Source organism: Semicossyphus pulcher, unplaced genomic scaffold (assembly GCF_022749685.1).
Source record: "Semicossyphus pulcher isolate SPU_LCO1_2020_fin unplaced genomic scaffold, fSemPul1.0.p SCAF_5, whole genome shotgun sequence".
Classification (NCBI taxonomy): Eukaryota; Metazoa; Chordata; class Actinopteri; order Labriformes; family Labridae; genus Semicossyphus; species Semicossyphus pulcher.
This window is the reverse complement of record NW_027211726.1, coordinates 2914821-2986909: the sequence shown is the minus strand read 5'-3', so window position 1 is coordinate 2986909 and position 72089 is coordinate 2914821. Positions and strand designations below refer to the sequence as shown.

The window sequence follows — 72089 nt, the reverse complement described above, 5'->3', positions numbered from 1 at the left end:
CTTTTTACTGAAGTCACAATAATTGCATCTACATTTAGTCTTTAGGTTCAACCAATGTTGATAGAAAATAATCTCACAAAACTTTAGAAAACATGTGTAAGTCAAATAAAAATTATGAATGTTTATCTGAGATTCATTGGAAATTCCACATCATCTGTCCCATTTCAGCCAAGGCGTTCCTCAAGGGTCAATATTATGTCCGTAACTGTTCTCAATTCATATGCTTCCTCTGGGTCGAATCAACAGTAACCATAATGTACAATACCTCAGTTATGCAGATGACACCCAGCTATATGTACCTTTGCATTCCACTAATCACAACAGTCTAAATCAACTTACCACCTGCCTTTCTGACATCAATTGCTGGACATCCCAAAACTTCCTTAAACTAAATGACGACAAAGCAGAAATGATCGTGTTGGCCACACCCAATTCTTCAAGCATCATAATTGGCAATCTCTGACCAATGTCACAAAACGTTACGCCACCTGCAAGGAATTTAGGTGTTGTTATTGATTCTGAAGTGTTTTGGTGTTCAGGTAGAGAAGGTCGTTAAGGCATGTTTTTTCATCAAAAGGCCCAACAGAGACTGCATGTCCTGAGGGTGCTGAGGAAGAATAACATCTTTCAGAGACTACTGGTATCCTTCTATTGGTGCTGCATCGAGAGCAGACTGACCTACTGTATATGTGTGTGGTACAACAGCTGCACAGTAGCTCAGAGGACAGAACTTCAGAGGGTGATCCAAACAGCTCAAAAGATCGTTGGCTGCCCTCTCCAATCACTGGAAGAACTGCACAACTCCCGCTGCCTCAAAAAGGCACACAACATTATGAAGGACAATTTACACCCTGGACACATTCTGTTTGAACTGCTGCCGTCAAGCAGACGATACAGAGCATTGAAAACAAGGACAACTCCGGTTTGCCAAATCTGTCTCTGCTTTCAAATCTCTTCTTAAAATATTCTATTTTTTAAAAGGCTTTTATCTCTTTGTGGATTTCCCCATGATATCTTTATCTATTTAAAAAGTCACTTCATAATATAAAGGAGAGAGAATAGGTTTTAAATTTCTGGTGACATAATGGACTTGAAGAATAGATCGGGGGTTTTGGGATGTATAACTGGATATCATCAGCGTACAAGAGAATCTTCACTTTGTGTTACTCTGAGAAGAAATGCTGAAACTTTTCTGTCTTATAAAAGTTTAAATATGAACGTTTTCAGATGTTTCTATTTCATCATGTCTTAATTATGTGTGCAACAATGTTTGTGTGACTTCTGACCAGGCATTGACTCTTGAGCAGAAGGGGACATGTTTGATTCACTTCTGTTTGGTCCTGTTGAGATTCGATTTAAAACTCAGGCCCATTTACCTCATGCTGAGGTGAAGCTCATCATACACACACTTGTTGTAACTTTCTTTAGCCTCACCATAATACTAACCAGTGGTCCAGAGGGCTGTTGTATGACTCATGATTTCAGTTCATTAAACGACCTCATCACACCTGTCTAGATTTCTTGTTCCCACTGGCTCCCCTTGAATTGAGAATCACATCTAAGTTACATGTGGTGACTCAGAAGTGAAGGTAACAGTGCCTTTGACATGAGGACCTTTAACCTTTAGGAGTCACTCCAGTGAAACACTGAGGACCCTGAGGAACTTTTCAAAGGCAGGTACCAGTTAAGAGTTGTTTAGTTTAATACTTTTAGAATATTATATTGTGTCTATATTGTGTATGTGTTGTTTTTATGGTGTATAAAAGAGCATCTTTTTTTATATTGGTTAATTTCTGTGTGTGTGTGTGTGTGTGTGTGTGTGTCCTCAGTGAAGTGTATCAGTCTCTGCAGTAGCTTCCAGCTGCAGCAGTCAGTTCAGTTTCTGTTCAGTCTGACTGAGGGAGGTTTTTGTACGACGCTTTTTCACTGTGTGAACACATACTGACTGTTGATGCTGTGATCACTCTGACAGTAGTAAACTGCTGCATCTTCAGCCTGGACTCCACTGATGGTCAGAGTGAAGTCAGAGTTTGATCCACTGCCTGTAAAACGACCTGGAATCCCTGATTCTCGAGTGCTGGCACGATATATGAGCAGTTTAGGAGTTCCTCCATCTTTCTGTTGGTACCAGGCTAAGAAGTGGTAGCCATTATAAAAAACATCCTGACTGGTCCTACATGTGATCCTGACGGAGCCTCCCAGAGCAGAGCTCACTGCTGCAGGCTGAGTCACTGTGACCTGGCCTCTGGACTCTGAGGATACAGAGACAAACACATAAAGCAGCGTCATGGTTTTGTCGGCTTCATTTCAGAGGGACGGATGTTCATAGAGGAGAGGAGTTTGATTCTCTGGACTTTACCTGTGAAGCAGCAGCAGAGGAGAGTCCAGTGTTCAACTGTCAGGACTATAAACTCTCCCAGAGCACTGGAGCATGGTGCTGCTGATGCAAAGTGGCTCTCTATGGAAATGCTCTGACCGACTCCAACAGTGACTCTGCTTCTGGTTTCACCCTGCTGCTGCTCTCAGTCTGCACTGTGTTGAGCTGTCTCTCTCTGTTTTGCATGTTTGTCTGTCACCATTAAAATTGGTCATATTTGGTATATAATCTACTCATAATGATAAAAGCATAGCAACATAAAACCAACGACTCACATCACTGAAGTCTGCTGTTGATGCTTCAGATGTTGTAAGTCCTTAACTTGTAAGAAGAAATAATGAATTCTTTGGATAAATTTAAACAGGTCAGAAAATGTATTAGAAATATAAAGCAGGATATCATCAGCATCAAGTGATACAAAATGACTTAGATCTGACATTTAAGTGTGATGAATATTTGAATGAAAGCAAATCGAGTCACAGAAAGATGCTCTATTTATGGTGTTCAGTACGACATCGAGTTTAAAAAAAAAAAGAATATCATCATGATTGTTAAAACCAAAGAGGATCAGAAGCAAAATGTTCCTTCATTCTTTATTTCTGATCAAGCGCTTAGTGTCGTGAATAAAGTAAAGTACTGAGGTCACATAATCAGGAATGACTTAAGTGATGATGATCTGTTGCTGTTAAAACAGAACTTTTTAGAGCTTACTGTACTCTACACTACACAGCCCACCTGTGGTGTACCTACAGTAAAGCTAAGATGAAAAAGCTACAGGTAGCATACAATGATGCATTTCAAATCCTACTTCAGGTATCAAGGAGGATGAGTGCAAGTGATATGTTTGTATCTAATGATGTTCCAACCTTTCATGCTGTGCTCAGGAATTTAAATTTATGAGTCGAGTGACTCTAAAAATGTAATCATGATAGCACTATCTTAAGCCACACTAAGTGAGACAAGGTGTTTCTCCTGTTCCTGGAAACTTTGGAGAAATTGTAAAATGTGATGATTTCAGGAGTTGTGTCCAGATGGCCGTCGATACCTGTCATGGTGGGTGTTACGATCCTGGCTCAGAGAAAGCAACATAGAGGAGTCAAACTGGAAATTCAAACAATTATTTATTACAAACCACATTGACAAAATGACTAAGGGATAAATGGGGCTGCTGCCATGCTGCTGATCCTGGCTGCAGTGTGAGAGAGAGTGGGAGGAGCTTAGCACTGGCTTTTGTAGCCAGCCCACAGGTGCCAGAGATCAGGAGCTGCATGGGCAGGTATGGAGGTGTGGCCTCAAGAAGAAAAGGGGGAAACAAAGATTAGTGCGGCACATAACACCTCCTCCCATAAATGGGTTGCCCTAAGGCAATCTATGAAGTGATAATATACTTAATGAACAAATCTTTTTTTTTTTTTAACAGGATCACTCACGACCTTGAAAGAGAGTCAGCAATTATGTTGTCCTTACCACGGATATGCTTGATGTTGAGGTTAAACCCTTTCAGGAACAGACTCCATCGCATCAGGCGATTGTTTGCGTTTTTCATCCTGCTGAGAGAAACCTGGGGGTTATGGTCTGTGTATACCACTAGGGGCTGACTGGAGCACACATACACATCAAAATGAATCAGAGCAAGAATAAGGGCCAAAGCCTCTTTTTCAATTGTTGAGTAATGCTTCTGATGCACGTTGAACTTCTTTGAAAAATAAGCCAAGGGATGCTCAACACCTGACAAATCTACTTGAAGAAGCGCAGCCCCAACACCAACATCACTTGCATCAACAGCCAACTTAAAAGGCCGATCAAAATCTGGGGCAACAAGAACTGGAGTACTGGCTAGTAGGGCTTTTAAGTTCTCAAATGCGAGTTGACAAACGTCTGACCAAACAAACGGTACCTTTGGACTCAGCAGGTTGGTCAAAGGAGCACCAACAGATGCAAAATTCCTGCAAAAACCCCTATAGTAACCAGCCATACCAAGGAATCGTTTCAGCTCAGAACGAGAACTTGGAACACAAAAATTCAAAATGGCATCTACTTTGGCAGTTATTGGACAGACCTTTCCACATCCAACAATTTTTCATAAGTAGGTTACCGTGGCCTGTCCAAATTCACATTTGGCAAGATTCAACGTCAAATTGGTTGCAGCTAGTCTACTGAACACATCTTTTAGCTGAGCTAAATGCTTAGACCAATCAGATCTGTAGATGACCGCATCGTCCAAATAAGCTTTACATTTTTCAACTCCTCTAAGCACATTGTTCACTAAACGCTGAAAAGTACCAGGTGCATTTCACATTCCGAAAGCCAGAACAGTGTACTGGCAAAAGTCATCCGGGGTCACAAAAGCAGAAATCTCACGAGCTCTATCAGTGAGAGGAACTTGCCAGTAACCTTTGAGGTCTAACTTGGTAACAAAAGTGGCAGATCCTACCTTATCAATACAGTCCTCTAACCGAGGAAGAGGAAAACAATCTGGCTTTGTTAGAGAGTTGACCTTGCGAAAATCAGTACAGAACCGGGGTGTCTGATCCCCCAGGCAGGGGGAGCTCCAGGAGCTAGCACTTGGTTCAGCTATGCCATGCTGGAGCATGTAACCAACTTCTCTCTGCAAAATCTCACGCTTTTCAGGATTTACTCTGTAGGGGTGTTGTTTGACAGGAGCTGTGTCACCAACATCAATATCATGCTTTAGAACATTGGTACAGGAAGGCATATTAGAAAAGAGGACAGGATGTTTCTGAATAAACTCAATGACATCAAAGTGTTCTGGCAAATCCAGGTAAGAAAGGTGGGTGTCTAGATTGGTCAGGATTGTACAATTTGGCAGCCTAACTTGTGATTTTTCTGGACTAATCACTGCAACATCTGCCTCCTTCTCACCCACAACAGCTAGATGGCTCAGAACTGCTACAGGCTTGACATTAGAGGGTGTAGCCTGATTCCTCTCACATTAGGGCTTCAACAGGTTAACATGACAAAGATGGGTTTTACGCTTCCTGTCTGGGGTCTTGATCAAATAGTCAACCTCATTAACCTGATGTTCTACAAGGTAAGGGCCACTATACCTAGCCTGCAAAGCAGATCCTGGATCTGGCAAAAACACTAGGACTTTGTCACCTGGAGAAAACCCTCGCTCCTTGGCCTTTTTGTCATACCATCCCTTCATCTTTGCTTGGTCTTCCCTCAAGTTTTGCTTGGCTAGTTCACATGCCCTGCTAAGTTTGGACCTGAAACTGCACACAATGTCAAAGACATTCTTAGGAGCAGGCTGGTTGGCTAACCATTTTTCTTTTAACAACTTTAAGGGGCCACACACAGTATGGTCAAACACAAGTTCAGCCGGGCTGAAACCAAGGGACTCTTGAGTTACCTCCCTAGCTGCAAAGAGGAGTAGAGGGGTTCCTTCATCCCAGTAGGTTTAGGCTATGCATTGGCAAAGTCAAGTAACCTCCACCAAACCCTACTATAAGAGCGTGAGATCCCAAAGAGGACTCATCACTGAACTGCAGAAAATCTTGGAGAATCAGGGACTGAAAAGCTCCAGTGTCTCTCCAAATCTTGATAGGTTGCATACTGGCAGGATCAGAACCCAAAGAAACAAAACCATTCATAAGAAAAGATGAGGAGCCAGCAAGCTCACACTTTCCAGACTGATGCTGCCCTACCTGTTTTAAGGAGGGGTTTTCTACAGTTTTAATCAATGCTACAGGTTAAGGAGATTTATGTTTCCTACCTAAAAAAAGGCACTCCGCAATGAGATGGCCAGGTTTCTTGCAATAAAAACAAACAATTTCTGAAGGGGCATTTCCTGTGGTAGTTTTTTTAAAGTAGGTAGATACAGTGGGAAATGATCTAGAGGGGCGATTACTGTGAAATAAAGCTTTTCCCTTTTGCTCACATTGGTTTTTATCAAAACTCCGTTTGTGGGTCAACATCAACTCATCTGCTAAAACAGCAGCTCTGTCAAGAGTTCCAACCTTCTGCTCATTAAGATAAGTACACACGGCATCAGGCAGACAATGTTTAAACTCCTCAAACAAAACAAGTTGTCTGAGATCTTCCTTGGTCTCTACTTTCTCAGAGTTACAACACCAAAAGATGATCTCCTTGTCTTTGGAAAATTCAACATAAGTTTGTTTGTCAAGCTTCCTGAGGCTTCTGAAACGCTGGCGATAAGCCTCAGGAACCAGCTCATATGATTTCATTATCGCAGCTTTAACTTTCTCATAGCCCTGACTTTCTTCAAGGCTCAAAGCAGAGTAAGCTTCCTGTGCTTTCCCGATGAGAATACTTTGCAAAAGCAATGTCCAGGCGTGCTTCGGCCATTTTGAAATGGTCGCCACTCCTTCAAAATGAGGAAATTATTTTTCAACATCTTTTTCAACAAAAGGGGACACCGATCTAGTATATTTGGGAACCTAAGAACACGTTGGTGGACACCAGCAGTGAAGGAAGTCATCATGCTAAAGAAGGAGGCCTTTTGGACTTGGTTAGCCCAGGAGTCTATAGAAGCAGCAAACAGGTACCAGGGGGCCAGGAGGGCTGTGGCTTCAGTGGTTGCTGAAGCAAAAACCCGGGTGTGGGAGAACTTCGGGGAGGCTATGGAGAAGAACATTCGGTTGGCCTCGAGGAAGTTCTCGAAAACCGTCAGACGACTCAGGAGGGGGATGCAGGGATTGGCTCAGGCTGTCTTCTGCAGGGATGGAGTACTGCTGAACCAGACTGGGGATATTGTCAGACGGTGGAAAGAACACTTTGAGGAACGCTTGATCCCAACCAAAACATCCTCTGAGGAGGTAGAGTCTGAAGATCCTTGGGAAGCCTGATCTATATCCTTTGCTGAGGTTGCTGAGTTAGCCAAAAAGCTCCTCAGTGTCAGGGCGTCAGATGTAGATGAGATTAATACTGAGTTGCTAAAGGCTGTTGACATGACTGACACGCCTCTTCAATGTCCAGTTGAGGTCTGGGACAGTGCCTGTGGAATGGCAGACCGGGGTGGTGGTTCCCATTTTGAAAAAGGGGGACTGGAGGGTGAGCCCCAACTATCAGGGTATGTCACTTCTCAGCCTCACAAATAAAGTTTATTCCAGGGTGCTGGAAAAGAGGCTTCGGCTGTTGGTCGATCCTCAGGTACAGGAAGAACAATGCAGATTTCATCCTGAACCTGGAACAGTGGACCGCAATACTATATGTTTGCAGTGTGTGTGTGTGTGTGTGTGTGTGTGTGTGTGTGTGTATGTGTGTTTGTGTGTGTGCCCTCAGTGAAGTGTATCAGTCTCTGCAGTACCATCCAGCTGCAGCAGTCAGTTCAGTTTCTGTTCAGTCTGACTGAGGGAGGTTTTTGTACGATGCTTTTTCACTGTGTGAACACCCACTGACTGTTGATGCTGTGATCACTCTGACAGTAGTAAACTGCTGCATCTTCAGCCTGGACTCCACTGATGGTCAGAGTGAAGTCAGAGTTTGATCCACTGCCTGTAAAACGATCTGGAATCCCTGATGCTCGAGTGCTAGCAGTATAAATGAGCAGTTTAGGAGTTCCTCCATTTTTCTGTTGGTACCAGTGTAACCACGTAGAGCTATAAACATTCTGACTGGTCCTACATGTGATGGTGACGGAGCCTCCCACAGCAGAGCTCACTGCTGCAGGCTGAGTCACTGTGACCTGGCCTCTGGACTCTGAGGATACAGAGACAAACACATAAAGCAGCGTCATGGTTTTGTCGGCTTCATTTCAGAGGGACGGATGTTCATAGAGGAGAGGAGTTTGATTCTCTGGACTTTACCTGTGAAGCAGCAGCAGAGGAGAGTCCAGATGAGGACGGAGGTCAAAGTCATGTTTTTGATGAGGAGGATTTCTGTGGCTTCTGTTGTCATGAAGGACAGCTGTCAGTCATCCAGTGTTCAACTGTCAGGACTATAAACTCTCCCAGAGCACTGGAGCATGGTGCTGCTGATGCAAAGTGGCTCTCTATGGAAATGCTCTGACCGACTCCAACAGGGACTTTAATTACCCTGATGAGGCTGTTTAATAATGGATCAATCAATGAATCTGACTATTGATTAAACATCTTTTAACACCAATCCAATCTGATTTTAGGTTCATGCTTCTGGACAAATTGATGGAGAAAAAATGTCTTTGGTTCTAACAAATTAAACACTACAGAAACAAAATAGTTCCAACATTAAAACATGATCAATAAAAACATGCTGTCTTAAACTTTGTAGCATTGTATTATTGTCAGTTTTGATTGAATGTGTAAAAATGTTGCACACAGAGACTCATTTTGGTGAGTTTGTTTGTGTCAAAGTCAGAGAGCCGTGTCTCTCTACAGTGAGAGGTTTTTGTACGGCGGCTCAATGAGTTTGTATCACTGTGGTACACGTTCGGTGGAGGAACCAGACTGGAGTTTGGAAGTAAGTCAAATATTGACACTTGAAATGATTTCACGAGCTTCTTTTCTTTATTGTTTCTTTCTATTCAAACTGTAGGACAAAAGTTTCCTATCACTTTTTAATTGAATGTTTTTACAGGGATACAGACAAAATTCAGCCCAGCAATAGAAATACAAAAAATCATTGTAATGGAAAATATAAAGCTGGGTTAATTATAGTTTCTCACTTTCATTGTAAAATTGCATCTTGGTAGTTTGAAAGTTTAGTTCAGTGTGTCAAAGTCAGAGAGCCGTGTCTCTCTACAGTGAGAGGTTTTTGTACGGCGGCTCAATGAGTTTGTATCACTGTGGTGGACTTTTGGTGGAGGAACCAGACTGCATGTTGGAAGTAAGTTTCTGCACAAATACTAAATCTAATGTGTAAAGTAATGTTTCAATTCAGTTTGTTCATGTTTGATGCAGAAAATATTTCTTTTTTAAATGTGACACTTTAACTATGAATGTTTTTATTTGTCCTCCTTTACCATGGAGGTTCACTCAGGACAGTTCACTAAACAGTTCTTTACAAATTAGTGTCAGACTGAAAGTTCAACTTGAAGCTTGAAGTGCAGAAAATATAAAACCTGTTTTTCAAATGTTTTGTCAATATTACATTTCATTTTACAAATCAATGATAACCGTTTGGACATGAATTAAGTGTCATTGATTGAAGTCAAATGAACGATGTAAAGATAAATCATTCCATTTAAAAATGAACACTATCTCAGATATTTTCAAAAACTGTTTGACATTTTGAAAATCTATTGACCTGTTTGATTAGGATGGTCATTTGATTGTTACTTCATATTTTCACTTTGCTTCTGTTTTGACTCAAAAGTTTATAATACTGTTTGTTAACGCTTGTTATAATTATGCAGAAGAAGTTTTAAAATCAGGCCAAATTTCATATTTCAATTCAAGCTTAGTTCTGTGTATTTCAGGTCATTCTGTGTGATGATTGTCTCTGTGCTGATGTGCATGAGAGGCTTCTTAAAGGGAAGTGAAACAATGTGTGAGTGAGTGACTGATGGAGCAGAAAAAACATCTGACAGAAACTCCTTAAAGCACAAAATCAACTCTCACACAGTAAAGGTGTCCGAGTGTCTGCTGTTTGATTGACAGCTGTGTGCTCCCTGTCCTCTAACCTGATTGGTGTCTCCTAGGTGATGTCCGTCCCACCCTGACGGTGCTGCCCCCCTCCAGTGAGGAGCTGCAGAAGGGGAAGGCCACGCTCATGTGCCTGGCCAACAAGGGCTTCCCCTCAGACTGGAGTTTGGCCTGGAAGGTGGACGGCGGCAGCAGCAGCAGCGGGGAGGACAGCAGCAGCCCCGGGGTGCTGGAGAAGGACGGCCGCTACAGCTGGAGCAGCACCCTGAGGCTCACTGCAGACCAGTGGAGGAAGGTGGGCTCTGTCACCTGTGAGGCCTCCCAGGGCTCCCAGACTCCTCTCTCAGAGACTCTGAGGAGAGACCAGTGTTCCCAGTACTGATCTGACTCACTGGGACTCTGCTCCTGGTTTTCCTCTGCTCCTGCTCTCAGTCCGACCCCCTGTCTCTTAAACTCTTTTTCTCTCTGTTTCAACATGAACGTGTTTCTGCTTGTGTTAATGGTTTCACCATTTCAAACAATAAAGATTTGATCATGTATATTCTAACAGTGAATTGTCCTGAGACTTTCTTTCTTTGATACAGACTGTATCATTAAAGATAAGATTAGATAAGATACACTTTATTGATCAGCTCAAAGTAAAGGACAGGGTAAAACAAGTGATGGATAAAAGAGGCAAGACAAAAAGACAATAAAATACAATAATATAAAAAGAATCATAAATATATACACTATGTACACCTTTCACTTATTGTGGATGGTTACGTTTTTGTGCAAAAAAACTGCACCAAAAACACACACGGTGTGTATCATGGTGATATGGTTGATGATGAGTAAAGTGAAATATTGCAGAATAAATAACAATTGCACATGAGAGGTATTAGCACAGACATAATTGCACGGTATGGATGAGGTAATAAAAATGCATCAGTACATGTACCAAAGTATACTTTAATAATATGTTACAGTAGATATGCACACATAGAAAAACAGTGCAAAGCAGCTGCCATGTAGTGACTGGTGGATGAGTGACAGAGTATTGTGATCAGACAGTGATGCTGATGTTATAAAGTCTGACTGCAGATGGGCTGAAGGATCTGCGGTAGCGCTCCTTCTCGCAGGGTGGGTGTCTCAGTCTGCTGCTGAAGGAGCTGCTTAAGGTCCCCACAGTCTCATGCAGGGGGTGGGAGGGGTTGTCCATGATAGATGTCAGCTTGGCTAACATCCTCCTCTCACCCACCTCCTCTATGGAGTCCAGAGGACAGTCCAGGACAGAACCGGCCCTCCTGACCAGTCTGTTTAGTCTCTTCCTGTCCCTCTCTGTGCTCCCTCCTCCCCAGCAGACCACTGCATAGAAAAGTGCAGACGTCACCACAGTGCCGTAAAATGTCCGTAACAGAGCCCCGCATACTCCAGAGGACCTCAGTCTCCTCAGCAGGTGCAAGACGTCTGTGTTGTGTGACCAGTCCAGTTTGTTACTGAGGTGAACTCCCAGGTACTTGTAGGTCTCCACCCTCTCAATATCCAATCCCTGGATGTTCACCGGTGCAGTCCGGGGTGTCCTCCTGCAGAAGTCAATCACCACCTCCTTCGTCTTGCTGGCGTTGAGCTGAAGATGGTTGAGCTCACAGCAGTCGACAAACTCCGTGATGACCTCCCTGTACTCCTGTTCGCTCCCCTCAGATACACACCCGATGATGGCTGTATCATCGCAGAGCTTCTGGAGGTGACAGCTCCCAGAGTCGTAACTGTAGTCCGAAGTGTACAGGGTGAAGACAAAGGGGGAGAGCACTGTACCCTGTGGAGCCCCTGTGCTGCAGACCACCATGTCCGAGTCAGTGAACTGTAGCTGACATCAACATATCATGCTGTTTCCCCCTCAGAGCTCAAAAACTTGAATAATCTTATAGAACACTGATCTGGTGATTTGTGGACATGTTAGTCACATGTTTGGTATTTTTTCTGTGTTGGTTCTTTTTAATTCTTTTCATAAAATGTATAACTGAGATGAATTTTCAATAAACAGGTGTTTGTGAGTTATTTGTGTCCTGTAATAAAAAAGGGAACAACTCTTCATATAAAAACTGTGACTCCAGTCTGAGACCTTTATCTCCTTCATTTTTAGTCATATAAAAATCACAGCAAAGAAAAAGCATTTTAAGAAATCAAACGCTTCATGTTTTCTGAAGAGACTCTGATCAACTCATAATAACAACATTAACTGTGTGCCACAGTAGGTACGAGGGAGACGCTTCACAGAATAAGATGGTAGTAACTTTGTGTTGAGCATGGACCTAGAAATGAATGAGACTCTTTGTTCTTTCACTCATCACCTGAGTCAAAGTACCTGATCCATTAATCACACTTTCATTGGAATAATGGATCATCTTGGAACGTGTCCAGTCTCCTTGTGGAATAATAGAGTTTCAGTTTGATGTACTTTGTGCACAACAATTAGCCCTTTAGCTCCACTGTTTTATCTTGTTTGATGGTTTTACTGCAGAAACAGACGACTGACAGATGTTACCAACTGGCTGAAGTGATAACAGAGTTCTCACAGCTTCATCTTTGGACATTTAACTTCAGTGAGGAGCCAAATATATGTGAGCTAACATATAAAAACATATCATTTAAAGGATGTAAAGCTTTGTTTGGACCTTATAAGTTCTCAGATGATCATCTGTCTTTGTGTTTTCTTGGAATTATGAGGTTGAAATGGTACTGAGTCAGTGTGCAGGAGGGGTCAAAGGTCATGAGGCTTCTCTTTAATTGTCCCAATTTGCCTTTATGTATGGTGTGTGTGTGTGTGTGTCCTCAGTGAAGTGTATCAGTCTCTGCAGTAGCTTCCAGCTGCAGCAGTCAGTTCAGTTTCTGTTCAGTCTGACTGAGGGAGGTTTTTGTACGACGCTTTTTCACTGTGTGAACACATACTGACTGTTGATGCTGTGAAAACTCAGACAGTAGTAAACTGCTGCATCTTCAGCCTGGACTCCACTGATGGTCAGAGTGAAGTCAGAGTTTGATCCACTGCCTGTAAAACGACCTGGAATCCCTGATGCTTGAGTGCTAGCAAGGTAAATGAGCAGTTTAGGAGTTCCTCCATCTTTCTGTTGGTACCAGGCTAAAAGGTGGCTGCTGCCCGAACTATAAACATTCTGACTGGTCCTACATGTGATCCTGACGGAGCCTCCCACAGCAGAGCTCACTGCTGCAGGCTGAGTCACTGTGACCTGGCCTCTGGACTCTGAGGATACAGAGACAAACACATAAAGCAGCGTCATGGTTTTGTCGGCTTCATTTCAGAGGGACGGATGTTCATAGAGGAGAGGAGTTTGATTCTCTGGACTTTACCTGTGAAGCAGCAGCAGAGGAGAGTCCAGATGAGGACGGAGGTCAAAGTCATGTTTTTGATGAGGAGGATTTCTGTGGCTTCTGTTGTCATGAAGGACAGCTGTCAGTCATCCAGTATTCAACTGTCAGGACTATAAACTCTCCCAGAGCACTGGAGCATGGTGCTGCTGATGCAAAGTGGCTCTCTATGGAAATGCTCTGACCGACTCCAACAGGGACTCTGCTTCTGGTTTCACCCTGCTGCTGCTCTCAGTCTGCACTGTGTTGAGCTGTCTGTCTCTGTTTTCCATGTTTGTCTGTCACCATTAAATCAGTCAAGGCAGGTAAAAGTGCATTGGTGTAAATTGCCACACATTATTCTTGCACAAGCATATTAAATATATTGCACATATTGTATAATAAATAAAATGTCACAAAGAGTCACTGTGTGTGTGTGTGTGTGTGTGTGTGTGTGTGTGTGTGTGTGTGTGTGTGTGTTGAGAGATTGTATGGCTTTGGCAAAGAAACTGTTCAACAGTCTAGTGGTTCGTGTTTTAATTGACCTGTATCGCCTCCCTGAGGGCAGGAGGTCAAGCAGGTGGTGGCCGGGGTGAGGAGAGTCCTTGACAATGTTCTTTGCCTGGGAGAGGTAGCAGGTGTCTGCAATGTCCTGGTGTGAGGGAAGAGGGCAGCCGATGATTTTCAGTGCTGTGTTAACAACCCTCTGTAGTGCTTTTTGTCAGCTGCTGAACAGCCCACATACCACCCTGAGAGGCAAGATGTTAGGATGCTCTCTGTGGCAGAGCAGTAGAAGGCCAGCAGCAGCTTTCCACACAAGTTGTTTTTCCTCAGGACCCGCAGGAAGTGCAGCCGCTCCTGAGCCTTTTTCACAGCAGCTGTGACGTTGGTTGATCAGGAGAGGTTGTCTGATATGTGGGTCACCAATTTAAAGCTGTGCAGTCTTTCGACACAGTCCTGTTGATAAAGATGGGAGGGTGGTCAGCTCTGTGTTTCCTGAACACCAGGGTGACTTCTTTGGTTTTCTTTGTGTTCAGGGTCAGATTATTTTGCAGAGCACCGTAACGTGAGAGTCTGGACCTCATCCTGGGAGGTGGATTCATCCCCACCTGAGATGAGTCCAACCACCGTCGTGTCACCCGCAAATTCTATAATAGAGTTTGAGGCATGGGTGGGTGTGCAGTCAAATGTGTAAAGTGAGGACAGTAGTGGGCTCAGCTCCAGCCCTGTGGGGAGACAGTGCTGAGAGTGAGGGTGGAGGAGAGGTGGGGGCGGAGCTTGACAGACTGAGGGCGATTTATGAGAAAGTCCATAATCCAGGGTCAGAGGTGAGCGGAAAGGCCGAGGTGAAGCAGTTTCCTTATCTGTATGTCTGGTAGGATTGTTCTGAAGGCGGAGCTGTAATCAATGAAAAGCATCCCGACGTAGGTCCCTCTGTGTTCCAGAGGTTCTCGTGTCGTGTGAAGAGCTAAGGTGATGGCATCCTCCGAGGACCTGATTTCCCTGTCTGCAAATTGATGAGGGTGGAAGGTGGGAGGGAGGCTGGTTTAAATATGCCTCAGTACTAGTCTCTCAAGGCACTTTGTAACAATGGGACTGAGAGTGACGGGTCTGTCATCATTTAGACTGTCGACAGCAGGCTTCTTTGGGACTGGGATGATCATGGCTGATTGAAGGCAGGGTGGGACGATAGCATGTGCAAGGGACAGATTAAAGATGTTAGTGAAGACAGCAGCAAGCTCGCAGGCGCAGGCCTTAAGAACCTTCCCGGGTACTCCATCGGGGCCTGCAGCCTTCCTTGGGTTCATCGATCTAAACGCCTGTCTCACCTCGTACTGCTGTACAGCCAGTGCCTGGGTGCCTGTAACAGGAGGTGGTGTGTGTGACAGTGGAGTTCTCACTTCGGACCATGCAAAGAAACAGTTGAGCTCCTCTGTCAGTGAAGCCCTGCTGTGAAAGGTGGTGGTGATGCTGCCCGTGTAGACTGTAATTTTCGTGTGTTGTTGTCTGTCAAGTGGTCCTCACTTTTTCTCTTGTTGACCCATTTGGCCTCTTTGATGCCTCTTTTGAGGTCAGCTCTCGCGGTGCTGTAGAGCGCCGTGTCCCCTGAGCTTTGAGGAGTGTGTGCACTTCTTTCGTCATCCAGGGTTTCTGGTTTGTAGAGACCCTAAATGTTCATGCTCACTAACATATTCTTTCATCACGTGTTCTAGAACAGGTAACAGGTAGAGGGTACACATTAATGTCAGTCAGCTGCTGTGCTGTACAGACACCATGGAGCAGATTGTAATTTGAGCTCTTTGGACCATATCTGACATTTATTGTGCTTTAATGAAGAGAACATTGTTTTAATCTGCTTTCCTGCTGAATGCTTCAATTATGAACTTTAATTTTCTGTGTCAGTGTCTTTACCTCAATGAAGGATATCATATTTGTCAGTCGGCCTCTGAGTTAGACTGTGTGTGTGTGTGTGTGTGTGTGTGTGTGTGTGTGTGTGTGTGTGTGTCCTCAGTGAAGTGTATCAGTCTCTGCAGTAGCTTCCAGCTGCAGCAGTCAGTTCAGTTTCTGTTCAGTCTGACTGAGGGAGGTTTTTGTACGACGCTTTTTCACTGTGTGAACACCCACTGCCTGTTGATGTAGTGTGCACTTTGACAGTAGTAAACTGCTGCATCTTCAGCCTGGACTCCACTGATGGTCAGAGTGAAGTCAGAGTTTGATCCACTGCCTGTAAAACGACCTGGAATCCCTGATGCTCGAGTGCTAGCACGATATATGAGCACTTTAGGAGTTTCTCCATCTTTCTGTTGGTACCAGGCTAAGAAGTCATTGTTATTAACATTCTGACTGGTCCTACATGTGATCCTGACGGAGCCTCCCACAGCAGAGCTCACTGCTGCAGGCTGAGTCACTGTGACCTGGCCTCTGGACTCTGAGGATACAGAGACAAACACATAAAGCAGCGTCATGGTTCTGTCGGCTTCATTTCAGAGGGACGGATGTTCATAGAGGAGAGGAGTTTGATTCTCTGGACTTTACCTGTGAAGCAGCAGCAGAGGAGAGTCCAGATGAGGACGGAGGTCAAAGTCATGTTTTTGATGAGGAGGATTTCTGTGGCTTCTGTTGTCATGAAGGACAGCTGTCAGTCATCCAGTGTTCAACTGTCAGGACTATAAACTCTCCCAGAGCACTGCAGCATGGTGCTGCTGATGCAAAGTGGCTCTCTATGGAAATGCTCTGACCGACTCCAACAGGGACCCCTGATTGGGTTATGTATGTTTTGGTTATGTAACTAATATTATATATACTGAGCAAACTGACACAAACACATTACCAAAGTCAGAGAACCGTGTTTCTGCAGTGAGAGTTTTTTGTACGGCGGTTCGATGAGTTTGTGTCACTGTGGTGGACTTTTGGTGGAGGAACTGCTGTACCCTTAAAAAGGGGAAATAGTATTGGAATAAGAATGAGGGAAACACACACGCAGCTCTTGCTTCTGCTCGTCTGTATTCAGTCATGTGCAGATACAATTAAAACTAATCAAATGTACGTACTTAAAAGCACATTCCAAACACATTCTGAAACACACTCAATTACAGGGCCACAGGTACCATTACAAGTGTATCTTTTTAACTAAATATATCATACAAAATATAAATACACTGCTACATGACCTAACATTGGCAAAATACATATATTGATCTTAAAGTACAAATGCACTAATGTAACTACTTTAAACGCCGTGGACTCAACAGTTGAAAACGTCAGCAGAGCTCGTGGTCTCCTGGCGCTAGCTTACACATTGTCTGAATTAGCTGGAAACACACTCAACAGTTGATCAGTACAAAACATATCTTTCTGTCATTTAAAATCACAGTAACATAAGGAGAACTATTGCTAACATGTGTCCACCAGTTAACGGTGCTTTATGTACGGTAATTACCTTAAAAAGGGGAAATAGTAGTGGAATAAGAATGAGGGAAACACACACGCAGCTCTTGCTTCCGCTCGTCTGTATTCAGTGAGGAAGCAGAGCGCTATCTCCCCTACTGGAACCCCAAGGCATTACCAATGGATCACAGAGCAGTTAACCCATTCATTCAAGAATCTGAACTATTATCTTTGTTCCTTGCTTGCTATTACTACCCATGTAGCCTTACCAAGAAATACTAATGCACAATAATAACTAAGAATGAAACCACATCTTATGAACAGTTAATACATTAACAACTGAAATAAAGGGAGAATGAAATTAGATCAATTATCATTTACTTTAGTCTGTCACATACAACCTGTCACAGAACCAGACGGCATGTTGGACATAAGTTTCTGCACAAATACTAAATTTAATGTGTAAAGGCATTTTTAAGTTCAGCACTCTGATTGAAGTTGTCTTTTTTTAAAGTCATAATATCTTGGTTCAGAGCCATTTCATTAAACACGTCTTTACACATTTCTGCATACTGATATTCAAACCGCTTCAAGCTTGTCATGCCTTCACACCGTCGACAGCCGTGGCTGGAGGCATTATATTTCTCAGAAACACCTTGAGGGAATTTCTTCAAATTTGGCACAAACGTTGTCTTGGACTAAAGAGTGATCTGATTAGATTTTGGTGGTCAAAGGTCAAAGGTCAGGCTCACTGTGACCTCACAAACCACCTCTCCGGTTATAACTCAAGAATTCCTACACTCATAAGGTTTCAATTTCAACGTTACAATGTTACAATTTCATTTAACAGACACTTTTGTCCAAAGCGACGTACATCTGAGAGTTAATCCAACACAAGCAACGATCAAGACAGGAGGGAACAAAATCAGTAAGAGCCAACAAACAGCTTCAAGTGCGATCGGACACTGGTGCCAACAGGCAGTGTATAGGACGTTTTTTTTTCCTTTATTAATAATCTTCATCAGCAACATCAACAAGTTGAGTATAGTCATCATCATCATGAAAATCCTAGTCAGCATAAACTTTATAAAACATTATTAAGTGAAATGATATATGATCATCTGTATTAACCTGCTTGTTGAAAGAGTTTACATAAAACTGATGATGATAAAAATGTTTTAATAAAGTTAGTGTTATTAGTGTAAATTGTTTGAATGACATGTTTATAATGAGGTTTGTCTAGTTCTGTTGTTGTCTTTCAGTCTCTGTGCAGCTGTTGACTCAGATCAGTTCCTCTAAGCTGAGGGAGGTTTTTGTACGACGTTGTATCACTGTGTGAGCGGCCAGCTCTGACTCTGCTGACAGTAATAATCTCCTGCATCTTCAGTCTGGACTCCTCTGATGGTTAAAGTGAAGTCAGTTCCAGATCCACTCCCACTGAAACGATCTGAAACTCCAGACTGACGAGTTGTAGCATATCTAATCAAGAGTTTGGGAGATTCTCCAGGTTTCTGAAGATACCAGTGAAGGTAGTTACTGACACTTGAACTGACTTTACATCTGACAGAAACAGTCTGTCCTGGAACAACAGACTGAGCTCCAGGAGACTGAGTCAGGATGATATCACCTGAAGAACCTGGAAAACATGAAAAACAGGAGAAGAGTTATTGAGACAGATCCAGCTTGGAGAAAGATGATCATCAACCAAACAGAAGAAGAAGAATCATTCCTTTAACATAAACATTTTGAAGATCTCAGAACAGTTTTCAGAAGAGAGTCTCACCCTGAACAAGGAGCCCCAGGGTGGTCACAAGTAGAATCAGTGACATCATCATTGTGCTGCCGGCGTGTCAGTGTTTCTGAAAGACCTGGACAGCCACTGATCAACAGCGGCCTCTTAACGTCTGGGAGCAGAGAGGCAGGACACATATGCAAACACACAGAGTCAGTGAACTGTAGCTGACATCAACATATCATGCTGTTTCCCCCTCAGAGCTGACAGAATGATCCTACACATTTACATATTTACATGGGTAGCATTTTAAATAAATGAATCCATTAATTATTGGGCAGTTTGGTAACATGGTTAAGTTTTCACGTTCAATGTGGAGCGTGGCACTAGACAGGGTTGTCAGGCCTCCCTCCTTCTGTTTGCCCTCACCGTAGACCCCTTGGCAGGCCCATAAGAAGTGATCCATTAGTAACAGGTATAGAGGAGGGTCTCATGCAGCATAAAATCTGTCCATACGCAGATGATGTTCTGCTATTTTGAGTCAAACCTGAAGGTTCTGATGGAAGAGCAGTCAAGATGATTAGATCATTTGGCCAAAATCAGGTTACAATATTAATAACTCTTACTCTGAATGCCCCAGACCTCCAGTGTATCCTGATCTCCATCCACATTGTTGGTCTCCATCAGGTGTTATCTACCTGGGCAAACACATCTCCAACTCCCTCTCTAGCATGAACCAAGCTAACTGTGTGCCCCTTATTCACAAGACCATATCGTCTTTCCACTGTCTGTCCCAGGTTCTGATTCATTCATTTCATTTTATTCATTTCTGTTTCATATTTTCTTTCAACCAAATGAAGTGGAAATACCTTAAATCAAATGTAGGGTCAAAGGTCATGACCAATTGTTAAGTCATGAGTCATTGGACTGTGCTTTTTTTCTCTTTTACGTTCTTTTCTTGGTTTGATAAATTTCAGATCATAGTTTACAATCATGTAAATAATTAAGTAGCGCACAAGAGGTCAGCGTTGAGCCGATTGAGAGATGTGGCAGCTCAGGCTCCGGGCGTGCAGGTAGAGAGAGAGAGGCTTTGATTAGGAGGTCCACCTGTGCAGCTGCGTTTTGTCTTTTGTTTGCCCAGCATGGCAGGCTCCTTCAGGGAGAAACGTGCCGATGAAAAGTTTGTTTGCATCAATGCTTAGACGAGCACAGAGACGCTATTGGTATGTATATGTTTGATTGATTGTAGATAATATGATCTGTTAGTCGGCACGAGAACAGTTGAAGTTTGATGTGGTGTTATGTTGTGCAGGCGGTCCGCTTGATTCATTCATTCATTGTTACTTTGGTTACTTTGGATTGTGTGTAACTTTGTGTGACTGCGCTGCATTAGAATCAGATATGTTTGATCGCTTTATGTAGCATTTAATGCGATAATCTGTGGTTGATGCCTGAATTATTTAAGGCGGCTGATGTTAGTTTGGAGCCTTGTTGTGTTTGTGATCTGCATTTTTGATGGGCTTAATTATATTTCAAATGTTAAATGGAAATTTAGACATTTAAAGCTGCCATGATATTTTTGGTCAAGTTTATTTCCTGAAAGTAATTTGATTAATTGATGTAATTTTAGTAATGATCGGTGAAAAAATGACTGATTAATTTTAGTTTGTAGAAATAAAGTTCTTAAGTTAGTAATGAGGAAACTTTAATCTTTAAATATCAGCATTAAAAAGTTAGATTAAACTTGATGTAAAATGAATAAATAGTATTTAAAAACAGTTTAAATGGAATGATTTACAATTGGCATAAATATGATTAAAATTGTAATGACTACATTTAATATTTACCATGACATGAGATTGATTATGCTAAATGAATGATGGCTTCAACATGATTTAATGAAGATGATTTTCAATGAAGAGATTTGAATGTTACCTTATCTGATTGAATTGACTGATTGAATTAACATGATTTTATGTTTCCTATTTCCTTAAATCAAATCAAATTTTATTTGTATAGCGCCAAATCATAACCAGTTGTTATCTCAAGACACTTTACAAAAAGAGCAGGGGTCCGTTTCAGAAAGCGGGTTTAGTGAAAACCCCGAGTTTGTTAAACCTGAAATGAGGGAAACCTCGGGTTTGCCGTTTCAGAAAGAGAGGTAACTTTAACTCTGACTTGGTTACTATGGTAACTGTGTCTGTGAACCTAACCTGGTAGCGAGCAGGTTTTCTTCAGGAAAGTTTCGCTCTGTCTCCTCCCTCTAGAATATAAAACCCTCATTCAACTTCCTCATTCATTCAGCCCGTCTCAAACGTGTGTTTGAGCGATTACCGAATTAAAAGAAGAAACGTGGCGTCTCTGTGCTGCTCTGACCTCTTTGCAAAAGTCTTTTATAATCATGATAAAAAAATCAAAAGATAAATCTGTGTCAAAGTCATCATTATTAGATTTTCCACCACCACTGCCGAGAGCGCTCAGATAAGACGGCGTAAGATATTGGATGTTTTTAAACTAACACAATTCAGTTTAATCAACATGAATTATAATGTATGTGAAGTCAGCATCATGTTAGGGATGAAGCTAATGCACATTAAAACAGCCACTGAATGATATTTCATTAGTTTAATATTTAAAATAGGATTGAAGTGAGGTTCAGCCATGAGCCTGAGTTCTGCCTGAGCCGCACCTTTGAATGATGTTCTGGTATTTTATTTTCAACTGCTTCCATGTACATTTTTCTCCTGCTGGATTGCTCCTAAATTAAGATACATTTTAGCTTCCGGTCGTGATTAAGTATTAAATAAATAGACCAGTTCAAACTTGCACATTTACTCGAGCAGCAGTTTCTTCCCAGTTAAGGACTTACAACATCTGAAGCATCAACAGCAGACTTCAGTGATGTGACTCGTTGGTTTTCTGTTGCTATGCTTTTATCATTATGAGTAGATTATATACCAAATATGACCAATTTTAATGGTAACAGACAAACATGCAAAACAGAGAGAGACAGCTCAACACAGTGCAGACTGAGAGCAGCAGCAGGGTGAAACCAGAAGCAGAGTCCCTGTTGGAGTCGGTCAGAGCATTTCCATAGAGAGCCACTTTGCATCAGCAGCACCATGCTCCAGTGCTCTGGGAGAGTTTATAGTCCTGACAGTTGAACACTGGATGACTGACAGCTGTCCTTCATGACAACAGAAGCCACAGAAATCCTCCTCATCAAAAACATGACTTTGACCTCCGTCCTCATCTGGACTCTCCTCTGCTGCTGCTTCACAGGTAAAGTCCAGAGAATCAAACTCCTCTCCTCTATGAACATCCGTCCCTCTGAAATGAAGCCGACAAAACCATGACGCTGATTTATGTGTTTGTCTCTGTATCCTCAGAGTCCAGAGGCCAGGTCACAGTGACTCAGCCTGCAGCAGTGAGTTCTGCTGTGGGAGGCTCCGTCAGGATCACATGTAGGACCAGTCAGAATGTTTTTAGTTGGGGCAGCAACCCTACTAACCATGCTTTACACTGGTACCAACAGAAAGATGGAGGAACTCCTAAACTGCTCATTTATGTTACTAGCACTCGAGCATCAGGGATTCCAGGTCGTTTTACAGGCAGTGGATCAAACTCTGACTTCACTCTGACCATCAGTGGAGTCCAGGCTGAAGATGCAGCAGTTTACTACTGTCAGAGTGCACACATCATCAACAGTCAGAATGTGTTCACACAGTGAAAAAGCGTCGTACAAAAACCTCCCTCAGTCAGACTGAACAGAAACTGAACTGACTGCTGCAGCTGGAAGCTACTGCAGAGACTGATACACTTCACTGAGGAAACAAACACACACACACACACACGCACGCACGCACACACACACACACACACACACACACACACACACACACATACTTTTGTCAAGCAGAAAAAGCTTTTCTCCACCTATTTTATACAATTATGGTCATACTTTCTCATTTGTTTTCTCAGACAATCACTGTTGGACAAGAAAAGATTTTTCATGACCTTTGACCTTACACTTGATAAAAGACATTTCAACTAAATTTGGTTGGAAGAAAATATGAACCAGAAAACACACACACACACACACACACACACACACACACACACACACACAGTAACTTTCACTTCATTTATTAGATTTAAACACTTTACACTTTACACAAATGCACATACTGTCTATGAGTGCCAAAAGAGGTTTTGGACAAACATCCAATCTTGGAGTCTAACTCAGTGACTGACAAACATGATATCCTTCATTGAGGCACAAGACACTGACACAGAAAATTAAAGTTCATAACTGAAGCATTCAGCAGGAAAGCATTGAAACAATGTACTTTTTATTAAAGGTTCTTAAGGCCTGCGCAGACGAGCTTGCTGCTGTCTTCACTAACATCTTTAATCTGTCCCTTGCACATGCTATCGTCCCACCCTGCCTTCAATCAGCCATGATCATCCCAGTCCCAAAGAAGCCTGCTGTCGACAGTCTAAATGATGACAGACCCGTCGCTCTCAGTCCCATTGTTACAAAGTGCCTTGAGAGACTAGTACTGAGGCATATTTAAACCAGCCTCCCTCCCACCTTCGACCTCATCAATTTGCAGACAGGGAAAACAGGTCCTCGGAGGATGGCATCACCTTAGCTCTTCACACGACACGAGAACCTCTGGAACACAGAGGGACCTACGTCGGGATGCTTTTCATTGACAACAGCTCCGCCTTCAGTACAATCCTACCAGACATACAGATAAGGAAACTGCTTCACCTCGGCCTTTCCGCTCACCTCTGACCCTGGATTATGGACTTTCTCATAAATCACCCTCAGTCTGTCAAGCTCCGCCCCCACCTCTCCTCCACCCTCACTCTCAGCACTGGTTCCCCACAGGGCTGGAGCTGAGCCCACTACTGTACTCACTTTACACATTGGACTGCACACCCACCCATGCCTCAAACTCCATTATAGAATTGGCAGGTGACCGGACGGTGGTTGGACTCATCTCAGGTGGGGATGAATCCACCTCCCAGGATGAGGTCCAGACTCTGACGTTCAATCAATCAATCAATCCAATTTTATTTGTATAGCGCCAAGTCATAACCAGAGTTATCTCAAGACACTTTACAAAAAGAGCAGGTCTAGACCGTCTCTTTGTTATGTTATTTAAAGAGAGGCCCAACATGAATCACCATGAGTAGCACTTAGCAATATTCGGCACATTGGCAGAAAAACTTCCTTTTAACAGGCAGAAACCTCGAACAGAACCAGACTCATGTTGAACATCTGAAGAGACTGGACAGGCCGAAAATGGGATAGAAGGAGATGCAGGATAGAGACAGGCAAAGAGGCACCTCTGGGACCTCCCTTGGAGATCCTGGCTCCTTGTCCCAGTATATTAAGCCCACCATCACAAACCTAGGGGTTAAAATGGACTCTGATCTTATGCTCGACAGTCGGATCAGGACTGTCGTTAAGTCAAGCTTTTTCCAGTTGAGGCAGCTGAACAAAATAAAGCCAATTCTTCCGAGGCAGCACTTTGAGACAGTAATCCACGCCTTTGTCACCACTCGGCTGGATTACTGTAATGCACTGTATGTGGGGGTTAGTGGGTCCTCCATCGCCTGTCTCCAGATGGTACAAAACGCTGCTGCGTGTCTTTTGACTGGCACACGTAAACATGAGAACGTTTCCCTCATTCTAGCCTCACTCCACTGGTTGCCCGTACATTTTAGGATCCATTTCAAAATGATTTTATTTGCTTTTCAATCCGTCAGTGGTCTTGCCCCGCCCTACCTCTCTGAGCTGCTACACCCCTATGCACCCACCCGTGCTCTCAGGTCAGCCGATCAGCTGCTTCTGAGTGTGCCAACAACTAAGCGTAAGCTCAGAGGGGACCGTGCCTTTGCTGTTGCGGCTCCAAAACTGTGGAAAGATCTGCCTCTGCACATTAGACAGGCCTCTTCACTGTCTGTTTTTAAATGTCTTCTTAAAACCCACCTCTTCTCCTTGGCCTTTGACAACTTGTATTTGTATTTTATGTCTATTTTATTTATTTCTTATCTCTTTCTATTTATTAATTTGTGTCTTATGCCTCGTGTGAGCTGTGTATTTTGTGTCTTTTATTCTTCTGTACAGAACTTTGGTCGTCTGTTGTTGTTTTAAAGTGCTTTACAAATAAAGTTGGATTGGATTTGATTGATTATGCTGTTTAATAATGGATCAATCAATGAATCTGACTATTGATTAAACATCTTTTAACACCAATCCAATCTGATTTTAGGTTCATGCTTCTGGACAAATTGATGTAGAAAAAATGTCTTTGGTTCTAACAAATTAAACACTACAGAAACAAAATAGTTCCAACATTAAAACATGATCAATAAAAACATGCTGTCTTAAACTTTGTAGCATTGTATTATTGTCAGTTTTGATTGAATGTGTAAAAATGTTGCACACAGAGACTCATTTTGGTGAGTTTGTTTGTGTCAAAGTCAGAGAGCCGTGTCTCTCTACAGTGAGAGGTTTTTGTACGGCGGCTCAATGAGTTTGTATCACTGTGGAACACGTTCGGTGGAGGAACCAGACTGGAGTTTGGAAGTAAGTTTCTGCACAAATACTAAATCTAATGTGTAAAGTAATGTTTCAATTCAGTTTGTTCATGTTTGATGCAGAAAATATTTCTTTTTTAAATGTGACACTTTAACTATGAATGTTTTTATTTGTCCTCCTTTACCATGGAGGTTCACTCAGGACAGTTCACTAAACAGTTCTTTACAAATTAGTGTCAGACTGAAAGTTCAACTTGAAGCTTGAAGTGCAGAAAATATAAAACCTGTTCACGCCCCCATTTAAATACGCAAATCATATTTAAATTAGCCCTGCCCCTGAGATTCCCCTCTCTGCACGAATCAGAAAATTAAAAAAGAATGAGTAAGACGGGAAAAAAGGAATTCCACGGAAAGCGAACTGGAAGCGCTACTCGCTGAAGTGGAGGCGCGCAAAAATGTGTTCTTTGGCACGCTGTCCTCTGGCTTAAGCAACAAACGCAAGAGGAGTGAGTGGGAGAGTGTGTGTGAGGCTGTCAATGCTGTGGGGTCAGAGAAGCGCACACAAGCAGAAGTGTAAAAGAAGTGGTCCGACATCAAGGTGGATGTGAAGCGAGGATGGCTGCCCACCGCCAAAGTGTGGCCAAAACAGGTGGGGGGACAGGAGAAGAGGGGCCCACCCCGTTTGAACAGAGAGTCGCCGCAATTGTGGGTGACACTGCTCTCTCAGGGGTGGTGGGAGCACATGTGGGTGACTCTGATTACCCCCAAGGTAAATACCTATGTATTTGTGTAACTCACAACAAATGTGTTCATACAGTAGCCTGCTCACAGCCCTATGAGATAGAGGTTCATGCGGAAAATGCGGAAAAGGTGAGGCTGATTAAGACATTGCACACTTCACGCACAGGGTTATTGACATGAGTACTTTGCACACAGAGACAATCAGGGTTTGTTAGAAAGATCTTAAGCTGTAGTTTAACCAGCAAAAAACAACAAGTCACTAACTTTAACCACTGACTAGTAATGATGCTGTAAAGACGGGATAGAATTTGGGGGCACATGCTCAATGCGCATCACAGGGATTAATATGAGGACAATTACATGAATAAATGTACTCACCAAGAAGCCACCCATCGCGCACAGTGCCAGCTTGTAGTCTGTTCCCAACCATGCTGTTACTCAGAATGTATGAGTCGTGCGTTGAACCAGGCCACCTCGCCACAATGTTGGTTAATTGCATTTGCGCATCACATGTGATCTTTACATTGATCGAATGAAAATGTTTCCTGTTGACATATACAAATTCATCATGTGATGGCGCTTCTATAGCAATGTGTGTGCAGTCGATTGCTCCGATAACACTAGGAAAACCGGCTCTCGCTGCAAATTACGCTTTAATGTTGACCTGTTCAGCTGCATTGTATGGGAGTTTGATATACCTGGCTGACATGCGGATAATTCCGTCCCACACGGCCGGCATGGCTCCACTCAGGGTCGACTGGCACAGTCCCAATCGGTCGGCCAGCTCCCTCTGGAATGTCCCGGTTGCTAGGAACCCCAGTGTGGTCAGCACCTGTATGGGCACAGGCAGCGCATGGCTCCCCGCTGTGTTGCGCTCCAAGGCTGGCCGCAGCTCTGTGAGCCAGTTGTCATCATGTGCCAGTAAATCCCCTCTGTCTCTGAACACACGCTCTCTTCGTATTGCACCATTTACAATGTCTTCTAATACTGCTAAAGCAGCCATTGTTTTTAACGGTATTTTTTGCACCACTTTGCGCATGCTTTTATATCCACTCATGTAATTGCAGACACGTGGGTGTGTTAATTGTTCATCAGTGTTAATTGTTCATGTGTCTCTGATGTGCACATCACTCAGTCTGAAGACTAATTTTTTTCACATTTCCCAGCATCACCTCTAAATGTCGCCAAAGGATCAACAGCTGTAGAAATGTGCGTACGCCAGCCATGAAGTTGGTGTGAGGCACCGCACATTTCCACGATCATTTCACTCTCGATACATCTGAACTTTGCCGTGAAAAAGAGCGTACGCCACGTTTTTGTGTGTACGCACCCTTTGTACATGAGGCCCCTGCTGATTTGTGGACATGTTAGTCACATGTTTGGTATTTTTTCTGTGTTGGTTCTTTTTAATTATTTTCATAAAATGTATAACTGAGATGAATTTTCAATAAACAGGTGTTTGTGAGTTATTTGTGTCCTGTAATAAAAAAGGGAACAACTCTTCATATAAAAACTGTGACTCCAGTCTAAGACCTTAATCTCCTTCATTTTTAGTCATATAAAAATCACAGCAAAGAAAAAGCATTTTAAGAAATCAAACGCTTCATGTTTTCTGAAGAGACTCTGATCAACTCATAATAACAACATTAACTGTGTGCCACAGTAGGTACGAGGGAGACGCTTCACAGAATAAGATGGTAGTACTCTTAGTACTACCACCAGTAGATGGTAGAGACTCTTTGTTCTTTCACTCATCACCTGAGTCAAAGTACCTGATCCATTAATTACACTTTCATTGGAATAATGGATCATCTTGGAACGTGTCCAGTCTCCTTGTGGAATAATAGAGTTTCAGTTTGATGTACTTTGTGCACAACAATTAGCCCTTTAGCTCCACTGTTTTATCTTGTTTGATGGTTTTACTGCAGAAACAGACGACTGACAGATGTTACCAACTGGCTGAAGTGATAACAGAGTTCTCACAGCTTCATCTTTGGACATTTAACTTCAGTGAGGAGCCAAATATATGTGAGCTAACATATAAAAACATATCATTTAAAGGATGTAAAGCTTTGTTTGGACCTTATAAGTTCTCAGATGATCATCTGTCTTTGTGTTTTCTTTTAATTATAAGGTTGAAATGGTACTGAGTCAGTGTGCATGAGGGGTCAAAGGTCATGAGTCTTCTCTTTAATTGTCCCAATTTGCCTTTATGTATGGTGTGTGTGTGTGTGTGTGTGTGTGTGTGTGTGTGTGTGTGTGTGTGTGTGTCCTCAGTGAAGTGTATCAGTCTCTGCAGTAGCTTCCAGCTGCAGCAGTCAGTTCAGTTTCTGTTCAGTCTGACTGAGGGAGGTTTTTGTACGACGCTTTTTCACTGTGTGAACACCCACTGACTGTTGATGCTGTGAAGACTCAGACAGTAGTAAACTGCTGCATCTTCAGCCTGGACTCCACTGATGGTCAGAGTGAAGTCAGAGTTTGATCCACTACCTGTAAAACGACCTGGAATCCCTGATGCTCGATTGCTAGCAGTATAAATGAGCAATTTAGGAGTTCCTCCATCTTTCTGTTGGTACCAGTGTAAGTAGGTATTACCATGAACATTCTGACTGGTCCTACATGTGATCCTGACGGAGCCTCCCAGAGCAGAGCTCACTGCTGCAGGCTGAGTCACTGTGACCTGGCCTCTGGACTCTGAGGATACAGAGACAAACACATAAAGCAGCGTCATGGTTTTGTCGGCTTCATTTCAGAGGGACGGATGTTCATAGAGGAGAGGAGTTTGATTCTCTGGACTTTACCTGTGAAGCAGCAGCAGAGGAGAGTCCAGATGAGGACGGAGGTCAAAGTCATGTTTTTGATGAGGAGGATTTCTGTGGCTTCCGTTGTCATGAAGGACAGCTGTCAGTCATCCAGTGTTCAACTGTCAGGACTATAAACTCTCCCAGAGCACTGGAGCATGGTGCTGCTGATGCAAAGTGGCTCTCTATGGAAATGCTCTGACCCACTCCAACAGGGACTCTGCTTCTGGTTTCACCCTGCTGCTGCTCTCAGTCTGCACTGTGTTGAGCTGTCTCTCTCTGTTTTGCATGTTCGTCTGTTACCATTAAAATTGGTCATATTTGGTATATAATCTAGTCCAGGGGTGTCCAATCCTGCTCCTGGAGAGCTACTTTCCTGCTCTTTTCAGGTTTCTCTCTATACTCTAACACACCTGATTCAAAGGTTCTGCTCATTATCAATCCTCTGAGAAGCTTCATTTGATTGATAACGAGCAGATGATTAAATTCAGGTGTTAGAGTACAGAGAAACCTAAAACATGCTGGAAGGTAGCTCTCCGGGGGCAGGATTGGGCACCCCTGATATAGTCGTACTGATACACGTAGCAACATATAGCAAAGCAACAGAAAACCAACGAGTCACATCACTGAAGTCTACTGTTGATGCTTCAGATGTTTTAAGTCCTTAACTTGTAAGAAGAAATAATTAATTATTTGAATAAATTTAAGGTCAGAAAATTGATGAGACCAAAATTGATTTTGGGATGTATAACTGGATATCATTAGCGTACAAGAGAATCTTCACTTTGTGTTACTCAGAAAAGTTGCAGCATTTCTGTCTTATAAAAGTTTGAATATGAAAGTTTTCAGATGTTTCTATTTCATCATGTCTTAATTATGTGTGCAAAAATGTTAGGCCCATTTACCTCAAGCTGAGGTGAAGCTCATCATACACACACTTGTTGTAACTTTATTATAATTATATTATTATAAGTGGTCCAGAGGGCTGTTGTATGACTCATGATTTCAGTTCATTAAACGACCTCATCACACCTGTCTATATTTCTTGTTCCCACTGGCTCCCCTTATAGTCTATCCCTAAGTAACCTGAGGCCGGGGAGACAGCATTCTTCTCAAGTACAATAACTCCAATGTCAAGATTAGACTAAAGGGTGACAGTGAGATCCTCCAATCTCACAAACTTGATTCACATTCCCTGTAAGCAAAATATCCTCGCCCCTGCTTCTGCAGGTCTTTTGCAATTCGTTCTGGATCCTATTTTCAATCGGCTGTCTTCTCCTACACTGAGAGACAATGAAGTCGATCCTCAGTTTCCTTTGGACGTCTCTCCATTTTTTACTGAAAGCACGTCCCTCCTCAAATCCTACCTCTTTTGTCAGTTCCTGTGTGGGTATTCCGCCATGCAGAGATATTAGGAACTCTTCCAAGAACTCCCCCCAGTCTTTTGAGGCCCGACGTTTTCCTGATGCACCCGCACTGTCCTCCTCTTCCTCTCAACCTCCAGTCAGTGGTAGGCACTTGTTGAGTAGACCGTCAATGGCTGTAGCAGGATTTTTCAGCGGCGCTCCTTTGTCTCCCAAGAAAAAGTTTCCTTTGTTAGATGCTGACTGTTCCTGACCTGTAACGTAGACGGATCTGACGTAGACAAAGCATCAATCAAACCAGGCTTCTTGTTCCTTTGTCAGCGTAAAGCTGTACGGTACTCCAGTTTAGGATCGTTGAACAAGAACGCCTCTGCCAAATGATTTTCGATTAACCCATTCCTCCACCTTTAGGTCCAAAACAGTCCGTGCTTTTCATCAGCAAAGCTACGCAGTAGTTCCTGACGTCTGTCAGTCTCCCCTTCTCCACAGGCTGACCCTGCCATAGCCTGTCACATGTGTCATCCATTATTGGCGTCGAGGTGCTTGCCTGAGGTTGTTCACTCGAGCTCTGTGCTCCTCCTGTTTGTGCAGCCATGTTTGTAATGAGGAAGCCCCATTCAAGAAGCTTTTGCGCCAGAGTCTTGCAAGAGGTGTCATCCTTTACGATGTCGGACAATTCGGCATAGTCCCACACCCTTGCTTTTTTTGTCCACTGTCGCCGGAATTCCTTCGCTCTTCTTACCTCAGCTTGGCGCTCCTCTGGAGTGTTGTTTTTTATACACACTCTTGCTAAGTGCATCGGTAGCCGCTCCTGGGGAGTCTGGCAGAGATGGCAGTGCACAGTGTTTCTCTCCTTAGCGGCTGACTCCATCGTTGCGGAACAGGGTGGTGAAATCTCTCTGACAGCACGACAGGACGAGGAGTTTCCTGGCGGGAGAGGAAGAAATGCTCTAGCTCTTAAAAGAGCTGTTTTTTTATGTGCAAAGCAGCGTCCAGGTGCCTTGACTGAAGCGCAGAAGGTCAGGTGGCTTAGTCTTCTGAGCTGGTACTCTTGTAGGTCTGGCAGGGCTCTTTGCTGATGTCGTCCCGTAGATTCAATCTCTGAGGTGAAGCTAGAAAGTCATGGGTAAAGCAGGGGACTATACCTCGGGTGTCAGTGTCCCCTTGTTAAGGCGTTGGCACCCCATAAACAAATTGGCAGATTGTGCACCCAGAAACTTCCCTAATGTGTCTTTACTTGATACTGATTGCTTATTGTTTTACTCACTGATTGACTGATTGATTAGGAAGAAATTAGCAACTAGGTTATATGAAATTGGACAATGTAGTCCTAAATTCAGATCCAGCTGGCAAAGCACAGCCACAAAGTGTCAGGATCGCCTTTCTATTGGTGCGTGGAGCCCCCCAGCAAACACAGTGGTTCATTTTGCCCCCAGAAACATGCCAATGTGTCTGCATTTGGTAAAAAATAGCTTAATCATTGTGTGGCAGTCACCCATTTTCTGGTGCTTGCCATTGTTCCCATTTTCCCACTTAATTTTGGTTGAGTTACTTAGCTGATTAGAGGGTTATTCAGTTCACCTGTTGCACAGGGTGTGGGGGGCGGGCTCCTAATGATTAACTGAGAGCAGCTTGGTGCATCGTCCTCAGGGCCAATCAGGGTGTGACGACGCCTTTCTTTAGGTTTTAAAAGAGGTGGAATTGCACTCCCCGGTGTCTTTCTGATATTTCCTTGAATTGCTAAGACAGCCTAAGTCTGAGCATGACACTCTGGTCTCTTAGGCCCTGATGAGATTCTTTTGCTCTTTTGTCTATTTTTGATTGTTGTGATGTTCACACAATATGTGAAATGAAAGGCTATTCTTTTAACTAGGTTACCTGCATCAGGGCGGATAAGTGTCATTCGTGCAAGAATTTAACTTGCCAAACGTTAGCCTAGCGCCTGCAGGCTTTAGTTATTATGTCCATTTGCTATTTTCTTTAAAAAACCCTTTTTACACGTTTCCTATTATTTGTTTGATTTGGGAGAAATTAAAGAGGCCAAAGAAACAATATTTCAGTTCCCTTTGTTATTGAAGAGGCATTTGTTTTTTATAAAAAAGGCATTCTTTTTTGGTATTTTTATATGGTTGGGAACCTGTCCTCTGGCTTTGTCGTGATGAGCCACATAAATCGCAACCACGAAGGGACCCGTTACACACAATCATAATCTTTCTAATGATAAGTTACATATGGCGACTCAGAAGTGAAGGCAACAGTGCCTTTGACATGAGGGCCTTTTAATCTTTAGGAGTCACTCCAGTGAGACACTGAGGACCCTGAGGAATTTTGTGTGTGTGTGTGTGTGTGTCCTCAGTGAAGTGTATCAGTCTCTGCAGTAGCTTCCAGCTGCAGCAGTCAGTTCAGTTTCTGTTCAGTCTGACTGAGGGAGGTTTTTGTACGACGCTTTTTCACTGTGTGAACACATACTGACTGTTGATGAGGTGAAAACTCTGACAGTAGTAAACTGCTGCATCTTCAGCCTGGACTCCACTGATGGTCAGAGTGAAGTCAGAGTTTGATCCACTGCCTGTAAAACGACCTGGAATCCCTGATTGTCGAGTGCTGGCAACATATATGAGCAGTTTCGGAGTTCCTCCATCTTTCTGTTGGTACCAGGCTAAGTAGTGGTATGGGCTACTATAAAAAACATTCTGACTGGTCCTACATGTGATCCTGACGGAGCCTCCCAGAGCAGAGCTCACTGCTGCAGGCTGAGTCACTGTGACCTGGCCTCTGGACTCTGAGGATACAGAGACAAACACATAAAGCAGCGTCATGGTTTTGTCGGCTTCATTTCAGAGGGACGGATGTTCATAGAGGAGAGGAGTTTGATTCTCTGGACTTTACCTGTGAAGCAGCAGCAGAGGAGAGTCCAGATGAGGACGGAGGTCAAAGTCATGTTTTTGATGAGGAGGATTTCTGTGGCTTCTGTTGTCATGAAGGACAGCTGTCAGTCATCCAGTGTTCAACTGTCAGGACTATAAACTCTCCCAGAGCACTGGAGCATGGTGCTGCTGATGCAAAGTGGCTCTCTATGGAAATGCTCTGACCGACTCCAACAGGGACTTTTATTACCCTGATGATGCTGTTTAATAATGGATCAATCAATGAATCTGACTATTGATTAAACATCTTTTAACACCAATCCAATCTGATTTTAGGTTCATGCTTCTGGACAAGTTGATGTAGAAAAAATGTCTTTGGTTCTAACAAATTAAACACTACAGAAACAAAATAGTTCCAACATTAAAACATGATTAATAAAAACATGCTGTCTTAAACTTTGTAGCATTGTATTATTGTCAGTTTTGATTGAATGTGTAAAAATCTTGCACACAGAGACTCATTTTGGTGAGTTTGTTTGTGTCAAAGTCAGAGAGCCGTGTCTCTCTACAGTGAGAGGTTTTTGTACGGCGGCTCAATGAGTTTGTATCACTGTGGAACACGTTCGGTGGAGGAACCAGACTGGAAGTTAACTGTAAGTAACTTTGACTTCTACATGAACTCAAACTCAGTCATTTTTCTTGTTTATTGAATACAAACAAAACATTTTGTCTTTGAAACTAAATCTTAATATAATTGATGTCAGCATTACTCCAGTGTTGTACAGATAACATTGTGTCTGATGAAAGAAGTCTTTAGCTTCACTCAAATGTTCATAATGACAGTTAGTATACGATCATCATTTTATTGTTCTTCAAAGTTAGATAACAAACTTTTCCCTCATTAAAAGATCTTTTTGAAACTCAGACTGAAATAAATGTTACATTGTTTAAATGTGATAATTATTATATTTCAGATCAAGAAATCTACAAAGTATTTATTTAGTGAGAGTATTATCAGTAACAATTGCATGTGTCTTACTTGCTCTTCCCACAGTCGGATCATTTCACATACTCAGTACAATCAATGGATATTATAATGTCACTGCAGCTACTACACACTGTATTTTAGCAGTGACACAGTTTCTCAGCAGTAAAGTGTCTCTTTTGTCCTGTTTAAATAGTGATGTTTGTGGAAATGGTGAGAATTAAAACACTCTGATGAGTTTGGATCGAGCTGAAGGTGAAGGCTCGTTGTATTTTTCAGAACGTGTAATGATTGAACACTGAAGACTTTCCCGCTTGAGACGTTATCTTTAGCACTGAAACCTGTCTGTTTCATGGTTCAGCAGTGATGCCTGTCTGTTGTCATGGTTACTCAGCTCAGAGAGGGAAATGAAACACAGAAGACCACGTTGATCCAATCTGAGGAGGACACCCAGCAGACTTAGGCTGCATCTAACAGGGTGGAGTTTTCTTCTTCTACTTTCTTCATGTTGTCTCTCTGTTGCCTCCTCCAGTGGGACGACTCGTCCCCACCCTGACGGTGCTGCCCCCCTCCGATGAGGAGCTGAAGCAGGGGAAGGCCACGCTCATGTGCCTGGCCAACAAGGGCTTCCCCTCGGACTGGAGTCTGGCCTGGAAGGTGGACGGCAGCAGCAGCAGCAGCGGGGCGCAGAGCAGGAGCCCCGGGGTGCTGGAGGACGGCCGCTACAGCTGGAGCAGCACCCTGAGGCTCACTGCAGACCAGTGGAGGAAGGTGGGCTCTGTGACCTGTGAGGCCTCCCAGGGCTCCCAGACTCCTCTCTCAGAGACTCTGAGGAGAGACCAGTGTTCCCAGTACTGATCTGACTTGATAGCTCTCTGCTATGGTTTTACCCTTCTCCTGCTTCCTGTCTGCACTGTGATACACCGTCTCTTTCTCTCTGTGTCTCTAGTTAAACATTTGTTCTTGCTTGCTGTATTGGTGATATTTTTAATTGTTCAACATAATAAAAATAATCACAATATGTTGATTTCTGTCTGGTTTTCTTTGCCATTTATTTCACATTAGAACCATAAGTTAGGCATGAATCCAAAAGTAACACGAGTTGTTTCCAGACCTTAATGATTGGAGAAAGTAGTTCATAGTTGTTGTAGGTTTGTCTCTTATAATGAATCAAAGAGTCAATATATGGTATATAATCTCCACATAATGATCAGCTGCTCTCTGCTGCTGTTCTCAGTCCACACACTCTGTTTCTGGTTCTTTCTTTCTCTCATGACACTTTTCAACATTTACATGTTCCTGCTTCTGCTGATGGATTCAATCCTTTACAACTCCAGTTTTTATTGTGTACAATATAAAAGTGTCATGTATTTTCACTTGACCTCATATCCACAGTCAGAGCATTGGTTGAATTCAGACTCTTTCATAGCTAAATCAAATGTTTCTTATCTCACAGCTAACTGAAAAAAAACTTTCTTAAGATGTGAATAAACAGGTTATTTTCAGGATTATGAATGTAAATCAGGGTATCATCTGCATAATAATGGCTCAATAATTACCTCTCTGACAGATAAAAGTAGGTAATGTTAGATCAGAGTTTCTAACTGTTACAAAAGGTGTCCCACAAGGTTCTACCTTAGGACCTATCCTGTTCACTATTTATATAAATGATGTCTTGTCTTTGCAAACCTGTGATGCCCACCTTCATGCAGATGACACTATTTTATGGTACAGTCATTGAAAGAGTCGAACAATATAAATATCTTGGCATCTGGGTTGATAACAAATTCACATTCAAACCCGATATTGATGCACTCACTAAAAAATTAAAAATGAAGCTTGGCTTCTTATACAGACAAAAGTCTTGTTTCCCTCTGCTGTGTAGAAAGAGGATTGTGGAAGCAACTTTTCTTTCAGTGCTGGACTATGGGGATGTTATCTACAGACATGCGGCAACATCCACTCTTGCACCCTTAAATGCTGTCTACCATTCAGCCCTTAGATTTATAACTGGAGACAACTATGGCACCCATCACTGCCTTTTATATCAAAATGTGGGTTGGCCTTCTCTTTCTATTAGAAGAGACCAGCATTTGTTTTTATTTATTCATAAAGGGCTTCTTAAAAAATTGCCTCTTTATTTGTCATCCCTTCTTGGATGGAGAGTTGCAAAACATAACACTCGTTCACAGGACTGGTTAGTGCTGCAGGTCCCCAGAGTTCACAGTGAACTAGGAAAGACTGCTTTTAAATTCTTCGCACCGAATGCTTGGAACACATTACAGTGCACCTGAAAGCTCGACACTCTGGTTCCAATGGGTCAGTTCAGAAATCTTCTCAAAAGTCTGATTGATTTCAGTTGTGATTGATTTTAACTTCTTTAACTCGTTTTAACTGACCTTTATTATTTTTATGGCTTTCATTGTATTATTCACATTGGGTTAGGGGATTCAAGATGGCCACAGCTGCATGAGCGTCTGTCTCAGGCCACAGACTGCTTTTCTATTTTGAGCTGCTATAACTGCTCTAATTGCCCCAACCGCAAGGTTTGAGATAATTACATAGCGCTGGTTTTGATTTTTTTTTATCTTCAATTTTATTTTCCCGTGGAAGACCTCTTTTTTTGAGTGATTTTTCTCGGGTGGTAAATTGTTTGTCCAGCGTCATGGCCGAAGTCAACTTACAAACTATTTGCCAAGCCATTCAACAATTCAAAGTTGATCTGACGGCTCATTTTGACTCAAAAATCGAGACCGTTCAAGCTGGCCTGAGTCTTATTCAGGGATCTCTGTCAACAATGAGTGAACAAATATCGGAGATCCAACAGCGGGTGTCCGCTAATGAAGACAACATTGACGACCTGGTAAAACGTGTACAAGCTCTGGAAAAGGATAATGCTTACCTGAAGGATAAAGTTGAGGATGCCGAGAACAGAAGTCGGTCCTCCAACCTTTGCTTCATTAATATTCCGGAACAAAAGGAAGGAAGAGACATGATCGCCTTTGTGAACCAGCTGATTCCTCAGCTGTTCGGTAAAGAAACTTTCCCACGTTGCCGGTCATTGAAAGAGCCCACCGCTCCCCGACCTTTAGCTCCAACACCAGATCTGTTCCTCCTCGACCGATCCTGGTGAAGTTCTTAAAATTCCAGGACAAAGTAAGGATCTTAAGACTGGCCAGGGAGAAACGTGAGATCACCTATATGGGGACCCGAGTCTACATATATCCTGACTTCAGTGCCGGTTTGGTGAAGAAACGTCGACAGTTTGACGATGTCAAAAGGGATCTCCGTGCCACGGATATTAAGTATTCCCTGTTGTATCCGGCAAAGCTGAGAGTGATAGTGGAGGGAAAGGCAAAAGTCTTCACATCTTCTGAGGAAGCGAAGTCCTTCTGTAGACATCTTTCCTCCCCGCCCACATCCTCTTCTTCCCCTGGATAAAGTCGTGAGTGGCCCAGCCGGTAAAGTTGTCAGTTCCCCGGTTCTGTCCAGCTGAATCATGATTATTGGACTGGCTCTTTACTTTTTGTTAGTAATCAACTTTAGTTAACTTTTTACTTTGTCTAAATGAGCGTACGGTGGAATGAAGGAGGTTGCGAGCCATGATTATTATTTGCCGTAAAATGTGACGTTGATGACGTCAGTCCCTGTCAAAACTGTCGCAACGACTGCAGAAATGACTGTCGCTCGGTCAATAGACGTTTCATTTTCAGTAACTGAACATAAGCAGAGACACTTGCTCGATGTAAATAAAACGAAGATATAAAGAACTGCATAAATTCCGTTAACGTACCTCTGCATAAAAAATTGCATGATCTTTGGTTTATCAAGTCAGCTAGATATGAGATTAGGTGTATGCCTATACTTGTAGGGCTGTATGTATGCGTGTGTGCATACATGTAGGTATGCGTATGTGAGTAAATTGTAGGTAGGGATGTAAGCATGTATATGAGCATGTTTAGGTATGTAAGCAGCTTAAGAGATAGCCTACTTAGTAATATAACTTGGTTCTATTGGCCCTTCTGTTTGTTTGATTTAGTATTTGTTTTTCTACCATAAGTAGGGCCCTCCTTTCTTTCTATTAGTAGGACTTAAGTATGCAGCAGTCTGAACCTGTGGCTGTGAGCTTAACTCCAGTTAACATGCCACTCACCTCTATGTGGCTGTGTGTGTGTTTGCATATGTATTTATGTTTTATGTGCTTTGTTGTATGTTTTATGTGCTGCTCTCACCCACTAACCAAGATCCCTGATTGCTCCACTTATTACCAACTCCTTGAAATGGTTTCTCATGGCTTGTGTTGATGAGGTACACTCACCATCATCTGGAGATGATGTTGACAAGGAAACTACTATTAGTGACGACAGTGTCAGTTTAGAACTGGAAACTTTCATTTATACAGATTATAAATCCCATAGCATGATGAATGAAATTGATCCAGATAATAATTTTTTTACAAACACTAAATATGACTGTAATTATTATACAGAAACAAAATTTAATAGTACGATTAATACTGAAAATAAAATATCATTGATCCATTTCAACAGCCGAAGCCTATATGCAAATTATAACTCAATTAAAGACTATCTTGATCAATTTAATTCACCATTCAATATAATAGCAATGTCTGAGACGTGGTTGAACCCTGATAAAGGCACGGATTTTAATATGCGTGGGTATGAAATGTATTACATGAACAGACAAAACAAAAAAGGAGGTGGTGTTGCAGTATATATTGACAAAAATGTTGACTGTCAGGTATTGGAAAAAATGTCAATGGCCGCGTTTCCCAGATTCGATCGTTCTTAAGGACTTAAGAAGGCTCTTAAGAAGGGTTCGGCTAAGAAGGAGCGCTAAGATAGGGGTGTTTCCCAGACGCGTTCTTAACTGCCTTCTTAAGATCCCGCCAAAGAAGCTTCCCAAGAAGCTCTTAGTGGGAGCTGTCCACCGCCGTGGTGCTGAAACTAAATCAATCGATGCCAGGCAAATCAATCACCCACCACTTTATCAGCGCATAAATCACACACAACACCCTGTGGTCCCCACACACAGGTGCAATTAGGCTACGCGCGCGTGTATGTGTGTGTGATCACAGCTAACAGGTGTATCCAAGTAGTAATCAAGCCCATTACCGCATATATACCCCCCTGTGGCTAGGCACACACACGTGAGAATGGAAAAAGCAGCCAGCAAACGAAACAAGAGGTCACCCTCGTTTACCGCAGAGGAGATGGCCGTATTAGTGGACGAGGTCTGGCAGCACCGTGATGTGTTATTTGGGGGAACAAAGGGCAAAAAAAACATCGCATTAAAGAACCGAATTTGGCAGGCCATAGCCCAAAAGATGTCCCCCTCTAGTCCCTGTGGCCTGCGAGACTGGGGTGCTGTAAGAAAGAAGTGGCAGGAGTTCCAAAGCCAAACCAAAAAAAAAGTGCAAAGGTGAGGCGAGAGAGCATGGGCACGGGTGGTGGCGCACCTGGTGCTACAACCCTCACTCGGGACGAGGAAAAAGTCCTATCCATAATTGGAAAGACGGCCTCTGAAGGCATTAGTGGGGGCATCGATCTTCTGGGGGACAAGGGCCTCTCAGAAAACAGCGAGGGCGAGGAGGAGGAGGAGGAGGAGGAGCCATCTGGGAGCAGAGCGGTGACATACACGTCCCCAGGAGAGGACGACCCCCCACAACCGAGCCCTGTCCCCGCGCGCCAACCAGCAGGGCCCGGTGTCCGCATGCGGGGAGGCTTAACAGGGCGGCCCCCCATAACGACCTGTACCTGCAGTGAGACGCTGGTGCGTCTCGAGAGGGAGAAACTGGCGGTGCTGCGGGGGATAGAGGGCCAACTGGAGAGACAGACTGCCCTCCAGGAGGAGACGGTGCAGATCGAACGCCAGAAGTTGGAGCTGCACCGGTGACAGCTGGCACTTGCCGAGGCGCAGTTCAACCGTCCCTCCATCTCGGTCCCAATAATTCTCCCCCAGGATGGAGGTAAGGGGCATTTCTATTTTTTTTTCTCCGCATTGCACAATGTATCCCGTTCAATTTCACTAATCAATCTCCCTTCATTGCAGGTGATGCAGATGCAGACGCCCAGTAACGACAGCGGTGCCACTGCTTTTTGTTTCTCTTTGTTTTTTTTAATAAACTATCAACAGGGTTGTTGATGTTTTTATAGCTAATGTAAACTCATATGCAGATGCCGAATGTGTGTGAAAACGTAATGAGTGATAGTAATGATGATTCATTTTATTTATGTAGCTACAGGAACACATGGGCAATTCTTTATTTTTATATCGTTATTTTTCTTCTTATGCTATTATTTTTCTTGCGTCAGTGTTCTGCAGCTGTGGGCGCACATTCATCATTACGCATGGTTTTAGTATTCCTTTGAGTGTCAGATATAACTTTCCCTGACGCGGCTGCAGTGAGCGTTTGGTCGCTAAGAAGGCTGTTAAGAGTGGGTCAGGCTGATCTTACATTTCCTTCTTAGTGAAAGATCTTCTTAAGCTAAGAACGACTCTGGGAAACACGTCCTTCTTTCACAGCGCTCTTAAGAGCGCTCCTAAGAAGCTCTTAGCGCTTAAGAGCTTCTTAACGAATCTGGGAAACGCGGCCATTATCCTCACAGCCTGGACCCTCCACATATCTGTTTGAGCTTGGTACATTTTGAACACAAGCAACCATATCAACCTTATCAGGCTCGGCAGACAGGCTGTTCCAAAGTCATTGTGCTGTGATGGCAGAAGCACGATCACTTTTGTTTTAGGCCACGACTTTGGAACAACCTGAAAGCCCCCACCTGAGGATCTAAGGCTGTGGGCTGGCTCATGGGGTGTCAAAAATTGTAGCTTGGACCAGACCCATATGTGCTATAACAGTGATCAGTAAATTCTTAAATCAATTCTAAAAGTAACAGGAAGCCAATGTAGTGAAGCCAGGACTGGGATCATGTGATGCCGTCTGTTAAAACCAGTAAGAAGCCGAGCTGCTGCATTCTGGACTAGTTGGAGGCGAGAGAGTGATTTGTGGTTGATTCCGGAGAGGAGGGAGTTACAGTCGTCCAATCTGGAGAAGATGAGTGACTGAATTACTTTTTAACCAACAAACCAACAAAGTGCAGCGTCCCTGATGATATGAGTATGATTATAAGACAAGAAAGTTTTATTATGAAACTTTGGATACATGTTGGTGAGTAGGTAAAGCAACTGTTGGAGGGTTCATTCTGCTTAATGAAAGTGTGTGTGTGTGTGTGTGTGTGTGTGTGTGTGTGTGCGCGTGTGTGTGTGCGCGTGTGTGTGTGTGTGTGTTTGTGTGTGTGTGTCCTCAGTGAAGTGTATCAGTCTCTGCAGTAGCTTCCAGCTGCAGCAGTCAGTTCAGTTTCTGTTCAGTCTGACTGAGAGAGGTTTTTGTACGAAGCTTTTTCACTGTGTGAACACATTCTGACTGTTGATCCAGTGATAACTCTGACAGTAGTAAACTGCTGCATCTTCAGCCTGGACTCCACTGATGGTCAGAGTGAAGTCAGAGTTTGATCCACTGCCTGTAAAACGACTTGGAATCCCTGATGCTCGAGTGCTAGCACTATAAATGAGCCGTTTAGGAGTTCCTCCATCTTTCTGTTGGTACCAGGCTAAAGAGCTAGTACTCTGACTGGTCCTACATGTGATGGTGACGGAGCCTCCAAGAGCAGAGCTCACTGCTGCAGGCTGAGTCACTGTGACCTGGCCTCTGGACTCTGAGGATACAGAGACAAACACATAAAGCAGCGTCATGGTTTTGTCGGCTTCATTTCGGAGGGACGGATGTTCATAGAGGAGAGGAGTTTGATTCTCTGGACTTTACCTGTGAAGCAGCAGCAGAGGAGAGTCCAGATGAGGACGGAGGTCAAAGTCATGTTTTTGATGAGGAGGATTTCTGTGGCTTCTGTTGTCATGAAGGACAGCTGTCAGTCATCCAGTGTTCAACTGTCAGGACTATAAACTCTCCCAGAGCACTGGAGCATGGTGCTGCTGATGCAAAGTGGCTCTCTATGGAAATGCTCTGACCGACTCCAACAGGGACTTTAATTACCCTGATGATGCTGTTTAATAATGGATCAATCAATGAATCTGACTATTGATTAAACATCTTTTAACACCAATCCAATCTGATTTTAGGTTCATGCTTCTGGACAAATTGATGTAGAAAAAATGTCTTTGGTTCTAACAAATTAAACACTACAGAAACAAAATAGTTCCAACATTAAAACATGATCAATAAAAACATGCTGTCTTAAACTTTGTAGCATTGTATTATTGTCAGTTTTGATTGAATGTGTAAAAATCTTGCACACAGAGACTCATTTTGGTGAGTTTGTTTGTGTCAAAGTCAGAGAGCCGTGTCTCTCTACAGTGAGAGGTTTTTGTACGGCGGCTCAATGAGTTTGTATCACTGTGGTACACGTTCGGTGGAGGAACCAGACTGGAAGTTAACTGTAAGTAACTTTGACTTCTACATGAACTCAAACTCAGTCATTTTTCTTGTTTATTGAATACAAACAAAACATTTTGTCTTTGAAACTAAATCTTAATATAATTGATGTCAGCATTACTCCAGTGTTGTACAGATAACATTGTGTCTGATGAAAGAAGTCTTTAGCTTCACTCAAATGTTCATAATGACAGTTAGTATACGATCATCATTTTATTGTTCTTCAAAAGTTAGATAACAAACTTTTCCCTCATTAAAAGATCTTTTTGAAACTCAGACTGAAATAAATGTTACATTGTTTAAATGTGATAATTATTATATTTCAGATCAAGAAATCTACAAAGTATTTATTTAGTGAGAGTATTATCAGTAACAATTGCATGTGTCTTACTTGCTCTTCCCACAGTCGGATCATTTCACATACTCAGTACAATCAATGGATATTATAATGTCACTGCAGCTACTACACACTGTATTTTAGCAGTGACACAGTTTCTCAGCAGTAAAGTGTCTCTTTTGTCCTGTTTAAATAGTGATGTTTGTGGAAATGGTGAGAATTAAAACACTCTGATGAGTTTGGAAAGAGCTGAAGGTGAAGGCTTGTTGTATTTTTCAGAACATGTAATGATTGAACACTGAAGACTTTCCCGCTTGAGACGTTATCTTTAGCACTGAAACCTGTCTGTTTCATGGTTCAGCAGTGATGCCTGTCTGTTGTCATGGTTACTCAGCTCAGAGAGGGAAGTGAAACACAGAAGACCACGTTGATCCAATCTGAGGAGGAGACCCAGCAGACTTAGGCTGCATCTAACAGGGTGGAGTTTTCTTCTTCTACTTTCTTCATGTTGTCTCTCTGTTGCCTCCTCCAGTGGGACGACTCGTCCCCACCCTGACGGTGCTGCCTCCCTCCGATGAGGAGCTGCAGCAGGGGAAGGCCACGCTCATGTGCCTGGCCAACAAGGGCTTCCCCTCAGACTGGAGTCTGGCCTGGAAGGTGGACGGCAGCAGCAGCAGCAGCGGGGCGCAGAGCAGGAGCCCCGCGGTGCTGGAGGACGGCCGCTACAGCTGGAGCAGCACCCTGAGGCTCACTGCAGACCAGTGGAGGAAGGTGGGCTCTGTGACCTGTGAGGCCTCCCAGGGCTCCCAGACTCCTCTCTCAGAGACTCTGAGGAGAGACCAGTGTTCCCAGTACTGATCTGACTCACTGGGACTCTGCTCCTGGTTTTCCTCTGCTCCTGCTCTCAGTCCGACCCCCTGTCTCTTAAACTCTTTTTCTCTCTGTTTCAACATGAACGTGTTTCTGCTTGTGTTAATGGTTTCACCATTTCAAACAATAAAGATTTGATCATGTATATTCTAACAGTGAATTGTCCTGAGACTTTCTTTCTTTGATACAGACTGTATCATTAAAGATAAGATTAGATAAGATACACTTTATTGATCAGCTCAAAGTAAAGGACAGGGTAAAACAAGTGATGGATAAAAGAGGCAAGACAAAAAGACAATAAAATACAATAATATAAAAAGAATCATAAATATATACACTATGTACACCTTTCACTTATTGTGGATGGTTACGTTTTTGTGCAAAAAAACTGCACCAAAAACACACACGGTGTGTATCATGGTGATGTGGTTGATGATGAGTAAAGTGAAATATTGCAGAATAAATAACAATTGCACATGAGAGGTATTAGCACAGACATAATTGCACGGTATGGATGAGGTAATAAAAATGCATCAGTACATGTACCAAAGTATACTTTAATAATATGTTACAGTAGATATGCATACATAGAAAAACAGTGCAAAGCAGCTGCCATGTAGTGACTGGTGGATGAGTGACAGAGTATTGTGATCAGACAGTGATGCTGATGTTATAAAGTCTGACTGCAGATGGGCTGAAGGATCTGCGGTAGCGCTCCTTCTCGCAGGGTGGGTGTCTCAGTCTGCTGCTGAAGGAGCTGCTTAAGGTCCCCACAGTCTCATGCAGGGGGTGGGAGGGGTTGTCCATGATAGATGTCAGCTTGGCTAACATCCTCCTCTCACCCACCTCCTCTATGGAGTCCAGAGGACAGTCCAGGACAGAACCGGCCCTCCTGACCAGTCTGTTTAGTCTCTTCCTGTCCCTCTCTGTGCTCCCTCCTCCCCAGCAGACCACTGCATAGAAAAGTGCAGACGTCACCACAGTGCCGTAAAATGTCCGTAACAGAGCCCCGCATACTCCAGAGGACCTCAGTCTCCTCAGCAGGTGCAAGACGTCTGTGTTGTGTGACCAGTCCAGTTTGTTACTGAGGTGAACTCCCAGGTACTTGTAGGTCTCCACCCTCTCAATATCCAATCCCTGGATGTTCACCGGTGCAGTCCGGGGTGTCCTCCTGCAGAAGTCAATCACCACCTCCTTCGTCTTGCTGGCGTTGACCTGAAGATGGTTGAGCTCACACCACTCGACAAACTCCGTGATGACCTCCCTGTACTCCTGTTCGTTCCCCTCAGGTACACACCCGATGATGGCTGTATCATCGCAGAGCTTCTGGAGGTGACAGCTCCCAGAGTCGTAACTGTAGTCTGAAGTGTACAGGGTGAAGACAAAGGGGGAGAGCACTGTACCCTGTGGAGCCCCTGTGCTGCAGACCACCATGTCCGAGTCAGTGAACTGTAGCTGACATCAACATATCATGCTGTTTCCCCCTCAGAGCTCAAAAACTTGAATAATCTTATAGAACACTGATCTGGTGATTTGTGGACATGTTAGTCACATGTTTTGGTATTTTTTCTGTGTTGGTTCTTTTTAAGTTTTTTCATAAAATGTAAAACTGAGAAGAATTTTCAATAAACAGGTGTTTGTGAGTTATTTGTGTCCTGTAATAAAAAAGGGAACAACTCTTCATATAAAAACTGTGACTCCAGTCTGAGACCTTTATCTCCTTCATTTTTAGTCATATGAAAATCACAGCAAAGAAAAAGCATTTTAAGAAATCAAACGCTTCATGTTTTCTGAAGAGACTCTGATCAACTCATAATAACAACATTAACTGTGTGCCACAGTAGGTACGAGGGAGACGCTTCACAGAATAAGATGGTAGTAACTTTGTGTTGAGCATGGACCTAGAAATGAATGAGACTCTTTGTTCTTTCACTCATCACCTGAGTCAAAGTACCTGATCCATTAATTACACTTTCATTGGAATAATGGATCATCTTGGAACGTGTCCAGTCTCCTTGTGGAATAATAGAGTTTCAGTTTGATGTACTTTGTGCACAACAATTAGCCCTTTAGCTCCACTGTTTTATCTTGTTTGATGGTTTTACTGCAGAAACAGACGACTGACAGATGTTACCAACTGGCTGAAGTGATAACAGAGTTCTCACAGCTTCATCTTTGGACATTTAACTTCAGCGAGGAGCCAAATATATGTGAGCTAACATATAAAAACATATCATTTAAAGGATGTAAAGCTTTGTTTGGACCTTATAAGTTCTCAGATGATCATCTGTCTTTGTGTTTTCTTTGAATTATGAGGTTGAAATGGTACTGAGTCAGTGTGCAGGAGGGGTCAAAGGTCATGAGTCTTCTCTTTAATTGTCCCATTTTGCCTTTATGTATGGTGTGTGTGTGTGTGTGTGTGAGTGTGTGTGTGTGCGTGTGCGTGTGTGTGTGTGTGTGCGTGCGTGTGTGTGTAGGTGTGGGTGTGTGTGTGTGTTCTGTGTGTGTGTGTGTGTGTGTGTGTGTGTGTGTGTGTGTAGGTGTGGGTGTGTGTGTGTGTGTGTGTGTGTGTGTGTGTGTGTTGGTATATGTGTATTAAAAGGACATTTGGTCAGAATACACACCACACTAGAAGGGCATTTAGAATTAGCAGGACAGGGTCGGTGTCCTGCTAATTTGGAAAAAATTCTAAAAGTGTAGAAGTGTTTCTATTGGTCCATAGACCCTAAATATAAAAAAAACTGGACATGACCTGTTAGTACACATAGACCTGACTTTGTGTATAATCTGTGTATCATCACAGTGCCCCCTACAGCCAGGTGGTGGTATAGCAGGACCTCATGAATATTCACAATTGTGTATGATTCTGAGCTTCTGATTGGCTGTCTGCCGGAAGGTCCTGATAATTTTTACAATGTCCTTATAATTCACCTTTCCGTCAATAGGTGTGTAACATAGATTTTAACACAGATCTCAGTTTTCCAAAAAGTGTCCCAGCTATATATCAGATAATGTTGCAGACTGATTTGCATGGTCAGATGTTTGACTGTCATTGATAAAGTGATTACATAATGCCTTGTAGTTGGAGTTGTATGACCAGGGATCATTATTTTGAGAGAAAGAAAGCTATGTGTTTCTAGTCATCAGTACACATGTATTTTTATCACCATGGGATGTCCTGTCTTGGGGCTGAAATTGACACTGTTTAGATTCATTAAAAATCTGTCGGTCAGTGGTAAAGACAGGTTCCTCAGCTGCTCCACACACTGAAAGACAGCTGACAATAAGTCAGTGTTCAAAATATAACATATTTGGTGTACCACCCCTAGTTTCTTGTCACAGAGATTTATGTATGAACTTAAAATGTCTATAGACGTGTTGATTTTTTTTTTCTAGTGTGTTCTTTTACAAAATATTCCAAAATTTGTAAACAAAATCACATGTGCACTAAGGTCATTCATTCATTGTCAGACATTCCGAGGCAGGAAAAGAAGGAAATACTAAAGGAAAGTAGGCTGAACAGTCATGGAGATCTTCCATACTTCAGTTGTTTTCATCATACTGATATTGATTTGGTGGTGTCAGCAAGAACAATTGCAGAAACTTTGACATTATTGACATTAATTTAAAAAAGATGCAGCGATTTCTGTAATTGGTTAGATTGAGGTCGGTCTATGTTCATACCTTAAATGAACCGTACCAAATGTAACAAAACTGTGTATTGTGAAAAAATGGAAAGTAAATATCTTGAGACATTGTACTGTCAGAAGGCACATGGGAACTCTTAACCACTCCAGAACTATTAAAAACCAAAAGATTGGACACTTTGGGAAACAAAGTCAAAGCATCAGATTCCATGCTAGATTACAGCTGAATGCTAACAGTTGCGCAGTTCTGAGAAATGCTTCATTGCAATCATATCCCTTTTGCAGGCATTGTCATGTCTCCTGGAACCTCATTGTCTTTTTGAGGACTTTGTAATAGTAATCCATTATGATAACTCCAAAACTGAAGGTCTTTTGTGTTATTATTAATTATTATTGTGATTATTTCCCTGACTTTTACCTTCCACACGATGAATGTTCAACAACAGACAATTTACCTAGCCATATTTATTATATTACTGGTATTATAATGTCACTGCTACTTTTTTCAATTAACTATGTCCGGTATGGTTACAGCTGCTGCACTGTTAGGCTTTCATTTACGTGAATGCTTATGTGTGGCATATGCATGCAATTGATTGCCCCCAAAAAAGAAAACTGCCTGTAAGGGACTGGAAAGCCTTTTGAGGCTCCCTAGCTTTTGAAGCTAACCTACTCCCTGGACTATGTTAGCAGTTTATATTCAAAGATGTAACGAAAAAGAAGTTGAGCTTGTACAACCTTGCAATGTATGAGACTGAAGGGTGACATGGCTCTTCACAAATGATCTCAGTGCAGGTTCCAGTCCCTCCACTCTTTCAGGCACAAAGTACATGGTGCTATAGACTGATACAGGCAAATGATAGAACAGGAACACTGGTTTACTGCCATATTTCTTCTACAATGTCTGTATAACCTTCACGACAACGTGTATAATCCAGAAGAGACTACACTCTTGTAAAGATGACAAAGAGCTGCAGGACAAACAAGGTGACTGAGCTTGCACAAAGTCACTTCCTGGACATCACATGGTCCAAAACTGAACCCAGACGTCGAGAGACAAACAGTTTGTTTACAGATAATCAAATGAACGTGCGAAACAAAACATAATCCAAAAGAGATTCCGTTCAAACATGAACTATCAAACCAAACATTTTCAAAGTTTGAAAGCTTTAGACCAGAGGCTCTATTTACGCTTAGACTCTGTCTACTTATGCTCCGCATGAATGGTTGTATCCTGTTGTCCCATGTTGAGTATCGGTCTTTAAAAGTCAGTCAGTGTGGGCCTGTAGTTTCACTGCAGATCAACAAAACACATACATAATATTTTATCTTTAAGTAATTATATGGCAGTATTTTGCATTCCTAATGCTTCTGGTCTGTTATTGATTTACTGTTATTTAAGTAATAAAGTATAGCCTACTTTCAATCATGGATATACTATACATATAGCCTAGAATACAATAGGTTCATATTGCATTTAGCTAATGTTGGCAGTGAGTCAGGTTGACCATTATCAGTTGACAAATTGATCAATGTCCAGTGTGATCTAAATGCCAGAAAAACAGTAAAATCTCCCTTAATTGCATTTGAAGAAATTAAATGAAGGCTGAAAACAGTGTTTTAAAGAATATTTGGCCTCCTTACAATGAATGAGTATTGGTAAGACAATTTGAAATGCTTTGGTTTTTGAACGAGACCTTATTCAAAGCGATCTAAATGCGAGGAAAATAGTTAAATTTCCCGTAACTGTGTCAACAAAAGTAAAAAAAATGCTTAAATGGGTTTCAGACAATGTTAAAGCTTTGCTGCTTGATATCAACCTGCTTTTATAACAGAAGGAGAGCTAAAACAGATGGGTCAGTCTCCTGGTAATGTACGTTACCCTTAACTGCAGAATCAGAAGCTGCATATCGGATGCTAATTTTATCGTCATATCATTCAGCAGTATAATATTCTATATCATTCTTATGCTGGTGAAACACAGTTATATATATCTGTCACTGCCAGTCATCTTAGCCCAGCTAATGACCTCATTCAGTGCGCTGCTGATATTAAATATTGGATTGCAACAAACCTTTTACAGCTGATTTAGAGCAAAACAGAGATTCTTTTAGTGGGTCCAACGGCTCTGAGGCAACAGATTCTCCCTTTTTTAACTCCTTTGTCAGTAAAGCCATGTGAGCACTTAGGTTTTACTTTAGATGTGGATCTATACCTTCATAAACATATAGCTAACATTCTAAGACTGTCTTTCATCATCTTAGAAATATCTCTGAAGTAAGATGCTTTTTGTCACAGTCTGACTCTGAAAAGCTGGTTCATACATTTATTTCAAGTAAATTAGATTACTGCTATGCACTTTTTATTGGACTGACAAAGCAGTTGTTTAAAAAAACTCAAGCTTATTCAAAATGCTGCAGCCAGAGTTTAACCAAAACCAAGAGGTATCAGCACATCAGTTTTATTTTATCTTCTCTTCACTGGCTTTCAGTTAAACAAAGAATTGAATTGGTGTTTAAATACTCACATGCACACTCAATACACACAAGACAAATCCCTTAGATAATCATAGAGGTCTTCTCATCATTCTGAGAATTAATGCTAAATCAGTTTATGGTGCTTTAAGTCACTATGGCCTGTGACTCTCTATGGAATTTTCTGCCACAAGAAAGGAGTTCTGTCACAACCATTTCTTCTTTGTAAAGCAACCTAAAACATGTCTTTTTGCACAATCTTTCGAGAGAGAGAGAGAGAGAGGAGCTTGGTGTGTCAGATCCCCCGGCAGTCTAAACCTATAGCAGCATAACTATGGGCTGGTCCCAGCCTGAGCCAGCCCTAACTATAAGCTTTATCAAAGAGGAAAGTTTGAACTCTTAAAAGAAGAGAGGGTGTCTGCCTCCCGGACCCTGACTGGTAGATTGTTCCAGAGGAGGGGGGCCTGGTAATTGAAGGCTCTACCTCCAACACTACTCTTAGAGACTTTAGGTACCACAAGCAGGCCTGCATCCTGGGAGCGCAATGTTCTAGAGGGGTAATATGGCACTATGAGCTCTTTAAGATATGATGGTGCCTGACCATTAAGAGCTTTGTAAGTAAGAAGAAGGATTTTAAATTCTATTCTAGATTTTACAGGAAGCCAGTGCAGAGAGGCTAATACAGGAGAGATGTGATCTCTCTTCCTAGTTCTTGTCAGCACACTCGCTGCAGCATTTTGTACCAGCTGCAGAGTTTTTAGTGACTTATTAGGGCAGCCTGATAGTAACGAGTTACAATAATCCAACCTGGACGTAACGAATGCATGGACTAGTTTTTCTGCATCGTGTTGAGACAGGATGTGTCTGATGTTTGTTGCAAAGATGAAAGAAGGCTGTCCTTGATATTTGTTTTATGTTTGAGATGAAGGACGTATCCTGATCAAATAGAACTCCCAGATTCCTAACAGTAGTGCTGGATGCCAGGCTGATGCCATCTAGGGCAGCTATATCATTAGAGAAAGAATCTCTAAGGTGTTTTGGGCCGAGCACAATAACTTCAGTTTTGTCTGAATTAAGTAGCAGAAAGTTTCTAGTCATCCAGATCTTTATGTCCTTAAGGCATGCTTCTAGTTTAGATAGCTGATTGGTTTCGTCTGGCTTCATAGATAAGTATAACTGAGTATCATCTGCATAACAATGAAAATTAATGGAGTGTTTCATCATGATATTACCCAGAGGAAGCATATATAAGGTAAAAAGAATCGGTCCGAGCACAGAACCTTGTGGAACTCCATGACTAACTTTGGTTTGCATAGAGGACACATCATGAACATTAACAAACTGAGATTGATCTGATCAATAAGATTTAAACCAACTTAATGCAGATCCTGTAATGAACATTAAATGTTCTAGTCTCTGTAACAGGATGTGATGGTCTATCGTGTCGAAAGCGGCACTAAGATCTAACAGGACGAGTACAGAGAGAAGTCCTCTGTCTGAAGCAGTAAGTAGATCATTTGAAACTCTCAGTGCTGTCTCAGTGCTGTGGTGGACTCTAAATCCTGACTCAAAGTCCTCAAATAAACTGTTGTTATGAAGACAGTCACATAATTGATTAGCGACTGCTTTCTCAAGGATCTTTGAGATAAAAGGAAGGTTAGATATAGGTCTATAGTTAGCTAAGGTGCCTGAATCAAGGGAAGGCTTTTTAAGAAGTGGCTTAATTACAGCTAGTTTAAAAGACTGGGGTACATAGCCCGTCGATAAAGACATATTGATCATATCTAGTAAAGAAGTGCTAATTGAGGGAAAGACTTCCTTAAGCAGCTTGGTTGGAATCGGGTCTAAAAGACAGGTCGATGGTTTGGACGAAGATATCAGAGAATTTAGCTCAGGAAGGTCAATTGGAGAAAAACAGTGTAAACATCAGGTGTGTGAGCAGCTTCCAAAGATACATCTGCACCAGGTAACGGCCGGAGGTTACAGAGTCTCTAATCTTTAGGATTTTGTCATTAAAGAAGCTCATGAAATCGTCACTGCTGAGGCCTATAGGAATACTTGGCTCAGTGGAGCTGTGACTCTCTGTCAGCCTGGCTACAGTGCTGAAAAGGTACCTGGGATTGTTTTTATGTTCTTCTATGAGGGAGGAGTAGTAGACACCTCGAGCATGCCGTAGGGCCTTCCTGTATTTATTAAGACTATTTTGCCAGAGTAAACGAGACTCTTCTGTTTTGGTGGATCGCCACATCCTTTCAAATTTACGCGACATTTGCTTCAAGTTACGAGTTTCTGAGTCATACCATGGAGCTAGCCTCTGTCGTTTAATAATCTTCTTTTTTAAGGGGGCAATCGAGTCTAGAGTACTTCTCAGCAAACCTGCAGTACTATCAACAAACTGATCAAGCTGAGAGGGACTAACATTAGCACAAGAGCTTTCTGTAGTAAACAGATGTGGTAAAGAATTAAAAGCAGCTGGAATTGTTTCCTTAAATTTAGCTACAGTCCTATCAGACAAACATCTTGTGAGTACATTTTTGTTAACTGGAGAGTAGTCGGTTAATAGGACATCGAATGTTACTAAATAGTGATCTGATAAAAGAGGATTTTGTGGGAAGACAATTAAGTTTTCGGTTTCAAGGCCATAAGCTAGAACAAGGTGGAGGGTGTGGTTAAAGCGGTGAGTAGGCTGGTTTACACTTTGAGTGAAACCAATAGAGTCCAAAAGGGACATAAATGCCATGCTAAGATTATCATTATCAACATCTACATGAATATTGAAGTCCCCTACAATAATTATTTGATCTGAACTCAGGACTAAATCTGATAAAAACTCTGAGAATTCAGTTAGAAAATCAGAGTATGCGCCAGGAGGGCGGTATACTATCACAAATAAAACAGGCTGTAAAGTTTCCAAGCTGGGTGTGAAAAACTCAGAACAAGGCTTTCAAAAGAGCTGAAACTAAGTTTTGGTCGAGGGTTGATTAGAAGACTAGAACTGAAGATAGCTGCCACTCCACCACCTCGACCAGTGTCTCGAGGAATATGAGTATTAAGATGACCGGGAGGAGTGGATTCATTTAAGCTGACATATTCTTCCTGACACAGCCAAGTCTCAGTTAAAGAGAGTAAATCAATATGATAATCTGATATCAGATCGTTCACTAATAGAGCTTTAGATGACAGGGATCTGATATTTAACAGACCACATTTAATTCTCATATTTTTTGGCATAACTTTGGTTGTTGTTTTAATTTTTATTACATTTTTTTGATTTACTCCTTTTTTATTTGAGTTTGAATTAACTGTAATAACAGGCCTGGGTTGGGGGGCAGACACAGTCTCTATAACATTAACATTGTGGCTGGGAAACTGCTCACAGGGAAGCTCAGAGGAGTGTGTAGGACTACAGCTCTGCCTCCTGGTCTCAACTCTGGTTTGTCAGGTTTTACGACTAACAAACTTAGCCATATTACGAGACAAAAGAGCTGCACCATCCAAAGTGGGATGAATGCCGTCTCTTCCGATAAGACCAGGCTTTCCCCAGAATGTCTGCCAGTTATCTATGAAGCCCACATCGTTTGCTGGGCACCACCTCAACAGCCAGCGGTTGAATGATGACATGCGGCTATACATGTCATCACTCGTCAGATTGGGCAGGGGTCCAGAGAAAACTACGGAGTCCGACATCGTCTTTGCAAATGCACACACCGACTCAACATTAATTTTAGTGACTTCCGATTGACGTAACCGGGAGTCATTAACGCCGACATGAATTACAATCTTATCAAATTTACGATTATCCTTTGTCAGCAGTTTTAAATTTGACTCGATGTCGCCCGCTCTGGCCCCAGGAATACATTTCACTATGGCCGCTGGCTTCGCTAACTTCACGTTTCTGACTATGGAGCTGCCAATAACCAGAGCTGGTTTCTCAGCGGGTGTGTCGCTGAGTGGGGAAAACTTGTTCGAAACGTGAAGTGGTTGGTGGTGAACCGTGTGCTTCGTCTTGCGGCTATGCTTCCCTCTGAGAGTAACCCAGCCACTGCATCCCGGCTGCTCGGGAGTTGCCGGGGGAGAAGCTACGCTAGGTCGGCCCGCACCGGCTACTGGCCCTGGGGGCTTGCTGCTGATTACAGCAGCTAGCGATGCTTGGTTTTCCAAGGTGCGGAGCCGCGTCTCTAATTCCGTGATCCTCGCCTCCATAGCTCCAAAAATACTACATTTCATACAAGTACCCTTATCCGTAAAGGAGGTCGAGGTAGAGCTAAACATCTGACACACCGAACAGGGCAGATCAGGAGAGCAGGAGGGAGAAGGAGAAGACATTTCAATTGATTAAGCTAGCTGCTAAGCTAACGGCTAAGCGAGTATAAAGTTAAGGGTTTAGCAGATATGACGCTAATGCAACAACGAGAGTGCTTGATGAAAACTAGTGTCTGTTTAAGTACACAGCAGCTGAATAACCACAGTGATGATAATTACAGCAGATTAATCGATTTAGCTCGAGCTCTAGCAGCAGCTACATCACAGACTTAAGTGATGATGATGTGCACCGGTGCTGTTAAAACAGAACTTTTTAGAGCTGACTGTACTCCACTCGACACAGCCCACCTGTGGTGTACCTACACTAAAGCTAAGATGAAAAAGCTTCAGGTAGCATACAATGATGCATTTCAAATCCTACTTCAGGTATCAAGGTGGACGAGTGCAAGTGTTATGTTTGTATCTAATAATGTTCCAACCTTCCATGCTGTGCTCAGGAATTTAAGGTTAAGATTTATGAGTCGATTGAGTGACTGTAAAAATGTAATCATGATAGCACTATCTTAAGCCACAGTAAGTGACACAAGGTGTTTCTCTTGTTTCTGGAATCGTTGGAAAAGTTGGAAAATGTAATGATTTTAGGAGTGGTGTCCAGAAGGCCGTCGGTACCTGTCATGGTGGGAACCTGAGAACATGTTGGTGGACACCAGCAGTGAAGGAAGTCATCAGGCTGAAGAAGGAGGCCTTTTGGGCTTGGTTGCCCCAGGAGTCTACAGAGGCAGCAGACAGGTACCAGGTGGCCAGAAGGGCTGTGGCTTCAGTGGTTGCTGAAGCAAAAACCCGGGTGTGGGAGAACTTCAGGGAGGCTGAGGAGAAAGCCTTGAGAAAGTTCTGGCAAACCGTCAGACGACTCAGGAGGGGGATGCAGGGATTGGCTCAGGCTGTCTTCTGCAGGGATGGAGTACTGCTGAACCAGACTGGGGATATCGTCAGACGATGGAAAGAACACTTTGAGGAACGCTTGATTCCAACCATAGACTGTATAAAAAGATGGACGACATGACAGCTCCCTAAAAGCGCCCCCTGCTGACTGGCTGCAGTGTAGGTCATAAAGCCCGCCTCCTCCATGTTAACAGGTGGGACATGGGTCAAACTATAAAATCAAAATACACGCCCGATAAATTTTTCTCAAACATGGTTTCTGTCATTAAAGTTATCATGCTGATTTACGTCCAAGTGTTCATTTTTCTGACAAGTTTATTTTTAATAAGTTATTTGATGCTGTCAAAATGATGATTGACAGCTCTGTTGACAAATTGGGCTCCTGCAACCGATCAGTTCCGGGTGAGCAGAGTGGAGGACGAAAACGTGGAAACGTAACTAAAACAATCACTACAGTCATTGAAGTTTCCATACCTGTGAACGATAACCTCAGACCAACACAGAGAAGCTGTTCTGCTGGAAACACGTCGGTGTACGGGATCCTTGCTGTTTTTTCGGTAAGTGAAGTGTGTGTTTGGGTTAGCGGAAGTGGCTACGGCCGCTTCACTCGCCGATCTCTACTGCGCAGTCTCTGGCTCCATATGACGTCACCATCGCAAGGTGGCAGCGCCTATCACAGGGGTTATTTTGGCATCAATTTCGTACAATGGGAGCAGATGGAGACGCGTTGTCCATCTGTATATACAGTCATTGATCCCAACCAAAACGTCTCTGATGAGGAGGCAGAGTCTGAAGATCCTTGGGAAGCCTGATCTATATCCTTGGCAGAGGTCGCTGAGGTGGTCAAGAAGCTCCTCAGTGGCAGGGCAACAGGTGTAGGTGAGATTCACCGTGAGATGCTAAAGGCTCTTGACATTGCTGACACGCCCCTTCAATGTCCAGTTGAGGTCTGGGACAGTGCCTGTGGAATGGCAGACCGGGGTGATGGTTCCCATTTTCAATAAGGGGGACTGGAGGGTGAGCCCCAACTATCAGGACATCTCACTTCTCAGCCTCACAAATAAAGTTTATTCCAGGGTGCTGGAAAAGAGGCTTCGGCTGATGGTCGATCCTCAGGTACAGGAGGAACAATGCAGATTTCTTCCTGGACATGGAACAGTGGACCAACTCTTTACCCCTGCAGGGCTGCTTGTGGGGGTATGGGAGTTTGCTCATCCAGTCTACATGTGTTTTGTGCACTTGGAGAAGGCCTATGATCGTGTCCCTCGGGGAGGAGGTTATAATGGAGACAGATTGATGAAAGAAGCTGTGATGATTATGGTCATTTAATGTCAACCAAATTATTCTTTTCATATTTAAGATTTTTGTAATTCATGTTCATTGGAGGTTACAGCAACAATGATGTGAAGTTGAATTTGCAATACTATATGTTTGTAGTGTGTGTGTGTGTGTGTGTGTGTGTGTGTGTGTCCCCTTTTATTACCCTGATGATGCTGTTTAATAATGGATCAATCAATGAATCTGACTATTGATTAAACATCTTTTAACACCAATCCAATCTGATTTTAGGTTCATGCTTCTGGACAAATTGATGGAGAAAAAATGTCTTTGGTTCTAACAAATTAAACACTACAGAAACAAAATAGTTCCAACATTAAAACATGATCAATAAAAACATGCTGTCTTAAACTTTGTAGCATTGTATTATTGTCAGTTTTGATTGAATGTGTAAAAATGTTGCACACAGAGACTCATTTTGGTGAGTTTGTTTGTGTCAAAGTCAGAGAGCCGTGTCTCTCTACAGTGAGAGGTTTTTGTACGGCGGCTCAATGAGTTTGTATCACTGTGGTACACGTTCGGTGGAGGAACCAGACTGGAGTTTGGAAGTAAGTCAAATATTTACACTTGAAATGATTTCAGGAGCTTCTTTTCTTTATCGTTTCTTTCTATTCAAACTGTAGGACAAAAGTTTCCTTTCACTTTTTAATTGAATGTTTTTACAGGGATACAGACACAATTCAGCCCAGCAATAGAAATACAAAAAATCATTGTAATGGAAAATATAAAGCTGGGTTAATTATAGTTTCTCACTTTCATTGTAAAATTGCATCTTGGTAGTTTGAAAGTTTAGTTCAGTGTGTCAAAGTCAGAGAGCCGTGTCTCTCTACAGTGAGAGGTTTTTGTACGGCGGCTCAATGAGTTTGTATCACTGTGGTGGACTTTTGGTGGAGGAACCAGACTGGAGTTTGGAAGTAAGTTTCTGCACAAATACTAAATCTAATGTGTAAAGTAATGTTTCAATTCAGTTTGTTCATGTTTGATGCAGAAAATATTTCTTTTTTAAATGTGACACTTTAACTATGAATGTTTTTATTTGTCCTCCTTTACCATGGAGGTTCACTCAGGACAGTTCACTAAACAGTTCTTTACAAATTAGTGTCAGACTGAAAGTTCAACTTGAAGCTTGAAGTGCAAAAAATATAAAACCTGTTTTTCAAATGTTTTGTCAATATTACATTTCATTTTACAAATCAATGATAACCGTTTGGACATGAATTAAGTGTCATTGATTGAAGTCAAATGAACGATGTAAAGATAAATCATTCCATTTAAAAATGAACACTATCTCAGATATTTTCAAAAACTGTTTGACATTTTGAAAATCTATTGACCTGTTTGATTAGGATGGTCATTTGATTGTTACTTCATATTTTCACTTTGCTTCTGTTTTGACTCAAAAGTTTATAATACTGTTTGTTAACGCTTGTTATAATTATGCAGAAGAAGTTTTAAAATCAGGCCAAATTTCATATTTCAATTCAAGCTTAGTTCTGTGTATTTCAGGTCATTCTGTGTGATGATTGTCTCTGTGCTGATGTGCATGAGAGGCTTCTTAAAGGGAAGTGAAACAATGTGTGAGTGAGTGACTGATGGAGCAGAAAAAACATCTGACAGAAACTCCTTAAAGCACAAAATCAACTCTCACACAGTAAAGGTGTCCAAGTGTCTGCTGTTTGATTGACAGCTGTGTGCTCCCTGTCCTCTAACCTGATTGGTGTCTCCTAGGTGATGTCCGTCCCACCCTGACGGTGCTGCCCCCCTCCAGTGAGGAGCTGCAGCAGGGGAAGGCCACGCTCATGTGCCTGGCCAACAAGGGCTTCCCCTCAGACTGGAGTCTGGCCTGGAAGGTGGACGGCGGCAGCAGCAGCAGCGGGGCGCAGAGCAGGAGCCCCGGGGTGCTGGAGAAGGACGGCCGCTACAGCTGGAGCAGCACCCTGAGGCTCACTGCAGACCAGTGGAGGAAGGTGGGCTCTGTGACCTGTGAGGCCTCCCAGGGCTCCCAGACTCCTCTCTCAGAGACTCTGAGGAGAGACCAGTGTTCCCAGTACTGATCTGACTCACTGGGACTCTGCTCCTGGTTTTCCTCTGCTCCTGCTCTCAGTCCGACCCCCTGTCTCTTAAACTCTTTTTCTCTCTGTTTCAACATGAACGTGTTTCTGCTTGTGTTAATGGTTTCACCATTTCAAACAATAAAGATTTGATCATGTATATTCTAACAGTGAATTGTCCTGAGACTTTCTTTCTTTGATACAGACTGTATCATTAAAGATAAGATTAGATAAGATACACTTTATTGATCAGCTCAAAGTAAAGGACAGGGTAAAACAAGTGATGGATAAAAGAGGCAAGACAAAAAGACAATAAAATACAATAATATAAAAATAATCATAAATATATACACTATGTACACCTTTCACTTATTGTGGATGGTTACGTTTTTGTGCAAAAAAACTGCACCAAAAACACACACGGTGTGTATCATGGTGATATGGTTGATGATAAGTAAAGTGAAATATTGCAGAATAAATAACAATTGCACATGAGAGGTATTAGCACAGACATAATTGCACGGTATGGATGAGGTAATAAAAATGCATCAGTACATGTACCAAAGTATACTTTAATAATATGTTACAGTAGATATGCACACATAGAAAAACAGTGCAAAGCAGCTGCCATGTAGTGACTGGTGGATGAGTGACAGAGTATTGTGATCAGACAGTGATGCTGATGTTATAAAGTCTGACTGCAGATGGGCTGAAGGATCTGCGGTAGCGCTTCTTCTCGCAGGGTGGGTGTCTCAGTCTGCTGCTGAAGGAGCTGCTTAAGGTCCCCACAGTCTCGTGCAGGGGGTGGGAGGGGTTGTCCATGATAGATGTCAGCTTTGCTAACATCCTCCTCTCACCCACCTCCTCTATGGAGTCCAGAGGACAGTCCAGGACAGAACCGGCCCTCCTGACCAGTCTGTTTAGTCTCTTCCTGTCCCTCTCTGTGCTCCCTCCTCCCCAGCAGACCACTGCATAGAAAAGTGCAGACGTCACCACAGTGCCGTAAAATGTCCGTAACAGAGCCCTGCATACTCCAGAGGACCTCAGTCTCCTCAGCAGGTGCAAGACGTCTGTGTTGTGTGACCAGTCCAGTTTGTTACTGAGGTGAACTCCCAGGTACTTGTAGGTCTCCATCCTCTCAATATCCAATCCCTGGATGTTCACCGGTGCAGTCCGGGGTGTCCTCCTGCAGAAGTCAATCACCACCTCCTTCGTCTTGCTGGCGTTGAGCTGAAGATGGTTGAGCTCACACCACTCGACAAACTCCGTGATGACCTCCCTGTACTCCTGTTCGTTCCCCTCAGATACACATCCGATGATGGCTGTATCATCGCAGAGCTTCTGGAGGTGACAGCTCCCAGAGTCGTAACTGTAGTCCGAAGTGTACAGGGTGAAGACAAAGGGGGAGAGCACTGTACCCTGTGGAGCCCCTGTGCTGCAGACCACCATGTCCGAGTCAGTGAACTGTAGCTGACATCAACATATCATGCTGTTTCCCCCTCAGAGCTCAAAAACTTGAATAATCTTATAGAACACTGATCTGGTGATTTGTGGACATGTTAGTCACATGTTTGGTATTTTTTCTGTGTTGGTTCTTTTTAATTCTTTTCATAAAATGTATAACTGAGATGAATTTTCAATAAACAGGTGTTTGTGAGTTATTTGTGTCCTGTAATAAAAAAGGGAACAACTCTTCATATAAAAACTGTGACTCCAGTCTGAGACCTTTATCGCCTTCATTTTTAGTCATATAAAAATCACAGCAAAGAAAAAGCATTTTAAGAAATCAAACGCTTCATGTTTTCTGAAGAGACTCTGATCAACTCATAATAACAACATTAACTGTGTGCCACAGTAGGTACGAGGGAGACGCTTCACAGAATAAGATGGTAGTAACTTTGTGTTGAGCATGGACCTAGAAATGAATGAGACTCTTTGTTCTTTCACTCATCACCTGAGTCAAAGTACCTGATCCATTAATTACACTTTCATTGGAATAATGGATCATCTTGGAACGTGTCCAGTCTCCTTGTGGAATAATAGAGTTTCAGTTTGATGTACTTTGTGCACAACAATTAGCCCTTTAGCTCCACTGTTTTATCTTGTTTGATGGTTTTACTGCAGAAACAGACGACTGACAGATGTTACCAACTGGCTGAAGTGATAACAGAGTTCTCACAGCTTCATCTTTGGACATTTAACTTCAGTGAGGAGCCAAATATATGTGAGCTAACATATAAAAACATATCATTTAAAGGATGTAAAGCTTTGTTTGGACCTTATAAGTTCTCAGATGATCATCTGTCTTTGTGTTTTCTTTGAATTATGAGGTTGAAATGGTACTGAGTCAGTGTGCAGGAAGGTTTGAGGTCAAAGGTCATGACCAACCCTTTCTCATCCTACACTTTTTGTTTGTTTGACAAAACAGATAAGACAATATGATTATAACTGAATAAAATAGATGAAAGCTGTTGTTTGTACTTTAAAAAACTGTGTGTGTGTGTGTGTGTGTGTGTGTGTGTGTGCGTGCGTGCGTGCGTGCGTGCGCGTGTGTGTGTGTGCGTGTGTGTGTGTGTGTGTGTCCTCAGTGAAGTGTATCAGTCTCTGCAGTAGCTTCCAGCTGCAGCAGTCAGTTCAGTTTCTGTTCAGTCTGACTGAGGGAGGTTTTTGTACGACGCTTTTTCACTGTGTGAACACATACTGACTGTTGATGTAGTGAACACTCTGACAGTAGTAAACTGCTGCATCTTCAGCCTGGACTCCACTGATGGTCAGAGTGAAGTCAGAGTTTGATCCACTGCCTGTAAAACGACCTGGAATCCCTGATGCTCGACTGCTAGTAGAGTAAATGAGCAATTTAGGAGTTCCTCCATCTTTCTGTTGGTACCAGTGTAAGTAGCTTGGATTCTGACTGGTCCGACATGTGATCCTGACGGAGCCTCCCACAGCAGAGCTCACTGCTGCAGGCTGAGTCACTGTGACCTGGCCTCTGGACTCTGAGGATACAGAGACAAACACATAAAGCAGCGTCATGGTTTTGTCGGCTTCATTTCAGAGGGACGGATGTTCATAGAGGAGAGGAGTTTGATTCTCTGGACTTTACCTGTGAAGCAGCAGCAGAGGAGAGTCCAGATGAGGACGGAGGTCAAAGTCATGTTTTTGATGAGGAGGATTTCTGTGGCTTCTGTTGTCATGAAGGACAGCTGTCAGTCATCCAGTGTTCAACTGTCAGGACTATAAACTCTCCCAGAGCACTGGAGCATGGTGCTGCTGATGCAAAGTGGCTCTCTATGGAAATGCTCTGACCGACTCCAACAGGGACTCTGCTTCTGGTTTCACCCTGCTGCTGCTCTCAGTCTGCACTGCTGTCACGGCCTCTCTAGTTGGTACACTCTTCTGTTGTGTTGCTCTCTGTCTCCAGGGCTGCAGACCTAGTGGCAGGCTAATCAGGAGAATGGGACACACCTGGGCCCGGTGTGCCTCATGTATTTAAGCCAGAGCAGCAGCCAGTCTTGTGCAGACCTCCTGTCACCACACAGCTTTGTGGTGCTGTCTATATCTGTTTTGCATGTTTGTCTGTTGCTATTATAATTGGTAACATTTATGTGTAATTTAGCCATAATGATAAAATCATAGCAATGTAACATGTTGCTTTAACATGACTACAGGCTACAAAGTGAAGGTTAAAGGATCTTTGAGTTCATGGATATGAAAAATCAGGATGAACTCTAAAGACACGTTCACAGTGACTCTTCTCTTGTCCTTTAATCCTTCTCTGTTATTCATATTGAAGAACACAACTTATAATAAGAAAATGTTTATTACACACAGAGATGATTAAAAATGCTCATCTAAGCCAAGAATTATGTGTATCTTTGATTGTCAGGGGTCAAAGGTCTTCACCATGACTTTTGATTTTTGAAATTGTCTAGTTTGCCTTGTCTTGATATTTGATGAATCAAAAAGAATAATTGGTGGTGAGTTGGATCAGATAGCGGAGGAGGGGCTGCCACACAGACTTAGTAAACCTAAACATGTAGTGAGGATGAACCGGGAACATTTGATGGAGGACCCTCTGCACGAGGTCTTCAACTCTCTCCTCCAGAAGAATTTCTGGTTCATCCTGTGGGATGTTGAGGACATGAAATGTTCGTGGGTTATGTTCAAAGCTTCCATGTGGAAGCGGCTGTTGCAGGAGTTGTGGCCACAAGGCCGTCGGGGCCTGTCGCAGCGGGAACCTAAGAACCCACTGGTGGACAGCAGAGGTGAAGGAAGACATCAGGCTGAAGGAGGAGGCCTTTCGGGCTTGGTTAGCCCAGGGGTCTACAGAAGCAGCAGACATGTACCGGGTGGCCAGAAGGGCTGTGGCTTCAGTGGTTTCAGAAGCAAAAACCCGGCTGTGGAAGACATTCGGAGCGGCTATAGAGAAGGACTGAGGGTTGGCCTCAAGGAAGTACTGGCAAACTATCAGACGACTCAGGAGGGGGAAAAAGGGATTGGCTCAGGCTGTCTTCAGCAGACGTGGAGTACTGCTGAACCAGACTGGGGATATCGTCAGGTGGTGGAAAGAACACTTTGAGGAACTCTTGATCCCAACCAAAACGTCTCTGATGAGGAGGCAGAGTCTGAAGATCCTTGGGAAGCCTGATCTATATCCTTGACAGAGGTCGCTGAGGTGGTCAAGAAGCTCCTCAGTGGCAGGGCAACAGGTGTAGGTGAGATTCACCGTGAGATGCTAAAGGCTCTTGACATGGCTGACACGCCCCTTCAATGTCCAGTTGAGGTCTGGGACAGTGCCTGTGGAAAGGCAGACAAGGGTGGTGGTTCCCATTTTCAAAAAGGGGCACCAGAGGGTGTGTCGGGGTATCACACTTCTCAGCCTCCCAAATAAAGTTTATTCAAGGATGCTGGAAAGGAGACCTCCAGCCATTGTCGATCCTCAGGTACAGGAGGAACAATGCAGATTTCTTCCTGAACGTGGAACAGTGGACCAACTCTTTACCCCTGCAGGGCTGCTTGGGGGTTTATGGGAGTTTGCTCATCCAGTCTACATGTGTTTTGTAGACTTGGAGAAGGCCTATGATCGTGTCCCTCGGGGAGGAGGTTATAATGGGAGACAGATTGATGAAAGAAGCTGTGATGATTATGGTCATTTAATGTCAACCAAATTATTCTTTTCATATTTAAGATTTTTGTAATTCATGTTCATTGGAGGTTACAGCAACAATGATGTAAAGTTGAATCTGTGATAGTATATGTTTGTAGTGTGCGTGTCTGTGTGTGTGTGTGTCCTCAGTGAAGTGTATCAGTCTCTGCAGTAGCTTCCAGCTGCAGCAGTCAGTTCAGTTTCTGTTCAGTCTGACTGAGGGAGGTTTTTGTACGACGCTTTTTCACTGTGTGAACACATCCTGACTGTTGATGTAGTGAAAACTCTGACAGTAGTAAACTGCTGCATCTTCAGCCTGGACTCCACTGATGGTCAGAGTGAAGTCAGAGTTTGATCCACTGCCTGTAAAACGATCTGGAATCCCTGATGCTCGAGTGCTAGCACGAGATATGAGCCGTTTAGGAGTTCCTCCATCTTTCTGTTGGTACCAGGCTAACCAGTGGTTGCTGCCCGAAGTATAAACATTCTGACTGGTCCTACATGTGATCCTGACGGAGCCTCCCACAGCAGAGCTCACTGCTGCAGGCTGAGTCACTGTGACCTGGCCTCTGGACTCTGATGATACAGAGACAAACACATAAAGCAACGTCATGGTTTTGTCGGCTTCATTTCAGAGGGACGGATGTTCATAGAGGAGAGGAGTTTGATTCTCTGGACTTTACCTGTGAAGCAGCAGCAGAGGAGAGTCCAGATGAGGACGGAGGTCAAAGTCATGTTTTTGATGAGGAGGATTTCTGTGGCTTCTGTTGTCATGAAGGACAGCTGTCAGTCATCCAGTGTTCAACTGTCAGGACTATAAACTCTCCCAGAGCACTGGAGCATGGTGCTGCTGATGCAAAGTGGCTCTCTATGGAAATGCTCTGACCGACTCCAACAGGGACTCTGCTTCTGGTTTCACCCTGCTGCTGCTCTCAGTCTGCACTGTGTTGAGCTGTCTCTCTCTGTTTTGCATGTTTGTCTGTTACCATTAAATCAGTCAAGGCAGGTAAAAGTGCATTGGTGTAAATTGCCACACGTAATTATTGCACAAGCATATTAAATATATTGCACATATTGTATAATAAATAAAATGTCACAAAGAGTCACTGTGTGTGTGTGTGTGTGTGTGTGTGTGTGTGTGTGTGTGTGTGTGTGTGAGTGTGTGTGTTGAGAGATTGTATGGCTTTGGCAAAGAAACTGTTCAACAGTCTGGTGGTTCGTGTTTTAATTGACCTGTATCGCCTCCCTGAGGGCAGGAGGTCAAGCAGGTGTTGGCCGGGGTGAGGAGAGTCCTTGACAATGTTCTTTGCCTGGGAGAGGTAGCGGGTGTCTGCAATGTCCTGGTGTGAGGGAAGAGGGCAGCCGATGATTTTCAGTGCTGTGTTAACGACCCTCTGTAGTGCTTTTTGTCAGCTGCTGAACAGCCCACATACCACCCTGAGAGGCAGGATGTTAGGATGCTCTCTGTGGCAGAGCAGTAGAAGGCCAGCAGCAGCTTTCCACACAAGTTGTTTTTCCTCAGGACACGCAGGAAGTGCAGCCGCTGCTGAGCCTTTTTCACGGCAGCTGTGACGTTGGTTGACCAGGAGAGGTTGTCTGAAATGTGGGTCACCAGGAATTTAAAGCTGTGCAGTCTTTCCACACAGTCCTGTTGATAAAGTTGGGAGGGTGGTCAGCTCTGTGTTTCCTGAACACCAGGGTGACTTCTTTGGTTTTCTTTGTGTTCAGGGTCAGATTATTTTGCAGAGCACCACAACGTCAGAGTCTGGACCTCATCCTGGGAGGTGGATTCATCCCCACCTGAGATGAGCCCAACCACCGTCGGGTCATCCGCAAATTCTATAATAGAGTTTGAGGCATGGGTGGGTGTGCAGTCAAATGTGTAAAGTGAGGACAGTAGTGGGCTCAGCTCCAGCCCTGTGGGGAGCCAGTGCTGAGAGTGAGGGTGGGACGATAGCATGTGCAAGGGATAACTTTTTTTAAAGCACAGAATGAGAGGAAAGGTTTTATTTTAAGATAAGATAAGATAATCCTTCATTGATCCCCAGGGGCGAAATTCGGGTGTTACAGCAGTACCAAGACAAAGTAGCAAGTCAGTGAATACAGTATAAAAAATAAATAAGAATAGATAGATAAATAAAATATAGGAGGGATACATATAAAAATACAAGGTATGTACAAGTGTTATACAACTTTTGGAAAGGTGCGAAGCTGACGAAACTGCTTTTTCCTGACTGTTAAATGTAAAGGCAGAGTCAAAGAGTCTTCAGAGTCTTCATCAAGTCAAAGATGGCTTAAGGTGGACAGTTCACCTAAACTGTTGGTGATCAGTTTGATCGAATCTGGAGGCCCAAAAAGTATGACTTCGGATCTGTAGTCATTCAGTTGGTGGAAATTTTGATCCATCCAGCTTTTTATCTCTTCAAGGCATTCTCTGAGGCAATTTAGATTCATGTTATTGTTTAGTGCCAGGCGGAGATAGAGCTGGGTGTCGTCAGCATAGCACTGGGAGGAGATGTTGTGCCTCTGAATGATTTTGCCTATTGGCAGCATATAAATGGAAAAGAGAAATGGGCCTAGGATGGAGCCTTGTGGCACTCCGCAGTATAAGTTGGATGTAGAGGAGGTAGAGTTGCCTGAATTTATTTATTTAAGAAAGTTCTGTTACTGAGGTAGGAGGTGAACCAGCTGAAGGCAGTGCCACAAACCCCAACCCCATGCTTGAGACGGTCGGTCAAAATGGCCTGATCCACTGTGCCGAAGGCGGCACTGAGGTCCAGTAAGACCAGGATAGAACAGTTTCTAGATTCGACAGTCAGAAGAAGGCCGTTATGGACTTTCAATAATGCAGACCATGTACTGTGAGCCGCCTGAAAACCTGACTGAAAATTATCCAGGATGTTTTTTTGGACAAGATGTAGCAACAGTTTGGACTATTAGGACCTTGGACAGGAAGGGTAGTTTTGAGATGGGTTGGTAGTTACGAGGTAATCCAGGGTCTAAGTTGGGCTTTTTTAGAATGGGCTGGAGTGTTTGAAACAGGAGGGAATGGAACCAGAGGACAGAGAGCTGTTTATAATGGAAAGGATGCTGGAACTTATAAAGTCAAAGGCCTCCTTACAGAGATGACTTGCGACTCCGTAAAGGAGGCTGGTGGCAGAATTCATGGTAAAACCAATCTTCCTGAGTGAAGCCAAGGAGATCAGTTGGAAACTGACTAGAGAGACAGCCCGGTCTCTGGTGGGGGCAACAATGTTTTCAACTTTATGTGTGAAGGACTAAAATAATTCTTCACATTTAGATGAAGACATGTCTAAGCTTGATGTGGGAGAGGGCCAAGTGAGAGACTTTATAGCGCTGAAGATGAGCTCATGATCATGTTCTTGGAGATGAGACGAGATCGGACGTATGTCCTGTGAATTGTAAAGAGTTTTAGACTAATCAATGAAATACAAGTTTGCGTGTGTGTGTGTGTGTGTGTGTCATCAGTGAAGTGTATCAGTCTCTGCAGTAGCTTCCAGCTGCAGCAGTCAGTTCAGTTTCTGTCCAGTCTGACTGAGGGAGGTTTTTGTACGACGCTTTTTCACTGTGTGCACACATCCTTACTATTGATGTAGTGTTCACTCTGACAGTAGTAAACTGCTGCATCTTCAGCCTGGACTCCACTGATGGTCAGAGTGAAGTCAGAGTTTGATCCACTGCCTGTAAAACGACCTGGAATCCCTGATTCTCGACGGCTAGCATGGTAAATGAGGAGTTTAGGAGTTCCTCCATCTTTCTGTTGGTACCAGGCTAAATCATCAGAGTGAATATTTTGACTGGTCCTACATGTGATGGTGATGGAGCCTCCCAGAGCAGAGCTCACTGCTGCAGGCTGAGTCACTGTGACCTGGCCTCTGGACTCTGAGGATACAGAGACAAACACATAAAGCAGCGTCATGGTTTTGTCGGCTTCATTTCAGAGGGACGGATGTTCATAGAGGAGAGGAGTTTGATTCTCTGGACTTTACCTGTGAAGCAGCAGCAGAGGAGAGTCCAGATGAGGACGGAGGTCAAAGTCATGTTTTTGATGAGGAGGATTTCTGTGGCTTCTGTTGTCATGAAGGACAGCTGTCAGTCATCCAGTGTTCAACTGTCAGGACTATAAACTCTCCCAGAGCACTGGAGCATGGTGCTGCTGATGCAAAGTGGCTCTCTATGGAAATGCTCTGACCGACTCCAACAGGGACTTTAATTACCCTGATGATGCTGTTTAATAATGGATCAATCAATGAATCTGACTATTGATTAAACATCTTTTAACACCAATCCAATCTGATTTTAGGTTCATGCTTCTGGACAAATTGATGTAGAAAAAATGTCTTTGGTTCTAACAAATTAAACACTACAGAAACAAAATAGTTCCAACATTAAAACATGATCAATAAAAACATGCTGTCTTAAACTTTGCAGCATTGTATTATTGTCAGTTTTGATTGAATGTGTAAAAATGTTGCACACAGAGACTCATTTTGGTGAGTTTGTTTGTGTCAAAGTCAGAGAGCCGTGTCTCTCTACAGTGAGAGGTTTTTGTACGGCGGCTCAATGAGTTTGTATCACTGTGGTACACGTTCGGTGGAGGAACCAGACTGGAAGTTAACTGTAAGTAACTTTGACTTCTACATGAACTCAAACTCAGTCATTTTTCTTGTTTATTGAATACAAACAAAACATTTTGTCTTTGAAACTAAATCTTAATATAATTGATGTCAGCATTACTCCAGTGTTGTACAGATAACATTGTGTCTGATGAAAGAAGTCTTTAGCTTCACTCAAATGTTCATAATGACAGTTAGTATACGATCATCATTTTATTGTTCTTCAAAAGTTAGATAACAAACTTTTCCCTCATTAAAAGATCTTTTTGAAACTCAGACTGAAATAAATGTTACATTGTTTAAATGTGATAATTATTATATTTCAGATCAAGAAATCTACAAAGTATTTATTTAGTGAGAGTATTATCAGTAACAATTGCATGTGTCTTACTTGCTCTTCCCACAGTCGGATCATTTCACATACTCAGTACAATCAATGGATATTATAATGTCACTGCAGCTACTACACACTGTATTTTAGCAGTGACACAGTTTCTTAGCAGTAAAGTGTCTCTTTTGTCCTGTTTAAATAGTGATGTTTGTGGAAATGGTGAGAATTAAAACACTCTGATGAGTTTGGAACGAGCTGAAGGTGAAGGCTTGTTGTATTTTTCAGAACATGTAATGATTGAACACTGAAGACTTTCCCGCTTGAGACGTTATCTTTAGCACTGAAACCTGTCTGTTTCATGGTTCAGCAGTGATGCCTGTCTGTTGTCATGGTTACTCAGCTCAGAGAGGGAAGTGAAACACAGAAGACCACTTTCATCCAATCTGAGGAGGAGACCCAGCAGACTTAGGCTGCATCTAACAGGGTGGAGTTTTCTTCTTCTACTTTCTTCATGTTGTCTCTCTGTTGCCTCCTCCAGTGGGACGACTCGTCCCCACCCTGACAGTGCTGCCCCCCTCCGATGAGGAGCTGCAGCAGGGGAAGGCCACGCTCATGTGCCTGGCCAACAAGGGCTTCCCCTCAGACTGGAGTCTGGCCTGGAAGGTGGACGGCAGCAGCAGCAGCAGCGGGGCGCAGAGCAGGAGCCCCGGGGTGCTGGAGGACGGCCGCTACAGCTGGAGCAGCACCCTGAGGCTCACTGCAGACCAGTGGAGGAAGGTGGGCTCTGTGACCTGTGAGGCCTCCCAGGGCTCCCAGACTCCTCTCTCAGAGACTCTGAGGAGAGACCAGTGTTCCCAGTACTGATCTGACTCACTGGGACTCTGCTCCTGGTTTTCCTCTGCTCCTGCTCTCAGTCTGCTCTCTCTCTGTGTCACTTACTCTCTTATTATATGTTTCATTGATAAAGTTTGTTGCTTGTTTTATTATTTTTTTTCCAACACAATAAAAATCAGATTTCAAATCACTTTTTTCCTGCTTGTTATTCTAAATCTAAAACGTGTTGATATCTTAATCTGTTGTTTTTTATTTTTGTAACAAAAATAAAAATATACAAAAGAAAAGCTTAAATAGTCACAGATAACATTGTAATGACTTTCACTAAATTCCTAGGAGTCATAGTGGATTAAAAACTAACATGGAAACACCATATTGAACTTGTCTGTAAAAAGTCAATGAAGTCACTTGGTATCCTGAGTAGCGTTCATTCACTGATGAATCATTCCTGTATGTTAACCCTTTATTACAGCTTAATTTACCCTCATATTATACACTGTGATACTGCTTGGGCTGCCACATGTCCAACTCATCTTCATAAGATCTTTCTAATCCAAAAGACAGTTTTGACAGTGATCAGCTTTTCTAAAAGATGTGACTCATCTGCTCCTCTCTTCAGAAAACACAAACTTATTGTACAACCTAAATGTGTACACGTCACTCATGACCTGCCGTGCACTTTCCAGAATGTTTCTATGATTTCGTCAGATATTCACTCAAACTCCACGAGACACTCGCATGACTTTCATCTTCTGTATTGTCGGACTTCTCTTCATCAATATTCTTTGAAACACAGAGGAGCATCTCTTTGGAACAACCTACCTCCATGACTACAATCATCACATTATCATCATTCAAAAAACATCTGAACATTAGCCAAGACTTTGAACATTTCATGGATAGCATTTTAATGCATTTCCTTGTTAAAAATAATCCTCAGTTGAGTCAATATATCTTTAATAATGTTGCATTACGACTGCTTAGTCTCAACATTTTGGTTATTATCTTTCATTGATATTTACCAGGCGAGGTATCTTCACAAGCCTTTCTTGGCTTCAAACCTCTCCGGCACAATGTGCATCTTTTTACTAAATTGTCATCGTCTGTTTTTGTGTGTGTGTATATGTGCAAATAAAATCAAATATTAAATTAAAACATTTGAACGCCTCTGAGTTAGAGTTAAAATGTGTTGAATGGTTTTAGAGATAAACTATGATTTAACTCAATGTTGTGTTTAATATGCCTGAGATTATAAAAACAATAAACTGTCACATCGTCAGCATGTGAGGTAAATGTGATCCAGACGTGAAAGCAGTAAATTCATCTTTTGTTCCACATTCCTTAAAGACGTCAGGAACTACTTCATTCATCTATTTGTTGACTTATTTTCCTTTTTGATCACATCAAATATTATAAAGAACGTCAGTGGTCGTGTATGCTTCTTAACAGTGAGTTGAAAAAGTGTCCAGAAAGTAAAATGAATCAGTGTTAAACACAAAGTCAGAGAAGAATTATCCTGATACCATCGCAGTATCACCTATATATATAATATAGATTTCAAATCATGTTTAATATCTCAACCGGGAACAAACCTGAAAATGAACATTATATTTCATGTGCTCTTTATGTGTTGTTCTCTTAATGAACTGATCTACTCTGCAGCTTTTCTACAGCAGATGTTTGTTCAGACTGTAAATATGTTGAAAATACATTGTTCAAAAAAACTCAACATTATTAAATAATACATTATAAATAGTGTTTACGTATATTATTCTGTTATTGGAACTATGTTGTCAGTCAAACTTCTAAAGTGTCTCTGTGACTGTGCAGCTGTTGACTCAGATCAGTTCCTCTAAGCTGAGGGAGGTTTTTGTACGACGTTGTATCACTGTGTGAGCGGGAAGCTGTTATCCTGCTGACAGTAATAATCTCCTGCATCTTCAGTCTGGACTCCTCTGATGGTTAAAGTGAAGTCAGTTCCAGACTGACTCCCACTGAGACGATCTGAAACTCCAGACTGACGATTTGTAGCATCATAAATCAAGAGCTTCGGAGCGTCTCCGGTTTTCTGAAGGTACCAGTCTACTTCATTGCTCACAGATGAACTGGTTTTACATCTGATAGAAACAGTCTGTCCTGGAACAACAGACTGAGCTCCAGGAGACTGAGTCAGGATGATATCACCTGAAGAACCTGGAAAACATTAAGAACAGGAGAAGAGTTATTGAGACAAATCCAGCTTGGAGAAAGATGATCATCAACCAAAAAGAAGAAGAAGAATCATTCCTTTAACATAAACAGTTTGTAGATGTCAGAACAGTTTTCAGAAGAGAGTCTCACCCTGAACAAGGAGCCCCAGGGTGGTCACAAGTAGAATCAGTGACATCATCATTGTGCTGCCGGCGTGTCAGTGTCTCTGAAAGACCTGGACAGCCACTGATCAACAGCGGCCTCTTAACGTCTGGGAGCTGAGAGGCAGGACACATATGCAAACAAACAGTCAGTGAACTGTAGCTGACATCAACATATCATGCTGTTTCCCCCTCA

At 42.8% G+C, this 72089-nt stretch overlaps 5 gene segments (V, D, J or C); 4 read left to right on the top strand and 1 right to left on the bottom strand.

Moving 5' to 3' along the window:
* LOC138608626 (Ig kappa chain V-III region MOPC 63-like) overlaps positions 1-10303 on the top strand; it is a 19225-nt gene extending 8922 nt beyond the window's left edge. Inside the window, 2 exon segments of the V gene segment in view lie at positions 9130-9163; positions 9978-10303. Coding sequence covers positions 9130-9163; positions 9978-10303 — 360 coding nt within the window.
* Positions 10304-15875: 5572 nt separating this feature from the next.
* On the bottom strand, positions 15876-18992 carry LOC138608625 (immunoglobulin kappa variable 6D-21-like). The segment is given in 3 exon segments: positions 15876-16084; positions 18512-18793; positions 18941-18992. Coding segments are annotated over 3 exon segments (543 nt in total).
* Positions 18993-22082: 3090 nt separating this feature from the next.
* On the top strand, positions 22083-58597 carry LOC138608624 (Ig kappa chain V-III region MOPC 63-like). The segment is given in 4 exon segments: positions 22083-22171; positions 22279-22602; positions 57050-57091; positions 58272-58597. Coding segments are annotated over 4 exon segments (744 nt in total).
* Positions 26893-43867, top strand: LOC138608540 (Ig kappa-b4 chain C region-like). The segment is given in 3 exon segments: positions 26893-27081; positions 33795-33870; positions 43542-43867. Coding segments are annotated over 3 exon segments (591 nt in total).
* Positions 34436-35201, top strand: LOC138608542 (Ig kappa-b4 chain C region-like). The segment is given in 2 exon segments: positions 34436-34457; positions 34735-35201. Coding segments are annotated over 2 exon segments (348 nt in total).
* Positions 58598-72089: the final 13492 nt, after the last annotated feature.